Source organism: Centroberyx affinis, unplaced genomic scaffold (assembly GCF_046629955.1).
Source record: "Centroberyx affinis isolate AG114_WGS23_722 - 3 ecotype Tasmania unplaced genomic scaffold, CSIRO-AGI_Caff_v1 ptg005018l_1, whole genome shotgun sequence".
In the NCBI taxonomy this organism is placed as follows: domain Eukaryota; kingdom Metazoa; phylum Chordata; class Actinopteri; order Beryciformes; family Berycidae; genus Centroberyx; species Centroberyx affinis.
The window spans coordinates 60132-131541 of NW_027282472.1; the positions used below are offsets into that span (position 1 = coordinate 60132).

At 42.2% G+C, this 71410-nt stretch overlaps 4 protein-coding genes across 7 annotated transcripts in view; 2 read left to right on the forward strand and 2 right to left on the reverse strand.

Annotated features, from left to right (window-relative positions):
- The first annotated feature begins 11664 nt into the window (after positions 1-11664).
- Positions 11665-33166, forward strand: runx1t1 (RUNX1 partner transcriptional co-repressor 1). Its single transcript, XM_071545677.1, has 10 exons — positions 11665-11806; positions 13350-13591; positions 16802-16891; positions 21345-21526; positions 25374-25636; positions 26936-27024; positions 27629-27824; positions 28469-28540; positions 31510-31700; positions 32843-33166. The coding sequence occupies exons 1-10, from the start codon at positions 11692-11694 to the stop codon at positions 33164-33166; spliced, it is 1764 nt and encodes a 587-aa protein (XP_071401778.1). The 5' UTR covers positions 11665-11691.
- Positions 33167-55860: 22694 nt separating this feature from the next.
- Positions 55861-58673, reverse strand: lrrc69 (leucine rich repeat containing 69). Its single transcript, XM_071545656.1, has 8 exons — positions 58500-58673; positions 58250-58376; positions 58066-58138; positions 57398-57593; positions 57185-57256; positions 56981-57082; positions 56458-56637; positions 55861-55968 (listed from the first exon to the last, which is right to left on the reverse strand). The coding sequence occupies exons 1-8, from the start codon at positions 58671-58673 to the stop codon at positions 55861-55863; spliced, it is 1032 nt and encodes a 343-aa protein (XP_071401757.1).
- A 515-nt stretch (positions 58674-59188) lies between these two features.
- Positions 59189-65514, reverse strand: otud6b (OTU deubiquitinase 6B). Of its 3 annotated transcripts, none has more exons than XM_071545693.1 (8): positions 65252-65514; positions 62953-63101; positions 62434-62535; positions 61798-61998; positions 61477-61597; positions 61222-61283; positions 61024-61130; positions 59189-59803 (listed from the first exon to the last, which is right to left on the reverse strand). In XM_071545693.1, the coding sequence occupies exons 1-8, from the start codon at positions 65325-65327 to the stop codon at positions 59719-59721; spliced, it is 903 nt and encodes a 300-aa protein (XP_071401794.1). In that variant the 5' UTR covers positions 65328-65514; the 3' UTR covers positions 59189-59718. The 3 variants fall into 3 exon arrangements, with proteins under 3 accessions (XP_071401794.1, XP_071401792.1, XP_071401795.1); XM_071545691.1 differs by having other exon boundaries at positions 61786-61998; XM_071545694.1 differs by lacking the exon at positions 62434-62535 and having other exon boundaries at positions 61477-61573; positions 61786-61998.
- A 1804-nt stretch (positions 65515-67318) lies between these two features.
- LOC139666450 (ras-related protein Rab-5A) overlaps positions 67319-71410 on the forward strand; it is a 6371-nt gene continuing 2279 nt past the window's right edge. Inside the window, exons 1-5 of one of the 2 annotated variants that reach the window (XM_071545678.1) lie at positions 67319-67477; positions 69844-70065; positions 70451-70602; positions 70788-70910; positions 71155-71248. In XM_071545678.1, coding sequence (XP_071401779.1) covers positions 69900-70065; positions 70451-70602; positions 70788-70910; positions 71155-71248 — 535 coding nt within the window. In that variant the 5' untranslated portion in view covers positions 67319-67477; positions 69844-69899. The remainder of the gene's footprint in view (positions 67478-69843; positions 70066-70450; positions 70603-70787; positions 70911-71154; positions 71249-71410) is intronic. The other variant, XM_071545679.1, reaches the window with a different exon arrangement.

Genomic DNA, 71410 nt, shown 5'->3' on the forward strand with positions numbered 1-71410 from the left:
TTCACACACAAACACACAGGCACACACACACACACACACACCATGTAGGCCTGGAAATGCCCTGATGCGAGGTCACACCAACCAACCATTCTCTGGCTCCATGCTCACCAGATGTGACTAAGAGCCCGTTTTTAAACATCTTCTCCTGCAGGGGGAGGGGTGAGGGGGTGAGGGTTTGTGGGGGTGGGGGTGGGGGGGGGGGCATAAAAAGAAAGGGAGTAGTAGGGGCGGTGAGGGGTAAAGGTTTTTTTTTTTTTTCTTTTTCTGTTTTGCAAATCTGGTTCTACTTAGCGGGCCCTGGAACACATTTCATAAATTGCAGACATATTTTTTCGGAGCGGTTTTCAGGGAGATAGTTAACCGGCAGTAATTTCCAACACATGGCAGCCGTCATGTGATATTTTGAAAACACCAGGCAGACGGACTGGTACACCCCCCCCCCCACCCCCCCCCCCCTCCAGGAACCCCGCCCTCCCTAGCTGTTACCCTCTGCCCTCCTTTTTTTTCTGCGCTCGTCCTCTCCCTCTCGCGTTTGATTTCCCCATCTGTCTCTCACAGGCACTTTATGTTATCTCTCGTTTTCAGTCTCCCTCTCTCTTGGCATCTCTGTTACTCTGTCTCCGTCTTTCGTCAGCATCATCATCCTTTCCCCTCTCTCTCTCTCTCTCTCTCTCTCTCTATCTCTCCCATCCTCCCTCTGCCTGTCCTCTCCACTCTTGCATCCCTGTCTGTTTTCCTCCCATCACATAGCTGTATTCTCAGCTAGCCAGCGCTGTATATCATTCTCTCCATCTCTCTCTCTCTCTCTCTCTCTCTCTTCGCTCCACATAGTGAAAGATAACTCCTTTTTTTCTTTGATGTAAAACATGCGGGCCTTTACTGTCTGTTGAAAATTGATTTTGCTCTCGTAGACAGGGACATGATTCCTTTTAACATGGGAGATGGACAGACACAAACACACATACACACACACACAATTGCTGCTGAAAGAAAATAGGAAAGCGTAACAGGCAAAGAGACACAAATTACCACTGGTGTTGTATGTGTGTGTGTGTGTGTGTGTGCTTGTGTGTGTATATGAATGTGTACTGAGATGGAGTACATGCATCAGTGATTTCAAATTGTACTTGTGTTGTAAGGGTCAAGGGGTTCAAAGGGGGTTTGCGTGTGTATGTGTGTGTGTATTCTTGTTGTGTGTGGTGTGTGTGTGTCGTCGTTGGATGCTGTATGCTGTATGCGCCTGCTTATTTCTCAACACTGAGACCATAAGAGCTTTGTGTGTGTAGCCACACAAACACACAGAAAATCACACAGCCTGCAAAGAGATCTCCATGGTAAGGTTGACTTTGTTTACAGTATACAATGTTATCTTATGCACTGTGTAACATATTAATCCTCAGCAACACAACAGATTTATTTTGTACTATATCAAAAAGACAAGAATGCTAACCCATTGGTTGTGTGTGAAGCTTAGGAAAACAAAGCCATGTGTCTGCGTATCTACAGCATTAGGGTGTGTGTGTGTGTGTGTGTGTGTGTGTGTGTGTGAGTCTTTCTCTGCTGGCATATAGTCTTGCCTGGGAAAACACCCAGATCCACTGGGTTCACTTGGCTCTGTGTCAGAATGGCATTAGAAATGAACCAAGCTGTATACAAAAGGCAATTTTCAGTCGGCAGGCTTCCACCACATGGCTGAACATGGCTCACCAAAGCTTATGTGTGATTTATATCTCTCCTTTTTCCACAAAAAGCGACATTTCTTGTGTGTCTTTTTACATCATGTTGTTAATGGCGATGACTGGCCAGATTTAAATTAGTGAACAATGCTTTTGATAGTATGTATCAAAAGCATTGTATGTATTATATATAAATATGTTGAGCAGCCCTCGGCCTGGTAAGCCACACTTGGCACTGCTGTGGAAAAATGGCTGATGGAAATATAGTCCAGCTATTCTTAGAAAATTGGTAAACTCTCTTTCTCTCTCTCACACACATATGCTATCTCTCTCTCTCTCTCTCTCTCTCTCTCTCTCTCTCTCTCTCTCTCTCTCCCCTCTCTCTCCTTTGTCTGTCACACTGTATAGAGACAGTGCATAAAATAGGCCACGCCCATCATGGGGGAAATCACTGCACCGCTTTCCATTCACTTTGTGTGACTGAATGCACATCATTGTCATTATTGCCCAAATTAAACATGCCTAAAAGCTGTTGTGTGGTGGGCTTCACAGCCAACAAACTTAAAAACCATGAATTACAGTTTTTTGTTCTCCCGAGTAAAACAAGGGAGCCGTTAAGAAGAAAAATGTGGATCCAGGCTGTAAGGAGAGAGGCGCTGACAGTGGCTCATGGTAGAAGAGGGGGAAACTTTGGGACCCCAAGAGTAAATACACTTATAATGTGGCCAGTATTTTGTCATTGGTAAGTACGTTACCAGTAATTATCTAGTTATATTCTTGTAAGATAACCTGAATGTTAAAATGTGTTTAAAAGCTGCATGCTGTCCTAACATTAGGCTGCTACTAAGCTAACATTACTGAGCCAATTCCTCTCTATAAAACAGATGAGTTGTGTTCATGTGTGGGTCTCAGGATAGTTTGCTCTGTATTGACTGTCAGTCCAGGGTGCAAAAGTAATGAGAAATCTCACTCACTTGTTAGCTAACGTAAGATAGTTAACTTAGCAACAATCCACTTTAACAACCAATGTCACGTCAGCATCGGTCAAACTTATAGTCTGAAAAGCATAGCTGTATTTCAGTTTTTTCGAATATTAAGTGAAAATATTCAAGGTCAATTTATTATCTTACCTGGTGATTAAATTAAGTAGTGGTAAATCTCAAAGTATTTCACTTAAGGTCACTGTGTGGGATAATTTATCCAGCTTTATTGGAGTAATGAAAAAGGACATTGATGGAGGCCAATTAAGTTAATTTTTTCAATGTACATTTCCCTCTCTGTTGGAGGCAGTGTGCCGAAATAATTCTTTGACATACTTGTCTACTCGAAAACAGGAAAAACCTTGTCAGGCTGTCCATATCTGAAAAGATTTCCTCCCGATCGCCGCTTTTGCCGGTTTGTTAGCGATATTGTTTTCCCCCACGGTGGGCGTGGCTTTTGAAGTATGACGCACTCCGCAGTGTCTCTATCTTTCCTCACTGATTTCTGTCTCTCTCCTTTACCTCTCCCTGACCCTCTTTCTTTCTCTCCTCCGCCCTCTGTTCTTTTTTTTCCACCCTCCATTCCCTTAGCCTCTCTTTCTTTTACAAGACCCTGTAGTTCAATTTTGCCTGGCAACAAGATGTGGCAGGAATCGGTTCGATTTGAGAAGACGCGTAACGGGCACTGTGAATCACTTTTATTGTTCCTTAACACTTGCTTCCCTCTCTCTCTGCAAGAGAGACTTTATTTCAACAGATGGGTAAAACAGACGTTTACTATAAATCCATTTCTGAAAAGAGTGAAGGACTTCTACTCTTATACGCCGCATATGTTTTATTGTTCAGTGTGTGTTTGAGCGCATGCGTGTTTGTGTATGTGTGTGTGTGTGCATGTTTTGCAATGTGTGTGTTCACGACAGTGGGTGCAAATTTATGTATTTTTGTGTTTGTGTGCATATGTGCATGCGTGTGCATGTTAATGTTTGTGTGCTTGAACAGATGGTGCTCAGACCTTTGTGTGTGATTGAGAAATCTCCGTATGTCTTTGCTGGCTTGACAAAGAGTAAACACATGATGTTACGCAGTGAGAAAAATACAGATATGGTGGTGGATGCAAAGGATTGGCTGATCATACTGATCAGGAGAAAATCTGTTTCCCTCGCTCTGGTCATTTCACTCTCAATTTACTCACTTTTATTTCTACAGTGTGACTGGTGGCTAGGGAAGAAAACTAATAAACTTAAATAAATTAGAATGTCAATGTATCCCTTTAAAACCAAGGTGGTACCAATTTACAGTAATATTACTTTTCCCAGCAGCTGAATTATCCAAAAACTAAATCCTAACCCCATCCCCAATTTATTTTCATCATAATTAGTCATTATCCTCTCAGCTAGTTTAGCTGAGAAATGGCAGAAAAGTTTACTTTCTTTTGGTGGAAATATTCCTATTTTGATTTTATTGAGCAAAAGAATGACAGGAACATTGGACACCAACGCTGTTTGGAGAGGTAGCTCAGTTCTCATGATTTTTGAAGGTAGAGAGGAAGCGTCCACTGATTTTGGAGGTGTGCCGGAAAAGTCAAATTACTGAGCCCAGGGAGTAATACGTGAAGTACTACTATTTGTTTTGAAATGAGTAATGAGTAATGGCAAACATATTACTTGAGTAACAAGCCCAATAGTGGCCCAAGGAAAATTTACACCACACTCTCCCCAAAGCCCTCGCATCATTTAATGGTGCGGGGAGACTGAGACGGAGCACCGGCCACCTGGTGCCGGCTGAACGGAGGAGAGGAGAGTCGGCTAGCCGCCTGTAGGGAACATGCTGGAAGAGTGGGTGTTCACTGAGAGTAGGAGTTAAGAAGGGAGTAGAGAGAGAGAGAGAGAGAGAGAGAGAGAGGTGATAGTGGTACTCCTCTCCTCTGCATCCTGCCGCTAGAAAGGAAAATAAATAAGACGAGGGAAATCAGAACCAGAAGTGCATGTGCGCGTGTGTGAGTGTATTTGCGCTCTTGTGTTTGTCTGCTCGCAGTGTGTGTACGCATGTGTCTACGTGCTCCTCTGTGCGCGCACATGTGTGTGTGTGTGTGTGTGTGTCTGTGTGTGTGCTCGCGGTAGGGCGTTGCATCCATACATCTTCTTGACAAGCGGGTGGAGTTTGATGGGACATGCTCTGCATACTGCTCCATCTGGCTGCCGATGATTGTGTGTATGTGTGTGTGTGTGTGTGTGTACAGGGTCTGAAGGAGGGGGATGATGGAAAGAGAGGAGGGTTACGACACTTGCATACCGATAGATCTCTCTCTCTCTCTCTGTACTCCATCTGAATTCCAATCGCTCCACCTGTCCCTTGACAATGTTCTTTAACACATCTGTCCTCTCTTCTCCTCTCAGTCTCTCCATTTTATCTCTCTTTTCTCGGTCCCCTGCTCCCTCTCTCCACGTCTGCACCCAGCATCCAGCCATATAGATAGAGCTATCACCATAAGGTTCTATCAGACCATCTTTGTATCGCTTCATCTATTCCATTACCTATCTGTCCCTCTCCCTCTCTTCACCCATGAATGTGTTTCTTGTGTGTGTGTGTGTGTGTGTGTGTGTGTGTGTGTGTGTGTGTGTGTGTGTGTGCGTGTGTGTGCACGCCCAGAGGCACCATCTTGCTGAGACCTGGGCATGTTGTGGACATTAGTGCTCAATTCACTGGCTTCCTGCGGCTTCAGTGCCTCATGGTTTTCACATCAACACTCACCTATCAGTGTGTGTGTGTGTGTGTGTGTGTGTGTGTGTGTGTGTGTTTGAAGTGTGCGCTCCATGTGTTGCATATGTCTAGACTACGTATGTTTGCCTTTTCGGCGTGCATGCCTGTGTGTGCGTGTGCATGTGCACAAGTGGGTTTGTAGTCTAGTCTATATGCATTTTTCAATTGAACTCCATAATGATGATATCTTATGTCTGGCTAATGCAATCCTGCGCTCACACAGGCGCCGGCACACGGTAAATTGTTTATGTCACAGACGCCAACTCTAGAAAATTCACCCAGCGTGATTGAAATCCATTGTCGTTTTGAAGAATGGGATTTGCCTGTGTGAAGTACTCTTGAGTGGAATATTACTGTCGCTGTTATCATATCATTTTCTGGGTCTCCATCTCTACGATAATCGCACACACTCACACACACACTTACACACACATATAGAGGTAAGTCTATATTATGAAGTGTGTGAGCGAGATTGTTTGAATCTAGCTCCTGTTGATACACTTAGATATCACTGTAGCCTCTATAAATAATTTAAAATATAAAGGTTAGGCAATGTTGTCCCCATTTCACATGATAATTTGAATATGAAATGACCTCATAGTGTTGTGTATGATGATGAAATGTGTTAGGTTTTGATATAGTATTGTATTTTTGGCCTACAGTAGCGGCTTAGCAAAGTCCTTTCTGTTACATATTGAACTGTTTCTCAGGGACTCCGTTCCTTCTAGATATCGTTCATTGCAACAATCTTGTTTCAGGCGAGTGATGTAACTCGCATGTAACCTCAGAAAAGGCGCGTATCACAAGTCAGCGGGGGGATAAAATCTCCTTTCTTTGAGCCTGGCTGAAAGAGGGAACGAGAGGGAGAGAAAGGGGAAGAAAGAGAGAGAGATTCTGCAAACATTGAGATCACGTAATGGTGGAGGATGCAACAGGGTGATGTAAGTGTGAAGACATCCTTTTGAGTGGCAGGTAGATGGTCCAAGGTTCTGTCTCATTTCTAGGATCAACTCTCTGAGTCGAACAGAAAGATTTTTAAAGAGATAAAGGACCTTAAGTACAGAGAGGGAGAGATGTGAGAGGTGTTAGAATATTCAAATTCATACAGTTTATTCTCAAATGATGAAAACAGTACAGAAACGCCCGAGATTTTGGTGGTTGAACAGGATGCTAACATGGAGTACAACCACATCTGTCTCTGGAGTACATAATTCACTCATCTATCAGTCTAATTACCACTGACACATACTATAGGATAGTTAGGTAAAATTAAACCTAATATACCTTCTCAAGTACCACTCCTTTGATAGGGTCACGGGTTTCAGTCTCACTGGGCCACCCATACTATAAAGACTTGCACTGAGAGCACTGTGAGGTGCTTTAGATAAAACCACGCACCAAACGGCTGTTATGAGATTAATCAGTGTCATCCATAGGCATGATCTTCAATAGGTTTGACACAAGGGACACAGTGTTGAATCAACACACTTAGAAGAGGCTCTTCTCTTCCTTTATAGCTAATTGCTGCCTCTTCAACAACCATCTTCATCCTCTTCAATCCATTAACTCCTGGACCGCAGCACTTCTGAGAAGTCGTAAAGTGAGTTAGTCAAAGTCAAAGCACTCATCGCCCCTTTCCATTACAATGCCATACGTCAATACCCATCCATGGAGTCTGTTCACTGGGCATGCTTCTACTGCTTTGGCTACAACATGCAGTTGGTGTGGCAGTAACAGGGCTAATAAATGGACAATAGACGTGCATTAAGTTCATCCATTAACTTTACAGACGTATGAGGTGAGGAGCAGACGCTCGACTTTGTTTTCAAGGTTGTTTAAGGATGCTTTTTGAATTGAATTATACATGAGGCAGAGTAGTCTCGCTATTGTTCAGCCTTGTTCTACTGCTGTGATGAAATGAAGGCTTTGTCTGAGTATATACGCACACATTTTTTATTTTAAAATATATATACATGTATATGCCATATTTGTTCATGAAAATGGATAGTGCACAGTCATATGCCTCGAGCTGTTTTCAATCATCTGCTTCACTTGCAAGATTTATATTTTTCCCCAAGACTGGGTAAATTACCTTGTGAGGGGTGTATTGCTATTGATTCAAGTGGCATAGCAATTGCTGAGTGAATGGTTGAGTGCAGCCCTTGTTGGTTAGCATGAAGCCATTGATTTTATTCTGCTTATATGCTTCACAGTGCTCTCAATCAAATCAGAAAGAAAGAAGATGCTGTTTATAAATCACAGAGGAGTGTGTATGTGTGTGTGCGTGTATGAGAGAGGGGGGGGGGGGGGGAAAGAGAGAGAATGTTATTGCCTGAATGCATGTGTATGTATTTGCTGTGTGCATGGATTTCACACCAACTCATTCTTTATCCTTCATCTGCAGCACCTGCGGGACTGCGGATGAGTTTCACATGCTTACAGGGGTTATGTTTCTCTCATCTCCACCCGGCAACTGCCATCCAATCATAACACTGACCCAGGTGTTAATCCCCAATTACAAGCCTGTAACCAAACGCAGCTTTTCATAACGCCGCCGGGCCTGCAGTGCCTTGTGGGAGCTCAAATGGATCTTCACTCCAGATTTTTGGTCAGGGGGGGGGTTTCTTCCCAAATTCCACATCTTATGTTTGATATGGTGCTTCAAATGGACTTTTCTTTTTTAAGTTTTTAGTGAATAAATTTTGTTTGGGAGAAAAAAAGTTGTTCCCTTCTTTTTTGTTGTAGCTTATATGAACAGTACTCCAGTCTTCTCATACTCTGATGGCCTTAATTGAAAAAAAAAAAAAAAAAGAACTTTGTTATTTGGTATATTGTGCTTTTCACTATAGAGACTGCTGGTGTTCAGTATCTCATTTCAAAATTCTGTTCTGATGTGAATCATTTACACAATCCATTTCCCTATCTAGCCACAGAGATTAAAGCAATTAAGATTATTTGGATCCTGATTTGATGTCCTGCTATCTAACTATAGATCATGTGAACTGGGCCAAATATAACCACACAATTAGAAAAGGCAATATACAGAATTATGGAAAACATGAGCTCAAGGATTCATTGAAACTGGGTAAGTACAACCATGTGTGATACGGTGACTTCTCTCTATTTAACTTGGACTCGTTAACCATATACATGTAAGTTCTTTGTGTATGACTGGAAAATGATGAATTACCTTGGGTCTTGTCACCCGGCCGTCTTTTTTAATGACCTTGTATTTTCAAAGTCATATTTTAGCCAGGCATACAGGATATGATAGCTGGCAGCCAGGAGTAAGACTATATGTTTCCACTAGTTATTCTGCTGTATCCTGAGTTTATAAAATAAATAGTCAGATCCAGACCTTTTACTGTGGTGAAATTAGAATAGTAAACCTTTCTCATTTTTCCCAGGTTTAAGAGGATGGAAAGTGAATGGAAACAGTATGCGTGTGTGTGCGTGTGTGTGTATGTGTGTGTGTGTGTGTGTGTGACTGAGCCAGTTATCAGTGGTCGAGCACAGAGAGCGAACAGTGTTGAAAGTCTGGGAAAGACTAGGGCCTCCCTCTCACTCTCTTCTCTCTGTCATCATATTCATATTGACTCTTCTTTCACCTCCATTCCTCTTTTCTCTGCAGTTTCTCCGCTAACCCCAACTCTGCATCCCTCCAAGCTCCTCTCCTATAATGCCTCCCTTTCTTTCTGTAAATTTGTATTTTAACCTCCCTCTCCCAAACTAAAGCCAATAAAAATTTATAAGCAAGTTAATGATAAAGTAAAGTTAATAAATAGATAGTAACAGCATTTTTGCACCACCAGCCCAACCTGAACCCAATCATTAAATGAGAATTTCAGCCCAGCCTGGCTCCTGGTTCCCTGTCCTGCTCTATCTCTCCCTTTCCCCCTACCAGTCCCCCAGCCTAAGTGCCAGTGTGCTGGGAGCCAGATAGATCCAACCTTCCCAGTGTCTTTATCAGCCAACCCCTCCTAGGAAGGCTCCAGAGGGCGCTTGGTAAGAGGGGATGGCCCTCCACGGTTACTGGGGAGGAGGGTGACCTCTGTCTGGGGACGGGATGTGAGAGCGCTCCCCTTCCTTCCTGCTCCTCTGACAGCGTCTGACACGGATGGGTCTGGATCTGTTTGCAAGGGAGCGCCTTGTGGATCTCTGAGAAGCTCCCAGAGGCTCAAAAATGTCTCTATTATTCTCTAGCTTATACAAAGAGATTGTTTTAGAGAATTGGTGTTCTGATCATAGCATATCACCGCCCATACACAGAGAGAGGCCAAGCATTATTGTTCCTAAGTAGTACATTGTCAGTCATAGAAGCCTTGTGGAACGTGTATGTATACTATATGTATGAAGGTATGTGCATATCTTCTTCTAAGCTTGATGGTTTCATTCAGTTGTGTCATATTCCTTTTTTTTTCAGAACATAGAATGAATAAAACTGACCTAAAGCCAAAGGTTGAACCTGGAAAGGGAGTTATGGAGCGCACTCTATTTAGCTTTTCAGTGACATCTCCATCTCTCCCTCGCCTGCCTGCTAAAGCCAAGCTAGCGTGACTAAAATACTTAGTCACAGTGCACCTCAGCACCAGTGAGGCAGTGTGCTAGGGAGGCTTGGGCCTAGCTAACAGGCTTAGGCTATCACTGTCTCTCTCACTTCAATATTTCTCTCTCAGTTTACTTGACAAACTTGACATGATGGAACCCAAGCAGTCTGCACCAGTGTGCACTAACAGATATGTGTTCTGTACTGCACAAACACAGCTAAAATATTCAAATACATGTATAGATACATATAAATATGACGCATGCATGCATCATGTAAAATGCACATGCTCAAATACACACACACACACACACACACACACACACACACACGACCATGTGAACAGTGTGTGACAGGGTGCCACCCTGTTTCTGGAACATGTACCCTTACCACCCTGATTACAGAACAGGGGGTGGGGGGGTCTGTGTGTGTCAACGTTTGAGTCGGTGCACACGCATACATTCCATGATTGCAGTGTGTCCTATATGTCCCCAATGTCACAGATAGCGCTTGTTTCTCTAGCAGGCTCCTCCCTTCCCTCTTCTTTCTCTCGCTCTTCACCCTCTCTCTTCTCTTCCCTTTTTTATAATCTCCCTTTCACAATGTGCCACAGAGACGGTTGATAACTGCCTGTTGACTCTGTGATAGGCTGGTTACTACTATTGCTGAAAGCAGTTGTGTATCTTATCCGACACAATGCTTAGGCTTAGCCCATGTGCCGGTGCAAGACTCTGATAATGTCTTGTTGTTCTTATACGGTCGATATCGTCAGTTATCAACTGAGCCTAAAGCAATTGAATTAGGTCAAAATAGGCATCTGATCAAAGAAAATGTTTTCTCTTTGATAAATGATTTATCTTTGCAATTTCTTATAAGGGGTGTGAGTATGATAGGTGGTAATGGTGGTAGGTAACGTAAATGCATGCATTGTGTTTTTATTCTCTGGTGTGAGTTTGTTTTTGCCATAAGAATCAGAGAGGGCAGGACAAAAGACCCTAGTTAAAAATAAAAAGAGAGCGTGTGTGTGTGTGTGTGTGTGTGTGTATTTCCTAGCTCAAATTAGTTCATTCACTAGTTGGTTGTCTGCTGTGGCCCCTTCCTGAACAGATGTGAATGTAGTATCCAGAGATACAAGCATTAGGATAGTGTGTGTGTGTGTGTGTGTGTGTGTAGTGTATGTGTGGCATATGTATATGTGTGTGCATGTGTGCCGTGTGCCGTGTGTGTGTGTGTGTGTGTGTGTGTGTGTGTGCACACAGGTATGTGTAATGAGCACTGCAGTCGTTAGTAGGGGAGGGGGGTGCTGGGTCCCATTCTGTACAGCGGGCATGCAGGATGGCACAGATGGTAGTGGAATGAGCACCCGTACTCACTGCAGATTTACACTCCTCTCTAGGGCGTCTGTGTGTGTGTGTGTGTGTGTTTCTCTCTCTGCTTCTCCTCTCTCTCTCTTATTTCTCATTTGACAGTCTGAGCATATGCATTAGTGTCATTGTGGCAAGACACACAGACATATGATGTGGTGAGCTGCTTTTTTGCACAACTAGTCTGTCTAGTTCAGCTCGTAGACGCTTTGTTTGCAAATGAAAGCCTGCTGCTGTTTGCATGCAAGCAAGTTGATGCAGTTCTTCTCGATCGGGTAGACAAATGTGAAATATGTGATATCCTAACATCAACTCTTCTCCTTGTCCTTTGTCTTCCTTCAGACCGCACTGGGAAGCGCTCCACCATGCCCGACTCACCTGCGGACGTCAAGACACAGTCCAGGTTGACCCCCCCCACCATGCCGCCCCCACCCAGCACGCAGGGAGCACCCCGCAACAGCTCCTACACCCCCACCACATGTGAGTAACACACGGAAAATACACACACCTACACACATAAAGACAAACAGACACACGTGCGCATACACAATCACAGTCACACCGGTATGCATGGAAAAACATGCATAAATGCATACACACATTGACAGTGCATACGTAAAACCCCAAAATAGCCAGTATCCCAAGACTCTCTTAACAAGTTGCATTGAGCCTTTTCAAATTGCAGTCGCTCCCAACAACTCTCCCAACAAGTCCATTAACGCCCACGCTTATGAGCGTCGGGAGCTTTTGCATGATGTGTGCATACTGTAGCCTCTGACGAGCAAATTACACCCTAGTATTCACTTAGAAGTGCATACTTAACACTTGCATGAAGAGCACTAGAATCAAAGAATCAAAGGCCCTGTGGTTCAAAACGCTCAGAGCACTCAAGTCGGCTTTAGTGGAGCTAGTTCTGTGCAACGGAAGCATTATTTTGTTCTCTTTCTCTTTCAGTCTCAATTGCTTAGTCTCCCTTTCTTTCTCTCTCTGGTGTTTACTCTCTCTCTCTCTCTCTCTCTCTCTCTCTCCTCTCTCTCTCTCTCTCTCTCTCTCTCTCTCTCTGTTGCAAACACTCGGGATGGTTCAGACTCCGCAATTAACGTCGGGGCTTCCGTGCGATGAGGGAAGAAAGGCCCGCTCTCTCATTACGCATGCCGAAGGTTTTAACAAAGCAGTATGCTTTGATTTCCATCCGACGTAATTGTTACCAGATGTAGTTGGAGTATCTCGTCTCTCCTCTCTCTCTCTCTCTCTCTCTCTCTTTCTCTCTCTCTCTCGTCTCCTTACAGTGGCGGCTTTGGACGGCGGCCAGAGGGGGAATGAGTGGATCGCTAGTCAAAACCTAATCTCATTAGAGAGAAAGCTTTATGCCGCCTTGTATCTCTTTGTACACCAACCCCCCCCCCACACACACACACACACACAAACATGCACACACACACACACACACACACACTGCCATGCTCTGGCCCGACGGGGGTCACACTGTCCCACTTGTTTAGACTGTAGGGAAGGAGGGAAGAGGGAAGGGGGAAAGGAGGTGGAAGCGGGGGGGGGGGGGGGGGGGGGGCATGTCTCCAAATGCAGAAAGATGTTTTTTATGGAGGATGCCGCAGAGGATCAAAGGAGCCGCGCTGATCGGAAACAAATGTTGAGGACTGCGAATGTTTGCAGAGGGATGTAAATCATTCCAAACCAGTGGTCAGCTTTTCCATGAATTTGACCTATGTTGTTTCCTTTGTTGTTTTTTTAAAGGCACACTCAGTGATTTTTACAAATAGTCACTTTTGGTGATTTGTGTATAGCAAAAAGTGAATGGGTTACCAATTAAAAACCAAAGTTCAAGTGTGTCTGCGAAGGTGGTATTCACCAACATTTCAATCTATCCAAAGCACTTTGACATTTTGGTTTATATTTTCAAGCACCCATTCAAACACTCACATAGAGTTTTGAAAATGGTAAACACTGCTCATTTTGCTCTCGATTCTCATAACGCAGTTCTCTCTGTCCTTGTCTCACGCAGTAACCAACGGCAGCAGCCACTCCCCCACGGCACTCAACGGTGCTCCGTCTCCTCCCAATGGCTACAGCAACGGTCCCAGCTCCTCCTCCTCGTCCTCGCTGGCCAACCAGCAGCTGCCGCCGGCCTGCGGCGCCCGGCAGCTCAGCAAGCTGAAGCGCTTCCTCACTACACTACAGCAGTTTGGCAACGACATCTCGCCCGAAATCGGGGAGCGGGTCCGCACGCTAGTGCTGGGGCTAGTGGTGAGTAGCTGTGGTGTTATGTGAGCTTTAGTTCAAAGGGTTCATGGAGTAGGTCTTTCCTGAGAAAAATCCTCTGGCACACAGGAAGTGATGAAAAAAAGGCCGACACTGTGCATAAAGTCAGCAGCCGTACTTGAATCAATTAGTAGGCTACTTGAGAATAATTCTTAGCATTTGTTCACCATGCTTGGAGCACCAGATGGGTGTTGCTCTCTCACCACATCAGGACAGTTTAGATAGTGTTGTCAATCACAGAAAAGCATAGTAAATTGACTTTGAAATACTTTCCTGTGATTATGAAAACTTTCTAGGACTCGTATTGTTATGTGTGGTAAACCACCCATCTGGTACTCCAGACATAAGTGTAAAATAAACACAAAGAATTATTTGCAGATCTGTGCCTCCTGGATTGACATCCATCAGTCCTTCTGCCCCATTCCTACAACACAATACCTGGCAGGAATATAAGTGTTGACTAAAAATATATATTATCTTAATAAAATGAAATAAAATAAAGTAAAAGTAAATTTCAAATAATAATTGGCTTTCTTATTTTCAAGTGATGTTATCATTTCTGAGGATGTTCAGGTATCTGACAAGCTATATCTAACACATGCTCCTTGTTTGTAAGGGAGTACAAGACACAATAGATAAGATAAGATAAGATAAGATAAGACAAGATAAGATAAGATAAGACAAGATAAGATAAGATAAGACAAGATAAGATAAGATAAGATAAGACAAGATAAGATAAGATAAGATAAGACAAGACAGGGTACAGCAGAATTGCAGCACTAGAACATAATAAGTAAAAATGTATGAATCAAAGTATGAAAAGGTAAAGATTACAACATTAAGAGGACGTGCAAAATAGCATCAGTCAGTAGTAACAGTATAATTTAATGAGATGAAGACAAAATGAATGAAAACTATGTGTGATATGGCAAAAAATTAATCAAAATAGGTGTTGTATGAATTAAGTTTGAAATTACAGCATGTATACAGCCTGTGCAAATGTGCTCTGAACAAAAGATTTCTGCAATATTTACTGCAAAATTACAAATCAAGACCGCATAAATCAAAACATTCATCTCACATAGATTTGACAACACAGATGTGTTTCTTCGGCTTAGCTCGCATGATGGTATCAAGGCTATATCACCAAGAGTATTTGGTATAATACATGCAAAAATATAAAGATTTACCACAAGTCTGTGTGATCTGAGAATTTTTGAGCATAACGAGCTAGGGAATACAGAAATAGTGATTGAATGCTGTGCAGAGAGGAGGAGGAGGCGGAGGAGATGGAGGGAGGAATTTTTTTAATTACAGAGCATAGCCTCCTTTTGGCTTCACCATGTTTATTTTTCTCACCGTCTGCAGACGCACATGTCTCTCCTGTGTCCTTTTGGCTTGTATACCTCCCTCGCTCTCTCTCTCTCTTTCTATTTCTCTCTCTCTCTCTCTCTTTCTCTCTCTCCCTCCCTCTGTCCCTCTCCCTGCCTTATTGAAAAGAGTGACACCGTTAATTAGCTAGTTGTGTGCTGGGGAGAGGGAGAGAAGGAGACTCAGGAGGTTTCACTAGCTGTCAGGAACAGCCCCTACGCAATCTGGGCGAACAGATGTAAGCCTGAATGTAACAAAATTCAGGTCTGGGAAATAACGCAGAGAGAGTGGGAAAAAAATAATATCTGCTTTTTTATGTTCTCTGTCTCGCTTGTTTTGGGTTTTTTTCCTTGCTTGTGTTTTTGCTTGTTATATAGCTCATTCTTCTCTCGTGTGCGTGCTCACCTCTCTCTCTTCCCCTCCTCTCTGCATCTTGGGAATGCTTCACGTTAAAAATTAAAAATAGTGTCAGTGCCGTCTTGTCAGCCATTAATGTGAGTTACAGACAACCAAAGAAGGAGAGATAGAAATTTGCCTTTGTTTAGAGCTGGAGGGTTGACAAACTGAAACGCATAACCCACTTTGGACCTCCCCACCCCCCCAAACACACACTCATACACACCTCCTCCCTTGTCTGCCAACCAAAGAGAACACACACACATATACATACATATACTATCTCCCTGCCTATGTGTCTACTGCCTGGCCCATTCAATGCTCCTGTAATGTATTTCAGTCAGCAGCCGTGGTCTTATCTGCTGTCTGAAAAGAGACAGACAGACAGTTACATGTTTGGCACTGATGGAGAGAGGTGAACACAGGCGTGGAGCACTGTGGCATGAGCGTGATACGGCTCATGTACTGTCTCGATAATGATAAGGATGCCATGCATGTACGCATCGAGTCCACAGCGGCAAAGCCGGTAGTGTGTGAACATCCAAATGCGTAGCCAAGTGATGGATGCAAAGCAAAGGTAATTAAGAGGAAAATACCTGCATGCTAATCCTTCCCCCTGTGATGTTATTAGGAAGCAGTATTTCAACCAAATTCCTGTTTGTCAGGCGTTCCTACAGGGGCTCCATGCCTAAAGATCCTGTGCAAAACTGCAAGATATGTATTATTTTATGGGCATGTATATAAATTAGGGAATGCAATGTAAAAATTACCTTGTTTTATATCTTGCTTTATGCCATGGTTGGCCCCTTTAATGCTGGAAATATAAAAAACATGTATTTTTAACCGGTACTGATAATAAATAAGCAGACTGATGCTAATCCAAGCCCTGTGGGTTTGAAAACACATTGACATGCCAGGCCAACAGGTCATGTTTAGATTAATTGTGTCGATGATTGGTTTTTAAAATAACCTTTTTACATATACAGTATATATACAGTATATCTATATCTTATCATTACTGGGTATGTGTATATGTTGTTCATGTGCAGAAGTACAGCCTTACTTGTGCATTATAATTTACATGCATATCCATGTTCAAAAAGAGTTTGTAAAAACAGGAAAATTAAACACATTTATGCCCCACACAGCATATTTTTTGATGATGTGACTCCAATTCATATATGTGTATTTGTCTTGTTAATTGGAGGAGATGTGTGTCTTTGTTTTCTGTGGGTCTTTCACTGTGGCCCCGCCATATGCTTCCTATTACAGAACCCGAAACATTCACTCCAGGCCAGGATATAGCTTAGCTTCCAATAAGTAATATTATCACTTAATGCCTTCCACATGGATTCATGTGTTTTCCCTTCCCCCCCCCCCCCTCTCTCTCTTTCTCTCTCTCTCTCCCTCTCTCTCTCTCTCCTCCAGAATTCCACGCTAACCATCGAAGAATTTCACTCCAAGCTCCAAGAAGCCACCAACTTCCCTCTGCGACCTTTTGTCATCCCCTTTCTGAAGGTAGATATATAAATATATATACTGTTACTACAGAAAGCCAGTCTGCCTGCCTGCCTGGTCGACCAAATCTGGAAAGCATTTAGCCGGCCCAGACACAGATGTGCATACTTCTGTTCATGTTATTTATCCCTCCTCTCTCTGTATTTCTACAGTCGTTCTCCTTCCATCTCTTTCTTCTCATCTCTATCCTATATGTTTCTGTCTTGCTTCTCTTTTTCTCGCTTTCTGTATTTCTCTCTCACTCTATCTGTCTCTTTCTCCTATAATTTAAGAAGTCATCTCAGTGCAGAGGCTCTCCTCCTCCTTTAGGACCCCTCTTTTCACATAGCAAGCTACATATAGAATGTTTTTTTTTCTCTGTAGTATTTCAGCTGGAAAGATGTTGTTTTTTAAGAAACTTGCTTAACCCGTGCCGGAGTACAGCACAGCGAGTCTGGTTTTGGCCCGAGGACAATGTCCCCTTTCATACGCTCCTTTCCAGCCTCCTCCTCCTCTTTCTCTCAGGCTTGTTTTGTCATCGATTTTTCTTCCCGCTTAGCCACATTTTCGGCGAGTACTTCCCATTTTCGACCATTAGCGCGGTAATGCCGGTAGAAGGAGCACTCTCCTGCACCATCCAGCCTTGCCCCCGCCCCAGCCCATTTGTCACCGGGCGGCTCGTTTCAATCACAATGGCTCGCCTCACGTCTCTTTATTCCAGTCTGGGAGATAAGAACGAAGAGAGATGACAGTTTTTATTTGTTTGCATTCTTGGGTGAAATAGTGGCCATTTATGCGCATTTGGAGTGTTTGTGTCAGACGGGTGTGCACATTTTGAATGTTTGCAGGAGTCGGTGTGCTAAAATGGTCTCGAGGTGAGAGACCAGTTGTTATGGTTTGTTTTGGTAGTCAAAGATGACAAATGGGTCTGGGGTTGGGATTGAGGGATGTACTGTGTAGTAGTTTAGATCTTGTTATGGGCTTCAGATGAAGCTAAGATCAATATCAGTGCCTTGCTGAGAGATGGAGAGCAGGGAGAAGCCTAACACTTAACACAAAGCTCATTTGTTTCTATTACACACCTCTGGAAAGATTTTTATCTCTCTCTGGCTCTCACTCCGTCTTGCTCTCTTTCTCACTCTCTTCATAATACTTTTTCTCATCCCTCTTCCCTATCTCTCTCTTTTTCTACACCTCCTCTTTCATCTACCATTCCCTCCCTACTCCGCTCTCCCTCTCTGTTTGTGTCTGACTGACAGGCATGAGGTGAATGTTATTTATGAAAACAAGACAGTCGGTTCTCCCTGAACACAGTACCATCACACGATCCAGTGTATGTGTGTGTGCTTGTGCGTGCACACGTGCAGATGTGTGCGAGTGTGAACTGACATTCACAAGCCAATATTGTCATGGCCACTGAGGTCCTGCATGGCTGTGTGCAGCAGAAATTGGTCCCACTAGGACCGCCGTTACTGGCTGTTAACGGGATGCTGAGACACAAACAGGGACTTAGTATCCTCCAACTCTCCCTCTTCTTCCCTTCATCACTCCTTTATTCTCATGCTTTCCTCATCTTTTTTCTTCCTCTCTTCATTCACCGCCCAATTTGTTCTCTCTCTCCATATTTTTCGAGCTCTGTCCCGATCCCTCCCTGTCTCTGTTTATCTACCGTTCCATCCATCCTATGATCCCTCCTTCCCTTTCCTTCTCCTCTCCTCTCCTTGCCAGATGGTTAGTGTATCACTGGGACGGCTGCAGAATCAAAGATGCAACTCGTTTTTTTTTCTCTCCATCGCTCCTTCTCTCCCTCTCTCTCTCCCTAGTCTAATTTTAGTGTCTTCCCTCTGCGGGGCCTTTAATGCCAGCTACCATATGGTAGCGGAGAGCAGTTGGGGGTGTGGGGGAGCTTTTATAGGTGCGCAGAAGCACAGCTGCAACAATGCGCGTCAAGGCTCAGAGTTTTTCATTACGCTAATGTTAGACCTAGCCGACCCCCCCAACCCCCGCCCCATCCCACTCAACTCCTTTCCCCTTCTCTTAATACCAAACCACGAATTGGTTATGACTATTTCCTGGAAGAAGGCAATCATAAACCGCACAGCGCCAGTGACGTAATGCGTTGTCGGGACGCCTGCCACGCGAGACAACAGTCTTATAAAGTAACAATATGTTTCTCTGTTTTCAAGGTTATGCTTTTTTTTTTTAAGTTTGTTCTTGTCTTAACTGTCAAGTGTTTTGTTTTTCTTGTGTCGTGGCAATGCGAGAGGAGTGCTGTGAGACTGAGCCAGTGAAATAAACACACATTTAGCCAAAGAGAGAGGAGAGACGTGTTATGGAATAAATGAGATTGGAGGACAATGTAGAGATGCAAAACCAAGTCACCTAGCTTCTCCTCCTACAGCTGTTACATTGATGAAGTGCAGCACAACCTGAACACGGCATATTCTGAATAGGTTTTTTGGCACAGTTTGACAAAACGACACATTCAGTATTTTCACAATAAATCATCCCGGGCTGATTTTAGCTGAAGCCGCTGAACATTAAGTAAAATTCTCCTTCTATGCAAGTGCAGATGTTACAGTAACTAAACAGAAGCAAATCACCATACTTCATCAAGTGAAAAATGATCTAGTCTCTTCAGTGCTACATATTTCTTGACTCAGTCTTTTTCTTAATGCATCCCACGTCTCGGGCAATTAGGATGACCTCCAATTAATGAAAGACGAGTTCACGAGGGTCAAAGCAATCTATTTTACGCTCTTTTTTCAGAGGGTAATTACGATCATAAACTATTAACGGACCATTAACTCGGGCAGGTAAAGCGAAGGCCAGTGCTTGGCATTTCTCTCACTGCAGCCAATTACTGGGGAGGGATATTAGCGTATGAGTGAGTATGAAACATAAATACCAGTAAACAAGGTTGTGTTTTATGTATAATATACCTTTATGCAGGAGGGCAAAGACGAAATTGACAGGGGATGGTTGAAGAGAGAGAAGCAAATGAGAAGAATAATGGGACGGGGGGAAAGGAAGGATAAGGGAGTAAATAACAGAGCTAAGCATGGAGAAAGAAAGGAGGAGAGAAGAGAGAAACAAAGAGAGAATTCATTTTAGAAGGATAATGAAAGAACGAGAAAGATTATAAGAGCGAAAGAAATAAGGAAAGAAAAAAATAAAGCAAGAGAGATTAAGTTGCTGAGGACAAAACAAAGATTAAGAGGCCTAAAACTGACAAAGATGGCCCCTCCAAAGGCTCTTGCGATGCACTCCAAAAATAGCCCCCACTCTCACTCTGAACCTGACTGACGCAACACTTTCATCCTCTTGCCTCAAAATACATCCCATCAGATGTCTTTGAAGTCCCTCCTCACATACCTGCATGACCTTCTAACTCCGCACAAGAAAGCAGACCGCCTCGTTATGTCAAAGAGAGAGAAAATAGCTGCAATTTCTTTAAATAAAAAAAAAAAAAAAACTCAACTTCAAGGTGTCCAGGTTGTTCTGTGTAAGCTAGAGAGGCACTCTGGGGGGGCTAATGCACCATGGGTCAAGGGAAGTGGTGGAGGTTCAGAGGTAATGAGAGAATGACACTGCAGAAATGGATTTCTTGTTGCCTCAGACTGATGTTTTGGGAATGCAAAGAGAGAGAAACTTTGGTTCTAATGTCATAAAAGGAACATCAAAGTTTATGGTTTTGGATTATTTCTTTAGATGTGCTGAAGGGTCATTTATATTTTCAGTTTCTGTTATATGTTATGAGATATACTGTATCTCTCATGACGGTTTAATGTTGAGTGGATGTTCTGCCTGCATATCAGTTAGTTATATATCTTTATATATATATATATATATATATGTTTGTTATGATATAAAACATCAGAGGGAGGCAGCTGCTCTATATTTTGTTCATGTTCGTATAAGACGCACAAACCCATAAATGTAATTTTTATATTTCAGTTGCATATTTCCTCTGATATTTCTTCTTCTATGGAAGAGTGTTAGTAGACTTTGACTATCTTACAGAAGAGCAGAAATACTTACATGCTTCTTATTGAAGTTCATCAAATCCTTGACATTTTGTTTTATGCAGTTTCATCAGCATTATGTTTTCACTAAAAGAGAGATCTGATCAAGACATTTAATTTAATATAAAAAGCTCATCTTCAGCATCAGACAAAATGTCACTCGGTCCCAAATGAGCAGAAAAAGAAAACAGAGAAAGAGGAAGAGTGTGTGTGTGTGTGTGTGTGTGTGTGTGTTGTGTGTGTGCGTGTGAGCTTGTGCAGTTGGTCCTTTGTGTCTGGGTGGGGATAACAATTTTAATACAGACAAGGGAGTATAAATTCTACTTTTTATATTTGTCGAGGGACATAAAAAGCCAAACGTGATATTAACAATTCTCACTTCTCTTTTCAGCACATAACAAAGCTCATCATCAGTCTAAAAGCTTAACGTTGTCTAAATTGCTCTGCAGGCCAACCTGCCGCTCCTTCAGAGGGAGCTGCTCCACTGCGCCAGGCTGGCCAAGCAGAACCCGGCCCAATACCTGGCCCAGCATGAGCAGCTGCTCCTGGACACCAGCACCACCTCCCCGGTGGACTCATCCGAACTTCTGCTGGACGTCAACGAGAACGGCAAGAGAAGGACACCAGACAGGTGAGGGAGTGGGAATGGGTTTGGGATGGATTTGGAATTAGGAGTTTAGTAGTGAGCGGATCTTAAAACTGCAATAAGCGAAATTTTCTGACCACTAGAGGGTGACAGAAGCCGCAACACATTTGTAAATAAAGCACAGCAAAGTCACTGCACTACGGAGGCCTAGCAAGGACAAAACTAACAAAGCACCGTGCATAAAGGCTAATGGCTAAGCTAAACGTACCTGCTGAGAAGTCTCACCAGTTACCAGTCTCGCTTTGACAGACCTTTCTCTCGCTGAAGGTTACATTTCCAACAATGACAAGTGAAGAGGGAGGGAGGAGCTTCGTTGCAGGGCGGAATTTGACAACAAGCTTTCAAAAATTGGTGAAAACAGCAACACATTTGGCCTGTGTGTATGGATGTTGGTTTATATCATTATGTCTCAATGAAATCTCCACATAGCACACATTTGTTTCAGAATTGGTTATAAGGTCTGTTATCACTTATTGCAGGTTTAATTTGGGTTTTTGGAGCGAACAATGTCTATATTTCTGTCTATCTGTGGCAGATGGGTGCCTTTGAATGAGGATGTTGCATGCTTCATAATGAACCTCATCCCGTCAGGTTTGTCCTGATAACAGGAGCTTTTCACTCGATTATTTTCTCACATGCGTAAATCCCTTCGAGTCTGCCTACATCCCTCCTGAACCCATAAACTGCTCCACAAGCCCAGGCAATGTAAGGCGATGGGGAGAAGTGTTAATGTATGTATGGGAAGTGTCTGTCAGCGCGCCGCCGGGCCTCGTGACGTGCTCCGCTGGACGCCTCGGCTCCCGGCTCCCCGCTCCTAATGGGCCAGAACTGAGTGAAGGAAGAGAAGGGAGGCGCTTGTGGCTTCATGAAAAAGTGTGGCTGTGTTTGTATGTGTATGAATCCTGTCTGTGTGTGTGTTTTTGTTACATGTGGGAGCGTTTACATCTATGCTTGACTGGGTGTGTAAGCATGTGTGTGCGTGTGTACGTGTTTGAGCGTGTTTGCGTGTGTTCATGTGTGTCTGTCTCTCTGTCTGTGGCTCAACCCCCCACCCCAGCCAAATCATTACATCCATTTGTTGTCACAGACTCCGGTAATGACTCAATGTTCCCTGCTCTAATGGACAAGCAGTGAGACGTGCCATCCAGGAACACACAGCACTGTGAAAACCTACCAACCAACCTACCTCCTCTCTGCAACAGCCTGGCTCCCAAAAGAGCAGAAACGCAAAACACAGAACTTCTTAGAAAGAGGAAGTGTGTGCGCACGAGTGTTTGTGTGTGCCTGTGTGTGTGTGTGGGTGTCTGTGCTTTGTCCGTGCCCGTGCTATGGGTACACCGTGTGCGTGGTCCTTTGAAATAAAGAGTAATTCCTGGGGGGCTAAAATTTTTAATACAGGCAGGGGAGAGGAAAATGTACTTTTTATATTTGCTGAGGGACAAAAAAGCCGAACGTGATATTAATAATTCTCACCTCTCTTTTCCCCCAACGGTTGGATAGGCTGACTTTTTCTGTAATACCTGCATATTTGCAGGCAGTCTGGTGCGTGGGGGAGTGAGCTTAGGGGAAAAGGTGTGTGTGTGTGTGTGTGTGTGTGTGTGAGAGAGAGAGAGAGAGAATACAGTGAGAGAAAGAGAAAGTAAGTAGGCATCTGTATTCAGTGAGAAAATGTGCGTTCTGTTTGTGTGAATGTGCGCGCGTGTGTAAACGTGAATCTCTATCCAGCGTGATACACCTCTGTGTGTGTGTGTGTGTGTGTGTGTGTGTGTGAGAGTGTGTGTGTGTGTGTGTGAGCCTAGGGAGATGGGCTGATAACACATACAGATGAGGCTCCAGCACCAATACGGCTGGCTAAGCACCTCTCGTTTCTGCTTACCTCTGCTCTGCATTCCCGCTTATTGGAGCCTTGTGTCGGAATATTGGAATTTGAGTGGGAATCCTTAATTACAGACTACAATGCACCGTCAATGCGTCCTGATTAATACCGCGGTCTGCGCGAATTGTGTTAGGAATGCCTTTTTGTACGGTGTACAATATGCACATAAGAAAATATATTATATAGATCATGTTTTTCTGTGAGCAGCAAATATGAATGTTGCTCATTATCATAATTTATTATATATGCTGTTCAGCCATATAGATTGGTTTAATCAGATTACTATAGGAACAGTGTGAGCACATGCATTATGTGAACACTTGCAGATACAGGGAGTGTGTGTGTGTGTGTGTGTCTGTGTGAGGGCAACGCACGCATACGCATGTAAATTGCCCATGTATTCATCTAATACAGTAGGTAGAGTGTGTGTGTGCGTACATTAATGCGTGTGCGACTGTGTGTGCATGTGCATGCGTGTGCTCTTGCGCCTGTAGATGCGAACATTGTTGCAGCAGGAAGGCTGGGGAGATAACAGTGTGGTTGGTGGGGAAAGAAGAATGGATGGATGAGCCAAGGGAGGCAGGGAGGGACGGACGGATGGAGGGAAAGAGCATATGGAGAGCCGTGGATGAGCATTAGGAGCCCATAAAAACAGCTCATTAAGAAGTTCAATCTGTTCATCAGAGAGAGAGATGGGGAGGAAGAGGAGAGAGAGAGGGAGACAGAGAGAGGAAGAGGAAACAGGAGGATTGCAGATAGTGGGGGGAGGTTGGAATGATTTAACTGTGGACTGACAAAGCTCAGAACACACACACACTTACACGCACACACATACAGGCACACAAGCACAGGCATGCACACACGCAAACACACCTGGCCACATTAATCTTCAGAAGCAGGCTAACAAAAATCCACCTGATCCCCTGGAAGCTACTCGTATGTCTATGTGTGTGTGTGTGTGTGTGTGTTTGCGTGTGAGTGTGTGTAATTTGTGTAAGCTCACACACACATTCAAGCTTTAGTTTGTAAGTGTGCATATGTATGAATGGACATGCTTTGGCTAAAATAATCTCAATGTGATTCCAGGAAAAAATAGCCTTCCTTTGTCTGTTAGCAGGTCAAGTAGAATTTTTTACTGCAGCACTAGAGTAGAACAGTGTAGAAAAGCTTTGAAGGACATACACTGCATATCAGTGGGTTAAGGGCCATGCCATGCAGTTGTGATGTTGTGTTTTACGTCTAGCTTTCCACCTGTCATGTCATCTGAGTCCCATGTTTCCTATCCTCCATTTTTACTGTCCGATAAAGCAGAAATGTAATTCATATAACACTTGCAAAACAAAATGCATCATTATGGAATAGATCTATGCAAGGAACCTTAGTATTGCCATCGTCCTCTCCTCTCCTCTGATCCCCGTTCGCTCTCCTCTCCTTTCCTCTTCTCTCTTCTTTTCTCCTCATCCACCCACTGTGCCTCCAGAGGTCTTTTGTTCTTTGCCAGGCTGTCACTGTGAACAAGGATGTGCTCATGGTTATCATGTCTGGTTAAACCAACACTGCAAAAAAGATCCATCTTAACAAGTCATTTGGTCTCAGTTCAGTCATATTTGGTGTCATATTCCGTCTTAAAATATACATTTTATTAAAATGAGTGGAAAATTCTGCCAATACGGTGACATAATTCCACTTGTTCCCAATGAAGTTTCACTTGTTTCGGGAATTTTATACAAACAAGTGACAATATATTGAGAGACAAGGCAGAAATAAGCCAGATCACTCAATCACACACACTTGATTGAAGAAAATACATTGGAAACAAATGAAATTATCTCAGCCCACTGCCTGATTTTCTCTAAGAAAGAAAGACATTAAGATTCAGCACTAGACTAAATGATTTTTCCAGTGAAGATGAATTACAAAATCAAACCTAATTTCTCTCTCTGTCTCTCCACCCAGAACCAAAGAGAACGGCTTCGAGCGAGACGGCACCCTGCACCCGGACGTGCACCCCAGCAAGCGGCCCTGCACCATAAGCCCCGCCCAGCGCTTCAGTCCGTCCAATGGGCTCTCCTACCAGCCCAACGGCCTGCCCCACCCCGGCCCGCCCCCTCCGCAGCACTACAGGCTGGACGACATGGCCATCGCCCATCATTACCGCGACACATACAGACACCCCACCTCCAACCACCGTGAGATCCGGGAGAGGGCCAGGCCCATCGGTGAGGATATGTGTGTATGAGTGTGTGTGTGATAGTGAGTGAAGATGCAGTGCCGTTACAGAGACACATACTGTCATAGTTTTTTACAATATACACTTCCAGTGAAAAGTTTGGACGCACCTGATTGAATGTACTATGTTTTTCATTATCTTAAAGCCATTTTGATCTAAAGGCGTATGCTTAAATGCTTGAAATTTGTTTTTTAGACGAATATAAATACTGAAGTTGATGCTTATGTATGCATTTCTTTCCAAAGCCTTTGCCTTTCCATCAAGGCAAAAGAATCTAAAATAAAAGATAGTTTTGATTTGTTTAACACTTTTTTGGTCACTGCATAATTCCATTTGTGTTATTTCATAGTTTTGATGTCTTTACTATTATTATAAAATGTGAAAAATAGGAAAAACTTTTGACTGGTAGTGTACATGGGGATAGTGAGTGAAGATGCAGTGTCACTACAGAGACTCACACCCAAAACCCCAGTTTCCCAGTTCATGGCATACTGTCATAGTTTTTTTTACTATATACAAAACGAGGAGAAACACACAGAGGATTTTATATACAAAAGTAAAGGTTGTTACATCAGTTACATCATTCTGACATCATCCCTTTGACTGTTTGTCATCATACCACCGAGACCATAACAAATAACAGACAAACTCATTTTAATAAGGGATTCAGTGTCTTGCTCAAGGACACGTCAGCATCTCTCTAACCACTAGGCCGCCCTGCTGCCTCAAGAAGCTCAAGCCAAAGGTCACCGGGACCTGTTGACTAACGGCAAGTCCCTTGAAGACGTGTGAGCACACAGCGGAGGCAGACTTGGGCACAGTGTCAACGCATTAGAGACATTTTTCTGGGCAGACCGAGCCTTGATGAAGCCGTAATGACGACTTTGGCTCTGTTCTAAATATAGGAGAGACATTTACCATGTCTCGCCTTGTGATGGATGTTTATTGGACCAGAAGCTCTGTCACTTGAGCCCTGCCCTCGGGCTGGGAGAGAGAAATGGAGAGAGAGAGAGAGAGAGAGAGAGAGAGAGAGCAAAGAAGAGAGGGACTGAGGGAGGAGGGGAAAGAAAGAAATGAATGGAGAGAGAGTGTCAACCAGGGAGCAAATGAGGGATAGACAGAAAGGAGAGTAAGGGAGTGATGGAGTAATGTTACGCTGATGCTCTGTGTGATACTGACTTGACCTTTGTCTCTCTGTTTTGATCTATCTATCCATCTATCTACTATCTATCAACTCCATTCCCCCCCCCTCTCTCTCTCTCTCTCTCTCTCTCTCTCTCTCTCTCAGGTATGCATACAGGCACCAGGCAGGAGGAAGTGATTGACCACAGGCTGACAGACAGAGAATGGGCAGAGGAGTGGAAGCACCTTGACCATGTAAGAAAAGTAATAACATTTTTTTATTACTATACCCTACAGTTCTGTCTCTGTGAGTAACAGGGATTTTCAAAGTTCTCATTTCAGCCATATATTATATTATATTATATTATATTATATTATATTATATTATATTATATTATATTATATTATATTATATTATATATTACTACACTATATAAGCCTTTTTTATATATCAGCTGTCGAAAGAAAATTCCTGTTTAGTAACTGTACAGAATGATTGTGTGTGGGTGTGTGCGTGCGTGCGTATGTGTGCATGTGCATGTGTTTTTACGTGAATGTGCCTGCAATATAACAAACAGTAAATATTCAATAATTGTTGCATGTGTGCTCATTCCTAGCTTTTTATAAATTTTGAGTCCATATGAATGGGTGGATTTGGCATTTTTAGGAGGATGAGAATGGATGCCATCATCCTTGTTAAAATAAAAAATTGAAAGTGTCCTTTTAATTAACCCCCCCCCCCAAACACACACACACACACACACACACACACACACCACCACCACCTTGTTGAGTATCAATCAACCTATCAGCGTCTATGTGTGAACTCAGCGCCTTGTCCCCTCCCGTCTGCCCCCAGCTGCTGAACTGCATCATGGACATGGTGGAGAAGACGAGGCGCTCGCTGACAGTGCTGCGGCGGTGCCAGGAGGCCGACCGCGAGGAGCTCAACTACTGGATCCGGCGATACAGCGACGCCGAGGAGCTGAAGAAGGGCGCCGCCAGTGGGCAGTCGCGACAGCAGAGCCCCGCAGCGCAGGACAACGCAACACCAGGTAGGATACCACACACACACTGTAGACTGCTTTAAGCCATGTTCCAGTCAGATACAGTGGCAGATGTATGGTGACTCTCACAGATATCGAAAAGTGAGCTTCGTTTAAGTTAGTAAATGCACTGTGATGGAACATGTATCAATTTCAAACTGTCTTTTTTTTGGGGGGGGGGGCAATTGGTCTTAATTCCTCCACTGGGACCTCCATTTCTTTGTGGGTTAAACATTTTATTTGTTAAACAGTATTGTATTGTAATTGCATCCATTTGGGCGTCCTGGTGGCTCAGTGGTGGGAGGCGCGTACCATGTAGCCGCAATGTCCTCGTTCAAATCCGGCCTGGGACCCATGCCGCGTGTCATCCCCTCCTCTTCTCCCCCTTTCCTGTCTCTCTCAACTAAAGCACAAATGCCATAACAATAACCATTAAACAAAAACAATCTATCCATCCATCCTAACTATCCATGTAATTTGTTCAAATTATTTTACTTCATGCCTCGATCCTTTTCAAGAAACATCACAGAGACCAATCTACCAAGTTGTAAAAACATGCTGATTGGTGCTACAATCTACCGCACGGTGTCATGCATAATATTTGTAACTGGGTGATGTCTGACCGTCTTGCCTGTGTGTTTGTGTCTGTACAGAAATTCACAGGGAGCTGCTGCACCGGCCTGTGTCTTCTGGCTACGTCCCCGAAGAGATCTGGAAGAAAGCTGGTGAGCAGCACTTCCATGCCTGTCATCGCCACACAAACACACACGCACACACACACACACACACACACAGTTTTTTTTACATCCCTTTTGCTGTGTAGAAATCAAGGCCATCTTTTTTCACCCAGATGACTCAGGGCTGGATGTGGATGAGAGAAGCTGCTTTAAACTCCGTTCTCCCCCCTCATCCCAACGTCGCCTGCTGTCTGCAGCCTCTTCCCCTGGTAGACTTGGATTAATGTGTCAAGCCGCTCTTGGAAAACCATTTGTATTTGATACAGTAGGAAGTTAAAAGATAGAGTTTCACCAAGCCACCCCGCTCCACACATTCCAAATATGATGTCAGATCGTAAAATTATTTTACTGCTCTGGCCGAACAAGGGACATAAGTAGCTTTTACAGTTAGTCCAGTGGTTATGCTATTAAAAGTACGGTAGCGAGGCTTAAGATGTCTTTTTGCTTTTGGCTGTTTTGTAATGCCCTTAGCGATAACAAAATTGTAGTTATTCCATTTAAAGAACCTGTAGTAGGGTTGTAGAAACGAGTTTGTAAAAATAGCTAAGATTGAATATTGAAACTAATTTGTTGATGTAATAGTTTTCAGTAGCTGTCATTAAAATAGATTTTTGTAGCATACACAAAAATAGCATTCTTTCAACTTGTGAGCGCAGCTGGAATAATCATTATCACTATGCTGAGAAACCGAAAGAATTTTCCAGAGTGGGTTCAATGCTTGAGGAATCCACTTTGTATTCACAGTCAGTGATACAGTATATCTGCTTTTTAAACCCCTTGGAGAAAAGAAATTATCCCCTTGCTTGACCAAGCATGATGTGTGAGATACTCAGAACAAGTAATATGCATTTAAATTGAATTGAGTATCACCATCGGGACTCTGCCAGCTCTCCACTACTCTCCTCCCCTCCCCAGCTTAGATCGATCTTCCATCTGAAGCATTTGGTGTGTAATCACAATTCCATGCACAAGGCATATATCACACGGCACCAGGGCAATTTCCATGACTTCAGGCAGCACAGTAGGTTAAAGACAAAACCACCCTGGTTTAACAATTTGGCTCAATCACAATGGAGAGAAAATGTCTCTGTCGTCAAACTAGCACTCATTTTGCCTGGTATTGAAAACATAGATTTTTATGTTTGTAATACAAGAGTAGCAATGAAATAGAATTACAGTGAAGCATATTGGTGAGACATAACGGTGTATTTCCCTTTTGTCTCTGGGATAAATGGTGCTGGCTATTTCTCATTCTCTCTGCGTTCTTTAATTTTTTAGTATCCGTTTTTTTTCAGTATCCTTTTCACTTCAGTCGCATATTTTTCTAGCTGAGGAGAGACTGATTTAAATGTGACCCAGGGAGGATTGCAAAATAGGATTTTTAACACAATGGAGTGCGGCGGTGAATACATCTGTTTGAAATGGGCAAAATGTTTACAGTTGGTGATAAATATTCAAGCACCTTGCACGGTGTCCTACCGGTTTCCCACTTCCCTTCGCCGCATGGGCCTCTGGGATCACAATGGAAATGCATAATTTAAATATAAATTGCCTGATTTGCATACACAATTAGTCAAGTTACAGGCTTGATGGGAGCAAACAAAAAGCCCTCCCTTTGCTTTGACGTTCAGTTGGAATTCCACCGCTTAACACCCGCGCGGCAAGGTTATTCAATGCACAAAACAAGTTTAAAATAACACATTTCTCCAGCTCAAAAGCACATTTTCTAAGTGATTACCTGGGATTAACTGCCTCATGCTGCTGTGTGGAAGTTATTTGTCAAATTCAGAACCAAAAAATGTAATGTTTATATCGTTTATTCGTCTTTATAAAAGACAGAAATCATCATTTCAGTGTATTTTTTTTTCAATTAGCCATGCGTGTCAACTTAGAACATCGCGCATCCATCCTTTAGTAGATCAAACCAATTAAACATGCCACAGTCCCTGTCATAAGAATGTACTAATTAGGTGGGGGTATGCAAAGCTGATAATTACAGTAGATTTAGCTCTTGGTTGATAAATATTACTTCCTGAATGCCTGAATAAATCAAGTAAGGCAATTGATGAGGCATATGCAAATGCTACCCAGTATCCTATATTTAGAATCTTAAATTTGGTGTAGCCTAGTATGAACCTGCTATATGCTGAGCGCTGATCTAGGAATAAGGGCTTCCTTCCAAAAGCATTCATAGCCGAAGTAGTTCTTTGTCTCCCTTGTGAAACAAGTCTCATGTCTTCTCCAGAACTACAAAGTATTTCTTTTCTCAGATTTCGTTTCTTCTCATAAAAGTGATTGACAGTCAAGCATCAGTTTTATCACAGTCTCTGTCTCGCAGATGTGCCAGAGATTTATTAGGTGAAGCAGCTTTTACCATGAGTCTTTTGGGAAGCGCAGTCCTAGATACCGCTGCTGTCGAATGAAACTTTGCATTTCCAGGTTCTTTTTCTGGTATTAAGAAAAATGCTATTATTTTTAGATTGACAACCATACATTCTTGAAACTATACAATAGGATTTGGATGGGTTTCACATACTCCAGGGTTACGACACTTACTCAGCACATAAATGTAAACATTGAAGTGAATCACCACTCTATTTAAGAAATGACATTTTCAATTCTATGGTTGAGGACAGTCCAATAAATATTTGCTAACATGAGCAAGTCTCAAAAGGTGTGAAGTCTGGAGCTGCTCCAAAGAGAATGAATGGGGAAAGATAGTAATAGATGACCCAGCATGATTATCTGGGGATAAAGGTACATTTTAGAACTGACCACACTACAATAGAATAAAGCTCATTTGGGGTATAAAAACTCACAAATATCAATTGTACTGTCCTAGACCAAAGGAATAACATATGAGTTCTTAAAAGGTTTCCATAAGACAGGATGATATGCTACACTGTAGATCCTAGTTACTGGCTCCTTGACATCCTCTGTCTCCCCGCTCTTTCCAGAAGAGGCGGTGAACGAGGTGAAGCGGCAGGCCATGTCCGAGCTGCAGAAGGCCGTGTCAGAGGCCGAGCGCAAGGCCCACGAGATGATCAGCAGCGAGCGGGCCAAGATGGAGCGCACAGTGGCCGAGGCCAAGCGGCAGGCGGCCGAGGACGCTCTCTCTGTAATCAACCAACAGGAGGACTCCAGCGAGGTAGGGACACACACACACACACACACACACACACACACACACACACACGCCATCATCTCAGTCTTTCAGACAACGAGACAAGTCATCATCTATTCCCAATATTCTTTTGTGTAATATTCAGCCTAGTCGTTTGGCAGTTATTTTGGTATTGGTATCACTTTGACTGTACTTGTGCTGCTAGCAAGTGCCAACTGATCTTGTGACTCCCAAACGACACAGATGATGTGATCTTTCCCTACAAAGAAGGGCCTGTCTTATCTGATTATCCTATTAGTAACAGCAAATCATTGTACCTTTCAAATATCAAAGAGATGGATGATTATTCACAGCTTTTAAAGGGATCATGCAAATGGAAGTTATTTTGGCGTCAGGAGACAGCGGGAGAAAGGGAAAAAGAGAGCAAAGCAAGGTCAATCAAGCATCTATCTCTCTCTCTTTCTTCCTCCCTCACTTTTCCCACAGAGTAGCTACCATGTTTAGAAAGGTGTTACTAATTCAGCTAAGAGGAAATAAGGCAAGGAGCTTTCATTTGCTAATCACCATTGGAGACCTTGACGTTTAATCAGTTAAGTGAGGGAAATGTGGCTCACATCTGACATTAATTGCGGGAGTGATGTTTATGAGCGAGAGAAGCGCCCCAAAGGAGAATTTTCAGAAGCTGTTTGTAACCTTGTTCTCCTGTTTCCCGTGGATCTGCAGCCGCCCTGTCATAGCTGCTCTCCCTGCGGTTTCCAAGATATATAAGATGCCCTGAGTGTAACACGAGATGGGTTTTTGATCTGTCTGTGGTTTGTTTTATGCTCAAGTGTAAATGCAGAGCCTTGTTCAGTTATGTGCAATCTGCTGCAGTGATATCTGATGGTAATCTTCACGCTGCGTTTGTTAGTTCTCCTTTTGAAGTGCGTTTTTGCAATTATTCAACAAAAATTTGATTTACATTTTTTTGTTTGCACAGAGGCAAAAATAACAATCTGGGTTGCTTAATATAGTTAAATCACATATTGAAATTAATCAAATATAGATAATAAAATTTGTTGACTGACAAATATAAATTAATTGACTGGCCCATCTACTGTCTGCTTGATTGTGAATTCTCTATATTATTTTTGGCATTAAGCAACTTTCTCTCTCTGTCCATGCAGAGTTGCTGGAACTGCGGCCGCAAGGCCAGTGAGACATGCAGCGGCTGCAACACGGCGCGCTACTGCGGCTCCTTCTGCCAGCACAAGGACTGGGAGAAGCACCACCATGTCTGCGGCCAGACCCTGCAGGCCCAGCAGCAGCAGCAGGCCAGCCAGCAGCAGGGGGGCGGCCCGGGGCCCGAGACCCCCGCCCCCGTCAGCTCCTCCGCCTGCACCCCCAGCAGTGGGGCCGGGAGTCCGGCCGCCACTCCGCCCGCCGCCACCCCCCGCTCATCCACCCCCGGCACCCCGTCCTCCTCTGCCCTGGACGGCGCGCCACGCTAAGACTCTCAGATGGAGGATGGAGGCAAAACCCGCTCCGCCTCCGGGGCGCGGCGCCAAGCCTTCTACCCCCACAAACAGCATGACTGTCTAAATTGCCTCGCAAAGATGCTAAGCTAATGTGGCTAAAAGAAAGAGAAGGCAATGCTTCTGTCTATCTTGCAGTGTAGTCATAGCAGGAGGAGGAGGTCCATAATCGGGTCATATTGACTTGCCATGACTTTAAAGAAACACAAAGATATTCTTTGTTTTTAATGAATTAATTAAATATCAACGTCCTTTTATTGTTACTATTGCTATTCTTGTTGTCTATGTTTGTCGTTGTGCCTGTTGTTGTTATTGTTGTTGATGTCATTGTTGCTTACCTTCCTTTTTTCCTGTAAATATTAAGAGACTGAGCAGAGATAGCCGTGAACTCGAGACAAGTATATCTGACCTCCCTTTTTTGTTTTTAATTGTTTTTTTTTTCTTCCTTGAAAAAAATACTTATTTCCTTCCTGTACCTGGGACATGAAACTAGTCAACCTCAAGAAGACACTTTACCAAACAACATACCAAGGGAACATAACTAGCTAGCAGAACGATTGAAGTCACCAATATTCTTTGTGAGGAAAGATATTAGATTTAAATACCCTGAAAGACATGCGGACGGATGGATAAACAAATAAGTACGCTGCCTGGACAGGTGAGAGGGAGGACTGAATCCCTGGCCTACAGACCGCCAAGGAACGGGCAGATGTGCAGCAGATTGTAAGGAAAGCCAGCTGTTCACCCAATGTTATTTCCCTCTCACTTGTAATAATATCCAGGTCAGTGGGCTGGGAAATACAAATCCGTCTTCCTGAAGGATGTAAAACGAAGAATTCTTGGACAAGATACAAAAACCTTGCCCATTGCACATGTGACGGACGTATTGATTACCGGTCACACGTGCGCGCTCGGCGGGTCACGGAACGCTCTCGAAAGGGAAGTGAAGTCATCGTCCCACCAGTGAGACTGTCAGATCCCGGTGACAGCAACCGTTCAGAGCTGGGACCCTGCAGTGTGGAGAACTCAGCAGGGAGCTCGTCCCGCGCCCCAGACGTTCCCGTCCCGTCTCAACTCTCACCCTGAGAAACATTTCCATCTTTCTTCATCTTCTTTTCCTCTTTTTCTGTAGATGTCATGGTGTTGAAGACTTCTGTCCAGTGGTGTCACCAATGGTTATTTATTGTATATGTGTTGGACAATTGTGACGATGCATAGTAATTCAGCCGGTCACAACTCTAAGTCCTCCATATCTCCCTCTCTAGCTGGTGCAAAATGAGATAAAAAAAAAAAAAGAAGTGTTATCTTTTTTCCGAGCTGCTTTTCTATTCTGTGTGTAAGTGGTAGATCCCTCGTAGTTCTTTAAGTTGTTTTTTTTCCCCTTTGTCCTCGAGAAAAGACACAAGCTATATCTCAGAGCTGCTACTTGAGTCCGACCCAGATCTTTTCTGAGAACTAGCATGTTGCGCGGAATGCTAACCTAAATGTTTTGTACAAGGGACATACATAAATGTATTTGCACTGTCACAGAGGTTATTTCGGCATGCTTCTTTTCAGCATACTTGTTTTGTCGATATAGAGCCATACTTCACAAACCAATTTTTGTATGTAGTGCTAGCGTTATCTGTTCTGTGCATTTTTTTTTTTTGTAAAGTTGGAAAAATGTAAAATCACCAAATCCACTTATTATTAATGTTTTTCTCTCAACATGCTAACAAAAGCAGTCATAACTTTTTTTTTGAATAGTTACAGACAGTGCATGCACATTACTGAACGTTTGTTAAATATTTGTTGTTATTTTTTAGAAAAAGTGAAAAAAATGACCAAAAAAAAGAAAAAAAAAGAAAAAAAAACGTACTCTAAGAAACTAACTTTCCAAATGCAGAGGTGTAGACTCCGATTGACAGCTTTAACATTGCAGAGCACCAGGTAACACACAGTATTAACACAAGAGATAAACAAAAAAACACCGAAAACAGCCAAAGACTGACACCAAGGACCAAAATCCTGAAGATTTCAAAAGAGGTTTGTTCACTCAAACATTTGGTTATTTATTTCTGCGGCTTTGTTCACGCGTTTAAGCAACAAAACCAATTTCAGTGTCATAAAAGTCATTTATTTTAATCCTTTCTGGAAAGAGCAAACCAGTGGCAGTCATCTTGCATTGTGAAATGAGAAGGTGTGAATGAAACATTATGAACATTTCACAGCAGTGTTTTGAACTGGAGCAATAATAACCAATGTGACATGTACACTAATGACTTCTGTATCCATTTTGAAGGAATTTTTGAGGTAATTTATGAGGTTTCCCCCTCATTTGTACTTTTTCTCATTACACAAATGTCAGATTATACGCCCATGTCAGCTTTAAGCAGTTAAGTTTGTGATCCTAAAAGAGGAGAATGTCAGACTGGGCTTTCACACCAATACCGTTTGCAGTTGTTTTATATTTATTTATATCAGCTTGTGTCATTTTCGCTGTTGGGATACAATATCAATTGCGGTTTTGTTATAAACCTTCAACGTGAATCAAACAAACCTCTGACTGACAGTAAGAGAGCACTTACCCTGACGCACACAAAGGCTCTTCTCCCCCAAACACCTTGGTGCTACACAGAAGCGCGTTAATAATTCTGACCTCAAGGAACAAGTGGAGGCCCACAAAGGTTCTGGGCAGTTTGCTCCAGAGCCTCCTCCCTCAGTCCTTCCTCATCTCTCCCTTCTTGTCTAAATGAAATAAACACCTGCATTCTTGACTCTAAAGGGTTAAACAATCCAAAAAGGTGTCTGACACCCTACTAGCGACTCCTCAGAAGCTGTGAAGAAACAGCCAAGCTGTTTTAACACTAGTGTATTTGAAAGTATACAACAAGTAATGTGTGTGTTCATCGTTATCAGGGCAAAACCTGGGTAAAAAAAAAATGAGAAAAAAAATGAAGACAAACATTATCGCTCAATGATTCTTTGAGAAGCTCTATCTTTTCTTTCTTCCCTCCTCTATGTGTGTTTTGCTACAAATTCCTCGGTGGCAAACAAGTCTCACTCTACCTCTTACAGCACGATAAGAGCACCAGTCGCGGCGCTGATACTGGTCTAGTCGAACCAAATGGGCACAAGAGAACAGGAAAATAAAAAAACCCAAAGTCGAAGCTCATACAGCTGCAAAACCATATCACTACTTGGTAACAATGCAGACCTCATGAATAAATGAAACATAAATGAATAGAAATGAGAAAAAAACAACAGAAAAAAAAACTTTTGTTACGTTCCTTTATGCCTGTGGCGTTTCTAGAATACATCAAGAGTTTGAATTGTTTGAACAGATTAAAAAAATTGTGCTAATTTTAAAGAATAGTGTTGTCGACTCCTATTCGATGATACAAGCAAAGGTCACAGATGAGAAACGTTGTTTCTCTCTCTTTTTCCTCCCCCTTTTCCCCTCCACCCTTTTCTCCTCTTCTTTTCTCTGTTGTGAAGACATGCTAAAGTGCTTGTCGACTTGTCAGTTAGGTTCAATTCAAAGGGGGGATTTACAAAAGACAAAGCTTGTAAAAAAAAAAAGAAAAAAAAAAAAGATAAAGGCTATGAATTTAGGCATGCCTGTTTTTCACAATAGGGGGAAATGTTATTTCATTTTCCTACTTATCAAGAAACATTGGGGAATGTGTGGGGCCAACAGTGAACAGCAAAGACAGTAGCGTTGATCTGGGGGAGGGGGTGAAACTTCAGGGGTGGGAGGGTTTTCGGGTTCTCTTGAGAAAATTTATTGTGAAAAAAAAGAGCTCAAATGATTTGAAGTTGTTGTGCAATACTTAATTGAGACATGAAAACCACAGGTTAGTGGTAGGCTGACACTGGGCGGTCTTTACATCGCTCAGGGTCAGTGTCCTCTAGAGAGCTTTCCAGTCTACTATGTCAGAACTGTGGTTTCTTGTTGATTTTTTATTTTCTTTTTGTTTCTTTTTTTTAACTTCTTTTTTGGGCTGTAAACTATGGTCTGTCAGTCTGTGAATCTTTGCAGTATAATTCTGGTATTGTTGTTCTCTTTACGGTGTAATAAATATGTTAATACCTGCCTTGGAGACTTGAGACTCATGTTCTATTATTACAGCAGTAATATCCAAGAGGTTGTTCTTCACCAGGTACAAAGGTGATGCAGCTACAGTGCCAGAACCAGCATACCCATAATCACAGTCAAGAACATCCTATATGGTGTTATGGTTTTCATACAATGGCTCCTAACTCCTGGGTACTGACTGAAAAGTTTTCCCCAAAGTATAGTGTCCATATAGTACATAAGAATAAACATAGGAAAATAAACAGGAAGATCACTAACTAGTTCCCCGGTTTCCACAAGAGTTGGTATTTACAGCCAATAAAGCACAGCTAGTAACTATTGTTTTTGTAGGCATTGCACCGCATGTATTTGGCATTTTGCTGCAGGTTGCAGACCCATGCAGTAATCTACAGCACTGTACATTATATTTCATAGCAACTTTCAGTAGAGAAAATATTCACACCTCCAAAGTAAGTCTTTGTGCAGGTGCATCAGATGAATACTTCTTATTTCAAAGAAATCCTGCACACTGCTCTTGTCATTGTCCACAGTAATAGTGTTGCAGCAAATATAGTTTGAGCAGACACCCACTTGGAAAGGACATTATACATATTAAATTCTACACCATACCTATAAATTAAGGTCTAGTTTGGAAACAAAGAGGGATGAGAAAGACACGTTAAGAATGTTGAACAAACAGAATGTAAAGAAACTAAACAAAACAAGGGAAGAGCTTGAAGTTATTAACTAGATATGAGTTTCATATATTCTATTTCATTCTAATAAATACATCAATCAAGGATCAGACAATAACGCATGTCAAAGTATCTTAAATTTTACCACAGTACCTCACAGGTTGAAAGCTACTTCACTGGCCATTTTAAAAGTCATATATCTCAAATTAGTATTTAAAATATCACTTTCCATCTGCAAGTGGGCTCTTGAAAGAATAGTGGCTAGGGGCCATATTTGACTAATGAGTAATGCAACAACAGGTAGCCAAGGAAAACAGTGCTAATTGATTCATTCTGAGAGAGAGAAGCACGGCTGCTTCAGTTGCCCCAGTGTTTGGGCTTGCTGTGCTCAGACCTTCTGAAAGAAGAAAGAAAATGACAATAGCCAGCTAGGCCCTGCAGTGTGACCTAGTAAGGAGGCATTATCTTCTCACTAATCATATTTTCTGGAGATGTATGACTAATTGGTTAGTAATAACAGAATTAGCCTCCTTGTTACTGACTCCAGCATATGAGCTACATCAAAGTAGCTTCTGAGACATGAAAGAATCTGATTAGACTCTTGCACCTTAAAATGGCGTCGAGCTTTGTGAAAAGGCTAAAGGAATTTAAGAAATTGAAGAGTGACACACTCCAACACCAAAGCTGTTTAGATATGAGCTTTTGATGGGGCTATTTATGTGTTGCTCTGACACCAGTACAATTAACCTCTTAACTAACCTCAGGTTTTTGCCGACAAGATTGTGTTGGACCTCAAAGAGCTGGGATCAGCTGCTCCCTTTCAAAATGAATGACAATGAAGCAGCGGAGCGGCTCGTCAGCTCTGGAGGCTCTGCCTTTTCATGACCCCATCCCCCCTCTTTATCTCTGTGTAGAACCACTTTGGAGTTGATAAAGCTCAGGGATGAGTTGGACCGCTGTGATATTCCTGCCACATTCTTCTACATAAAGTTCATTGTGACCATGGCTCTTTTCTTCTCCCCTCATCTCCCTCTCTCTGTCCCTGTCTTTTCTCACTCTCTCTTATCAAGCCGGGCAGAGGCAGACAGCGACTTGAATTAAGCGCCGGTCGGGGGGGAGCTGCTTGCAGGCGATAACAATACAAAATGGATTTTCTCAAACAGAGAAAAACAGCTGTCTCCATTATTTGAATGCTTCACCTTTCCCCGCTCCATTAATTGGCTCTTTGATCACAGGCAGAGGTGCGCGGTGCCTGATAAGGAATAGGTTATTAGTAAAGTAGCCTGGAGGACAGCGAGGCGGCCGGCCGTGCCGGGCTGCAGGAGATGAGATAAAGGCGTGGTAATGCCGGTGTGAGAGAGTGCCGGTGAGTGATAGGGCCGTGCCGTCTGGCCCCTGCGCTCCCGCTTGGCTCACGGGCGGCGGAAAGAAGAGCGGTAGCAGGACGGAGTGTGATATACCAGCTAATGCAGGATTGTGATTCAGCTTGCAGGGGATAGAGCGTGGGATTTGATTCCATAACGGCTTCCTCCTTTAAGTGGTTCACTCATTCGCTCTCTCTAGTTCTCTCTCTCTCTTTCTCAGTCTCTGTCTACCTCTCTCACCCTCTCTTACGAAATCAAACTGTGTGACAGAATTTCCTCTGCGCTTTTCATATTGGCCTGATATGTGGTAAATGTTAGGCCTACGATAGCCCTCGAGGAGAAAAGCGAGAAGGAGGGGAAAAATGACATTACCCCTTCTGGGGGCCTTTTAAAAGATGGGCGGCTCCTTTGATGTTCCGCCGAGCTAAATTCACTGCATTAAATCTGATGGAATTTCCACTATAAGCCTGTTTATGTATTTTCTCACATCCATGGACGAGGGGTGATTTGCCACACTTCACCACGGAGGAAAGGAATCTTCAAGAAGTCACTATCTTGTAATCCGTTCTCTCTCTCTCTCTCTCTCTCTCTCTCTCTCCCTCTCTCTCTCTCTCCCTCTCTCTCTTTCTCTCCCTTTCTCCAAGAAATAGGACCGGAGGGGACAAGCAGAGTATTTGTGTGTTGTAAAGCGTGGTAAGAAAAGAGGGGAAGTGTTGATATTAAATTACCGAACACAAGGTTATCTAGTGCCTGCACATGGCTGGGCTGCCCTGGGCCAAGGGTAATCTGCTAATAGCGTTCACACCGAATGACATTATTAAGGAACTGGGCCCATGTGTCAGGCCTCTCTCTGTCTCTCTCGCTGTCTCTCTCTTACCCTCATACACACACACACACACACTGTGTTGAGAGGGAACAGTAGAGAGAAAGAGAAAAATAGAAAAATAGACAGGGGCAGAGATGGATGGGGAGAGCTGGACGAGGAGATAGGGGTAGAGAACCAGACTGTGAGAAAGGGAGGGATGGGGAGAGAGAGAGAGAGAGAGGAGAACAAGTGAAACAGCAAGAAGAGGAAGACAGATACAGAGAGAGACAGATTAAGAGAGAGGAAGGAAGGAAAGCAAGCAAAGAAAGAGAGGAAGTTACGGGTAAAAGGATATAAGGCTGAAATGCTTTCTTTTTTTCTATGGCATTTGTTAAAAATGCTTTGCAAATAGCAAGCGTTGGGGTGTCTCAAAATTATTTACGACTCAATGAAAGCAAATGGCAACAGCTTTTTTACGCAGGGAATAGTAACCTACGTTTAGAAAAAGAGTCCAAAAGGGTTATTGCCTATTCCTTGTGAGGAAAAGGCAATAGGCAATCTCCAAAATCAAGCCATTTTGATTCTCTACTGATCTCAGGATGGTCATAGTTGCTGCAGCACTGGTTAGTTAGTTCTGCTTGATTTGACAACATACACACTGTAGCTTGCTGTGCTGTGGAACGCCCTAACCTTAAGTCTCCTCAGCAGCGCAGTGTATTCAGCTGTGGCATATACAGGCCAAGGACAAAAGCCCGTTGCAGCTATCAATGTCAAGTAATGGCCTCTATACACTGCCCAGCAGGTGAGCCGAGAGAGGGAGAAAAATACACAACGCTTCCTTATGCCCCTGGGGGACAGTGAAAACTCACCTAGAGGATTCAATGAAAAAAATCCTTCTTTTCTTTACACTCCTCTCCCTCCCTCCCTCCCTCCTTCCCACCTCCTCTCCTCACTCTCTCTCCCTTAGGCTCAGCAGCATCTTGTAATCCACCATACAGTTGTTCTACTTGAAACACAGCCACAGTTGTTTCACACAAATGGAAGTGCGCACGCAAGTACACACACAAACACACACACACACAGTCACATACACACATGCGTGTTCAATATGTGGAACTAAGCCTCGAATAGAGCTGTAAATTAAGAACACATTTGCAGCAGTGCCTTGTGTATGTGCGGATGTTAAACACGCTGTTAAATGTAACCTCTTTTATCCTATTCTCACATGTCAATATGAGGTTTGAAACACATATAGTCTATAGTATTTTCAGTGGGATATTTTCTCTGAGGTACGGTGTGATTGTGAAATTATAAATCTCCCATGCAATGAAAACAAGAAAAGGTTCAGTTCCTACTGAAATCATACAAGGATCCATAGATTTCACCATCAAAAATAGCTGCGATATCATTTTAAAACGGAAAATGTAGCCCTTTCGTGGTGATTGTACTAAAGACTCCCCCTGTCATTTTCAAACTCTCACAGAACTGCAGAGGAGAAACAAACTGTTCAACTTCAAGAGCTGGCAAATCATCAACTCACAAATCACCAGCAAGGCATTCTCACAGTGACTAACCTCTCAGTAAGAAAGCATTTCTCTCAACCTCCATATTTGGCATTGACTTCACGGGGTGAGCAAGTATATGTTTTCATGCCCGTGTGTGTGTGTGTGTGTGTGAGAGAGAGAGAGAAAGTGCCGATGTGAACACCCTGCTAGGAGGTGAAGTCAGGAGGTCTCTTCCCATGCAGGCAGCCAGTAGAGAGGAGGTGATTGATGGCTAATGAGGACTGAGTGAGGAGCCGAGGCCAGACACACTGTACACTGCCTACCGTGGCTTTACCGCATGATGGATGGCACGCTGAGATACCTCCACACACACACACACACACACACACACACACACACACACACACACACACACCCACAAATACATGATACTGTTCAGGCATGTGTGAATGTGTGTGTATGCTTGTGCGGTCTGTTGAGGTATGCAGTATATTGAGGTACGGGAAGGTTTGTCTATGGTTCGGACATTTCTGTGTGTGTGTGTCTTTGATTCACCAGGCATAATCCACTTTACTCTCTGTATACCATTGACATTAGCTGATTCCCTTTTGATCTCTTCGGAGCACGTCTTGCATGTTGTCCTTTCTTCCCCCCCACGATCCATTCTGTTCCGTCCTAAACCCACCGAGCCAAATCACATCCAAAAACAGTTTACCATGACACTCAGTGGGGCATCACACTCCATCAGTCATCTCGAACCCCACTGTTTCCTGCTCTTCGGATCCATCCCATACCATTCAAATGACTAGCAGGCTTCTCCTATAGACACTGCGTGGAGCCTCGTATAAACCCAGCAACATATGGATAGAAGGGAAACCATATTTTATCTTCCAGGCTACTGTTTGATCAGTGATGAATTAGTCCGTATGTGCAGCCTGACCTTGACTGTGATATTGTGTGGCTTGTTAGCCAAAACACTTAAGCCTAAGCACATTTGTTCACATGTTAATGCCTTCAATAAATGTAAATGGATAATATTAATTATTATTATAGTATTATCAATAGTGTGTACTAATTAATAAATAAATGTCATAATAAAAATAAGAAGATACGAAAGTTAGGTGCAAGTCACCGGTGGTTTTCTGTCTTCATAAGTGGCATCTATTAGTATTTTCTCTTTTGTTGTGTAACTCAACAATATTCAGCACATTTAATCTTTGTGTCTGCATTTTGAACAGTGATAAATAAGCCTGTCCACTGATGTGATATACAAATAATGGTAGTGTGCATTCCCAGAAAAGTGCCCACTGCTACAAATGGGGCAATTGACTAGCCTATAATTCATTCTGTTCAGCACTGCAGGCACTTATAATTCACTGTTAAACATTCGTTGCTTACTTTGGGCTAAATCACGCACTTGAACCATATATCAAAAAGTGAAAGTGACGGACTGTTGGCCACACCGAACAGTATCTGAGAGTGATCCACCATTGAGTGCCCAGTGATGTATCTTTCCCAACCTTAAATGAAGCACCCAATAGGGTGATAAATCAGCAGAAACTTTTTTCTTTCACCCAACACCTCTCCCTCCGTCTCTAGCTCTTTCTTCCTTTTTCTTTTTCTCTCACCTCTCTAAACCCATTCTCCCGCTTTCTCCTTTTACCCATAGAAGGATATATCCCTCTCTCTTTCTGTCAAGGGACAACAGAGCAGAGCTACTGCTCAGAGAGAAGGAGAGTAAGGGTGAGTAAGTGCGCCTGACAAGGCCAAGAGTGGCGGCGGGATGAACTGAGCTCACCACCACAGCAACACCATAGATTAATAACACCGTCCAGACAGACGAGGAGACGCCATGAGCACCCAGAGAGCTCCTGGAGCAATTTATAGCGCATTGCTGAGCACCCTCTATCCCCATTGCTCTGCCCCCCCCCCTCTCCTCCCCCCACACTTCCATCCACCCATCCTCGGTCCTCTGTCCCCTCCCCATCCCTCCTCACCCTGCTCCCTCCCCCTGGTCTTCCCCAGCTGTTGTGCACCTGGATGCTGGCCTAGGAGAGGGATAGGAACGCATCCCATCCATCTCTCTGAGGGGGCGTGTGTGTGTGTGTGTGTACGCACACGGGTGGGGGTAGGGGGTGTGTGTGAATGTGTGTGTTTCGGGAGCTAGAGGGAGGTGGAGGGAGGTAGGTTGTGGATAATATTAAATGACATAGCTTTGGGTTGGTGCCGCTACATTGGCCACGCGTTTAATGGAGGTCTGCAATCCTGAATAAGTGCCATGACGTGGGGATGTCATGACTGTCAAGGGTGAGCTAAAACACAATATGCAAATGCACGCAAAGCAGTCAATATTCACCTGCAGTTTGAGTCTCAGTGTGGGATGGCTGATTGAGAATCAGTTTTGCCTTCAAGACCAAAATCCATGAGATGGTCAAGAGAGGCATGGTTCGTGATCCTAGACCAGCCCTCCGGTCTGAGAGGCTTGATGAATACATTTGCAAAAAGTAAACAAGGCAACAGGAACATTAACCCTATGCTACTATTATGGAATATAGTCTTTGTGTGTGCGTTCAATTATGTGATATCACTTGTGATCTCCACACCACTGATGTAGACTAGAGAATAAAGACTAAACTTGTGGGCATGATGCATCTCACCACAGTGTTCATGCATTTTATTGGCTGATGTAAATAAAGTATACACACTGTTCAACACTTTTGTCAGTTTTGCCTGACAAAAGCTATACCATGTTTTGTGATGATTGGACACATTTAGGGCCAAATAAGTGTGAGGCCATGCTGTTTTTGGCTTTAATTATAACGCTCTCATCAGGCCAATCAGTGTATTTTTTTAAATGCTGGAACATGTGCGATAAAGATAAATCATCCCTCCAAGTTTCATCAAAATCAGACCAGGGATGTAGATGTATAGATGTGAAAATTAGATTTCATTGCATGGGGGACAGGTAGTTTATGTTGTATAAATTCAAGGTTCTCATTTGATAGAATGAAATACTGTATGTCTTGGACACCAAAATCTGTTGTACTCAAAAAAAAAAAAAATGTACAGACTACTTTTTACTTTTTGAGAGTTTGCCTCATTTGTTTGTCTCTATCCAGAAGAAAAATGCATGAGCAGTACAGCCCCGAAGTCTCATAACAACATGTTTCTCCAGAGTGCTATTTTACTTGTTATTCTGGCCCTGTTTGTCAGAAAAACTGAATTTTTCATATTAATACGGCAAAGTTGAAGAAAGCATGACGGGGCCAATAGAATATTTACAGTGGAGCACTTCATGAGGTCGTCCCTATGGACAATATAAAATGAATTTGTTCCGATGCTGTGTATTAATAAAAGCATTCAAATGTGATATGAGCGCTGCAGGCATGTCAAGCCATCATCTTGATTAAAAGCTATTTATTGGTGAACAGTTTGTTTGTGAAATCAATTTTTCATCGCAAAATGTCACATTTCTTTGAGTTTTGCAATGCAGATTGGCTGGGATATTTTGTTGAAATATGCATGGGATTTCTAGGCGCTCCCAAGGCACACAAACTTGATTGGTGAGAGAGAGGGAAGGAAGATGGATGAAGATTGTCCAAGGTTGGCTGTCAAGGGACCAAGGGAGGTTGCAACGTTGTTCTATATCTGCGTGAAATGTCTCCGATCGGAAATGGCAGCTCCCGTATGGATTGGAAACAAGACACAATCCGCATACTAATAAACAAACCGCAGACACACAGAGCAGGCATGTTCACGTACAAGGAGGACACACACGCGCGCTCACGGAAACAAACTGGGGTAAAACATAAACACACACACATATGTTTGGATGCTCTGAAACAGATGAACAGACAATCTCTGCAGTCGGTCTTCCCTCATGCCACTCATCCCTATACATCCCTCCATATTTTGTAAACCAGACCTCCACTGCTCCCCTCAGTTACCTTTTTGTGCCACTCAGCAAGCTGTAAATTAACTAGTTTTGTTGCAGCACCAGTTCCTCTCTATCAGAATCGCAGGTTTAATAATGCCCCCCCCCCACACACACACACACACACACACACACTTGCACACCTACTCTCACCATTTCATAACCCTTTCCGAAAGCTGTCAGTGTCCAACTTCAACATTCCTCCAAATAGGAATATCCTGGGAATGTGCTAGATTAGATCCCAGTGAATCCTGGTTCCACCTCATCTCCTTTAGTGAGCGGTGGGACTCCATCAGCGCTGGGCTGCGCTGGGTCAAATAGCTGCTGACAGACCATCATGAAACTATTTCCTCCATTACCCCTTCTCTCTCTCTCTCTCTCTCTCTCTCTCTCTCTCTCACTCTCTCTCTCCCTCTCTATCTCTCTTTCCTCTGACATCTTGGATTCATCTGTCCTTGCTGCTCATCTTTCTCCCCCGCTTTCTCACCCGCTCCTCTTTCTCCTGCAACATCTTGGATTTATCAGCTCATCCGTTGATTTCTTTTCCGCTATCACTCTCTTTCTCAGATGACATCTTGCATTCATCAATCCATCCTTCATGCCCCCACTGTCTTTCCCTCTACTCTAACATCTTGGATTCATCTATCCATCCTCACTTCCTCTGTCTGTCTCTATGTCTGTCTCTCTCTCTCTCAGATCTACAACAAATGTTTGACCAAGCTGTTCCACACTGTATTATTCAGCGCTGTGTGTGAGCCGTCGTCGTCAGACATGTCTGTCTGACATGATGCATTGGCTCTGTTTAATTATAGAGATGCTGAATAAATATTTACAGATGGCCGATCCGTCTTCTCCCGGCCAGGCCCCCTAGTGTGATTTATGAACCGTCAGTTACTGTGGAAGAAGTGGCTGTCATTGTTTCTGTATGGAGGCTGGATATAATACACTCTATGTTTGAAACCAGGTTCTGACTAGATGGTATTAGCTTTTGGCAATTCCAGGTCTCAGGCAATATCAGGTTAACTACTGGTAAGTGGCTGCAAGTGGCTGGATGGAATTTACTGTGTTCAAACCTGGGTTCTTCAGACTGTGTTAACCTGCCATAGCACTGGCTTCAGAAACTATCGGGAATATATGGTGGAGATAATGCAGACGCTGGTAAAGGTGTGGCTGCATTAGCTACCACTGGATCCACAGCAGCCTTCTGCAACTGTGGATGGTGGTTGTGTGGATGCGCTGGTACTAACAAGCCTAGGTATGGGGAACTACTGGTAAGCAAATACTATGCATCTACATTTGCTTGGAGAGCTGAGCTCTTATATGATGTAAAAACGTATGACTAACCCTAAGCCAGTGGGTGGTTAAACTCATGGTTGTTTTTGAGCCTTTGACTCAGTGACCTTTTGGAAGGATTCATATAAATGTTAAGTATATCAAACATGAAGAAGAGATCCAAATTCATCATGTTTCACACAATATAGCAGGGTGATAAATACAGGCTCAATAGTTAACGGCTCCATATTTTGAGAAAAGTATAATGTTCTTCATCATATCTCTCAAAACTGTATGCAGCAATTTCCTTGGGCATAACTCCAAACAACAACGCAACCTATCATGTTGCAAATGTATTGATTCAAGCACCAATAATTGGGCTCCCATAAACTGTAAAAATCCATCCTGATCTAACCCAGCTCTAGACTTTACAAGTGACATTTATGTGAGTTGTATATCAGTGGGTTGTGTGTGAAGTGTTTCAATTCAAAGCTCACTATGTTTCCTGATGCTCTCTTTCTATTGTAAGAGACAGAGTGAGTCTGTGTGTGTGTGTGCATGTGCATATGTGTGAGAAAGTCCGTTTGCACATGAGTAACTGTGTGTGTGTTCATCTGTGTATGTTCCCATGTGTGCATGTGTGTGCGTGCGTGTGTGTGTGTGTGTGTGTGTGTGCGTGTGTGCTGTGTGTGTACCAGCCTGCCTGGTGGTGCTCCAGTGCCATCTGGTATCTGGTCAGCCTCGCTAGCCTCTGGAGGGCACCTGGCTAGCAGCTTGCTCACCTGGCTCCGCTCGCCCCTGCCAGCCACCACACCTGGCCTGGCCAGCACACAGGGAAAGGAAACAGATTGCACAATGCGGGTGGAAGTCATAAAAAGTCCTAGAATGCAGCATGATATACTAAAGAGATACAGGATATATTCACTGTCCGGTTTACAGTGTTATGGAAAGTACAATGGACTGTGATTCGTGAAACCACAAGAAAGGGATGATGTTTTTTTAAAGGCACTAGATCACTAGATGGCCTTTCCGCACAGAATGTTAATTCTCACATACCACACATATAACACACATACATTTGTCACCAGACAGATCACAGTGCTTTGGGAAGCATGAAAGAGAGACTTTTCTATCTCAGATCAGTCTTATCATCATGTTCCATGGTAGTGTTCAGACTTTGTGCATTATGTGAGAGACCGACTCTTACTCATATAAGAATCCATAATGTATGGTGAGTTATGCTGAATTTGTCCCTTTTCGCCAGCTTGTGCCAGTCTGTGCCAGCCCCATTCACTTGGCATATGATGGCGCTTCCTTCCTGCAGGTTGTCCTCTGCTATCAATTACACTCTCCTTTCCCTGCAAGAAAGGTGCTCTTTGTACCCCAACACACACACACACACACACACACACATGCATGTGCGCACACACACGACGGACGCAGAGGGACAGACACCTGCAGAGTGTTTGTCACCTCTTCTGTTGGCATCTGCGACCGCACGGCATTGTGGGAGAGACGGCCATCTGTTGTCGGTGAGGCTGGATTGGAAGGGGCAAGCGGGCACGGTGGATCATGCTGCTCTTTTCTGTTGGTCTGTGCTGTGTGAAGTGTTGTGCTGTTATGTTGTTTTGTTGTCTTTAGTTCTATTGGCGTTACTCAGCTAGAATAATATAGAAATGGGAAAAAGTAAACTAAATTTGCGTTAAATAAGCTGAATGATGCAATAAAGTAGTTGTTGCTACACTGTAAAAAGTAATGCTAGCTTCTCTTGGGGCCACACACAGCAGCTTTTCCAGTAAATCCAACATACTTTATAGTGTTTTGTGTGATTAATACGCAAAAATATAATGTTCCATACAGAATGTATATCTTTTTGGATTCATTAAAACCTCCATAAAACCTTCCATAAATTGTTGCTTTATCTCAAATTGAACTCTGCCCTAATTATCTTAGAAATGTTTACCCCTCTTCACTTCACTGGGTGCTAGCACATGAATGCTCATCAAAGAGTTTGACATGACAGTGGATGGGAAGTTTCTTCAATAAACCTGGCTAAGTTACAGTAGCTGTCTCTGGATTCCCAGCAGCATCCTGTCATTCTGAACACAGACATACCGAACATTTTTCTCTACCTGTGCTGCTGTAGCCATTACATCTGAAACCTCTGTCTAGCTTGTATCTAGGCAGAGCTGAACAGGGAATTGAGTTAAAAATAATTATGGTACGCAAAAAATATGTGGAGTGAGCTGAGAGTTACTGCCACTTTGATTTTTCAGTGGTACACACAAGGGAATGTAACATTATGTATTTTCATGTGCTGTATGTATGCATGCAGAACCTTCATATCTATATCCACACTCCATTAGAGTGCTGGTGAAATTCATTCATGTCATGTTCTATTTACATGTTCACATAAGCAAGTATGCTAGATATGGCAAACACATTAGCAGACAAAGAATAGAGAGTCCAATAATATGGCTGAGCAACAAAAGTGCGATAGAATGACCAATTACCTTCCTTACTTTACTTACATTACAGCTTGAGAAGATACATGGCATAAACTCTTTCCTTAATAACATGGTCAAGAATGCAGTTGTAATATACAGTAAATAATATTAGTATCATCCTAGTTTTAGTTTTATCACTGTAACCAACTGCTACTTTATGAACAGGGGTTGTTGGAAAAAAACATTTGCTTCACAAGAAATGAAGCGTCAATAAAAATGTTGCTTTAGAGCGTGTGCTCAGTATCTTGAGATTACAGGAGACATGAGCAGAAAGAAAACTGATGGCAGCATTTGAAAAGGTAATAGCATAGACCAATAACAGGGAGGTGAAGAGTCAGATTCAGATAAGAGGAATATTAACCCACATGTTCCTGAAGGACATTCATTTGTCCAATCATTGGCTGGCTGGTTGGTTGAGCCGTGGGTCTGCTCATCCAGCCGGCCAGCACATCAGAGACAGATGTTCGGCCAGCCAAGCCTGCAGCGCCACAGGCACTGTGTGTTCTAGAAAAACCCGGAGACCAGATGCTGCTACCTGGTGTCCCACCCGCCTGCCGCTCTGCAACACTGGGCATGCTCCAACGGCAGTCACATGACCTCAAACTGGGTTTCGAGCTTGCGTGCCGTCAATCACGCTGATGATGGAGTAGAATGGACCTGGGACTGAAAGACTTTGCGGGGTCGACTCAGCATGCTCGCCACTGTGTATTTGACAGGCTGAATTCATATGCCATATTGTTTTGAATTATAAATCAATTAATGTAGCTTATGTGAAAATGTGAGATATTTGGGTGCGTATGAATCAGGGGATATGCAAACATTCAAATTGAGGAGTCAGCTACGATGTGAGGAGTAAAATCAAAACTTCAAAACAAATGCAGCACGATTCATACGACAAAGAGATATTCTGGGAAAATGACAGCAGCCAATCTAAACATCACAGAATACAACATGGCACCCTACAGAGAGAAATATCTGAAGCAACATCAAAAAGATACACTGTAGCATCCATGTCTTTTTAAGATTCATTTTCCCTCCAATTTTGTTCCTTAAATAAACACTCAATTCTCTCCCAAACAAACAGAAGCACAGCTTCTTCATTCCTCTACATATTCCCTGTTATTACCAAACCCCAAGGAAACTTTCGAAGAGATTCAAAGATACGCAAGATTAAAGATTTATTTATTCTTTTGAAGTTCCAGCAATGTTTTTGTCTTATTTCTTTAACAACGGCGGGGTGGTAATGGTGTTTTGCAGTGTGGTTGGTACTGACCCAGAACTGCCAGAGAGAGCATGCTGGCCCGACGGCCGGGCGCTCGTCTCCAAACTCCCCTAATGAGGAATGGCTCAGTAATGGCATCGCTTCCTCGTAACCTCAAAGGACCGGCACTTTACTTGCTGGTATTCCGACTGTTATTTATATGCTATATAGTGACGAGAAAAAAGGAAAAAGAAAGCTGAGGTATTAGACTGTTACAGCTGGAGGGCTTTGTTTTGTAGCCGTTTTGGAGGCATCTTTTCGTGGCCCAGTGCACTTCAAGTCTAGCTTGTCTAGAATATTTTCCCTCACCTTCTAGTCTACATTAAGGAGGCTTTTCTATATTGAATTGTGCTGGTTTTGATGAAGAGATAGCACAGTTATTGTCTTGTACCGTCTCTGCCATCTCTCCTTTCTCTAGATATGCATCAACGAGTGGAAGGAATCTTTCACATTTTCTCATATTCGGTTACACGTATTAGTTTTAATAGTCATACATATGTTATTACGCCCTGATCTGATGCTTAGATTTCAGTTAAGCTCTGAATTCCAATAACGGCTCATTGTTCTTGCTTTTATTAGGTGCACTATCTCTTAGATTCATCAGGCATATCTCAATGTGTTGTGCATCAGTGCATCTCTTGCCCCATCCACTTGGGAGCCAGCAGAGAATCATACTGCCCCCTAGTGCCCAGTGTCATTAGTAACACAACAGAATTGATTGTACAGCCATCACACAGACAATACCCTGGTACTCTGCCAGTGGCTCGATACCAAGATCTGTCATGGGCAGCGATGCGAGACAATAGATTCCACTGATTGGAGTGGTGCACACTCCCGGCTATGACACTGGCCCACCGCCTGCTATCGAATGGCTGTTTTTCTCCCTCTCCAGTCACAAGGCCTCTAATACAGCAATCAATGCTACTCATTTTAATAGCAGCACTTCTGTTGCCCAAGGGGAGGAGAGAAGAGTAGAAATCAGGGTGAGCCAGAGTCAAGTCATTTTTCCAAGGACCGCAATCATGGTTTTGGGGGACATCTGAAAATGAGGGACTAAGCATACAGTGTTGCAGTGGGGACATCATGCTGGACAGTGTTAATTATGGCATGTGAGTGGCATGTACTTGTTTTAGCGTAATACTAAAACAACTGAAATTGGATTAACGCATGTAATACGACATTAGGAGCAATCAGAAGTGTGAGGTTACAGCAAGGAGGCGCAGACAACCAGAGAAAAACGATGGTGCATTTACACTTAGACTTTATGATACAGAGAATCTATGATACAGAGAGCAGGAAATAAAATCAAAGACACAGTCATAGCATAGCAACACAGCTGAGTATGGCCTTCAGATGCATACACTGCAAACACACAAGGACATATTTTCACCTTTTCAGTTTCCAGGCAGCCAATTACAGCAAATCTGTCATCAGCAAATCAAGCAAAGAACCTTTAACCCTCATCTTTTTATCACCATCCACATTGCTTTGTTTAGCCACGGACTAATACCCATGGTCTATTAACCATGCAGTCATGCACAGCTGTATGATGAAGTTATATCAAATCCATTAGAATAAAAGCTTGCGTCGAGCATCCTATATTAATTTTTCTCCAGGTAACACATCACTTGCCTATCTAGTCCTAAGATACAATAAGACCTCAAGCAGCCCGCGGCTCCTCTAAAGACATTCTAAGTGAGTGTTGCCAATGACAAGACAGACTAAATACCTCCTAACAAACGATACAAGACTGCAGAACACACTTTAACAAAGGAGGTATGTAATGAACCCAAGGTGCCTTCTTCCCAATATATCATCCTGAGTGAATTTGCCAACATCACTCTCCTTACCTCCGAGCATGGTAAATGAGAATTTATGCACCCGCTACTTTATCATTCTTTACTTTTTTCACCCCCATGAGGTAGCCATGCCATGCGAGACAGATATTTCCACCAAAGGCAATATTCCCTCGCAGTAATTATATCAGAGCTAGAGAATGGCTCATTAACATATGCTAGGCATGTCAGGAATTTACAAGCGCCTTTTGTAGATGCCTCTCGTCAGTGTGCTGCTCCCATCCGTATGGTGTCTCCTTTGAGGACGCTACCTCCTCATTTCCATAAACGTCAATCAAGCTGTGCATGGTTTTTATAAATATTCTGTACAAAAACACGGTGCTCTCTGAATACGGCAATCATAAGGGACGGCTCAGTGATATGGAAATAGTGTGTCCGTGAGCATGTGGGTGTGTATGTGTGTGTTTTGCGAAACGACGTAAAGAAAACAAAGGGATGAGGGCAAAGCTATCTTGATGAAGTGCCATCAATGCAGAGTGGGTGGAGTGATTGTATTTGTGTTTGTGTGTTGGGTGGGGGACGGGGGGGTTATGTGCGTATGTGTGTGCTTGTGAATGTGTGCATACAGGCATAAAGCCTGACACCAGACACCAGACCGACTAACAGACAAGGCCCGGGGCCACTGAGCTAGCGGCGGGCCCCAATGCTGCTGCTCCTCCACTGCTGCAGGACCCAACATCTGCTGCCCAGAAGAAGACATGTTCTGATCTGTTGGCCTTTCAGCCTTTCCCATTAGCATGGTGCCAGCACAATGCAATGACCTATTTATAGGCTATGAACACATACACACCTAAACACTGCTTTTTGCATTTTCATTGTGATTTATCATTATGTCAATTAAGTCAGTATTTAGTGTATTGTATTTAGTGTTAGTAATGTTAATTAAGTCTTTAAAAGTTTTAATGTAGATTTGTGAACATACATTATCATCCAATGATAGAGGCAGGAGAGGAAAGAATGTATTGATGTAACCGGGCAACATTTCCTTGAGCTGCTCTATTTATAATGAACCAGAGACCAACTTTGTGGACAATATGACATTACCCAGTGTGATAATTTGGGGATAAGATTACATTTTCTAGTTCAGAACTCTTTGCACAACTATGAAACACATGGGTGTAAAAACTCAAACAAGCACTGTGTCACTGTCAGTGCAACAGTTTCAGTAACTATTTTGATGACATCACACATGAGTGTCTTGATTCTATGTAATCTTGTGAGACTTGCTCCTGGTCCTGTTGACAAATATTGAATGTTCAAGTGTTGAAAATCAAGGGGTATAATATACTGCATGTGATTTCTTATTTTGGGTTGACCATTACTTTATGCAAAATATTCACTCATATACTCATTGCGAATGTATAGTTTAGTGTTATTTTATGGAACCTATATTGAAAATGGACCCAAAATCCACATCATGGCAAGCAGCATGGCCCCAAGCCTGCGTCTTGCCCTCTAAGGCATGAGATCAGATGGCACCGTGCCCCACTGGTCCTGCCTGCTTCTCTTTGTCTGCCTGACCCCCAGGCTTTGCCCCCGTCCATGCCAACAAGCCCAAGACAGACTGGTGTGGTGTTTAGTTCCACCACATTGGCTGAGGGCTTGGCGCGTTGCCCTCAGGCTCCAACTGATGGCAAACTAACTGAGCTGATTGCAAAGGAATTTAGCTTTGCTAAAAACACAAACACGTTCATTTAAAGCAGATGGCTGCCTCGCTAAGGTTTTTCCTGTGCTGTAAATGGATAGTAGCTTTTTAAATTGACTTTCTAAAGACAAGTAAGGCAAGTGAAAATGAGCAAAAGAAATAATATTGAAAGGGTATGGATCCAATGGCTGGGAATGAAAAAGTGCCATGATAGGAGTTTGACAGACAAACGACAAAGTGAGATGAAGAAAGACAGAGAGAAAAAAGTCACTTTGTGTTTCAATGAGTCCACAGTCTTTTTTGCCCCAGCAAATGTCATTACAATGACTGAAGACCCAATGTCCATTTCCATCACCGACCACTCTCTCTATCTCTTTCTCTCTCTCATTCATTGTCATTGCCTTTTCCCTTTAAGTGCACTTTCGCCCACACCACTTGGAAATTGATTGAAACAAAATGTCACAATTATGCCCTGTAGCTCGCCGCTTCAATTATTCATCAATTAGGGGCTAGGCTCCTTTTTTTCTCTCCTCTGAGCTGATTTTTCATTCAGTTTGCTCGAGATGTATGGCTCCCCTGCTGTTAACCAGTCCAAAGTCATTAGTTTCTGGGTTTGCAATTAAACCTGATGCATTATGCATGAGGCTCCGACTCAGTAGACACACGCAGCAGCGGCCGCAGCAGCTAGCGAACGAGCTAGCAAGCTCTGGAGGCGTGGATGGGAAATTAATTTGCTAGAAATGAAGTTCTCTCTCTCCCTTTCCCTCTCTCCCTCTCTCTCTCTCTCTCTTTCTCTGGCAGGTTAGAACAGATGCCACTGGCTGGAGATGGAGATGGAGATGGAGATGGAGATGGAGATGGAGATGGAGATGGGGCAGCTATGGAGTCTTAGTGTGGCTTGATCAGCACTGATGAGGGAATAGGATCCCATTAGACATACACAGCCAGAACATGTGCAGGAGCTATATATAAGTTAATATTTCACTCAGGAATGTCTAGAATTTTTTAGCAGTATGTGCTTTTAATGAGCCTATATAATTAAAAAATAAAACTTAAAATGGAGGGGGGGAGGATAAAAACAAAAGCCTTCATTCATTGTTTGTACATTCATTGTTTATACATTTAAACCCAATGAGAGAGGGGATCAGTTGTTGCAAGTTAGGTTCCAAATGAGAACACACACAGTGAAATCCTCCACAGAATTGCCAGTTATATCATACTTGCCTGCATTGACCAACTTCTGTGAAAAAAGTAGCTTTAGTAAATCTAAATAAATATTAGTAAATATTTTTTTTAGATAAAAATATAATTTATCTAAACCAAATGTTCAAAACAAGTCTTCTTGCAAAGGCATAACAACTGTTGCAACTGTTACAATGTTACTGCTATTGATATGTTAGGCACACAGCGACACAAGTACTCTACATAGTACCACGAATAAAAGCCTGCAACAGGCACAATTTTCAATGGTCATCTGCTGCCACCTAGTGAACAAAGACCCCAATAACTATCTATGGGATGTTTGAAGGACAAAAGTCTGAAATACTGGCAATTATATTCTAAGCAAAATACAACATCACAATGTTAACCTATTAACCTATATGTGAGCATGAGATTTTGAGGCAAGAGAACTGCAGGCTCAAATATATTATCTCAGCCAAGTCTTTGTGTATTAACACATCTCAAAGTATTAGTAAAAAAAACTGCTTAGAAGGGCTTGTGATTGAGAACAGAGATTATGGACGGTACCTTTTTTAATGGACTCACATTTATCTTGAAGCAACACCATAGTAGGAGTGTCCATCCCTGTTGAAGCACTTGTATGAACACAGAAGGACTCGCACTGGAACAGTCAGGGAACTCCTCATTCTCATGTCCTGAAACACACACACACACACACACACACACACACACACACACACACACACTGTTGATTACATGAATCTGTCACTATCATTGTACCCTATTTCAACAGCACTGATGGAGCGAATTATTCTTTTTCAGACATGAAGGAATCATAGTGTTTGGCTCACAAATAATAGAAAACTTTTTCACAATACCATGCAGTGTTTTCCTCTGTAATTTTAAGCAGCTGTGGTGCTTGGGGGGATAATTCTAGTTTTGTTTTTGCTGTTTGGGTCTAAGTTATGTTTCAAGTTGAGGTTGTATTGCTAAGAATGTTTTAAAATCATAATAAAATCATTACTTGTACAACATTTGGACTCCACTGTGTCCAAATGTTTCAGATGATAGTACGACTAAATTACAATGCTAATTTTAATTTGACATTTCTTGCTGCGGTGGCGCACCACTGATAAATGAATACAGATGAAACACTGCTAGTAGGCTATCACCATCCACCCTACCTTCCTCAGGCTAATGAAATGCACACACTCCAGCCAGGTGGTGAGGAAGGGGGCCAGGCAGAGGGCGCAGCAGCCCCTGTTGGCCAGCAGGACAGTCAGGCCGGGGTAGTGGGGAAGCATCCTGTGGACCACAGAATTCCTGTTCCTGTCCTCCAGCAGGACAAACCTGGCAACCAGCTCCTGGGGACACAATCATGACACAATGTATAGGAAAGGATGAAGATACACTATTACAAAGAGATTCAGTTGTTGTAGGCTAGAGAGCAACGCAGAGCCATATTGTGTGATATACTATCTTGCATACTGTATGATGAATTTGTTATCTAGTGTGAAAAGGTGGCAGGAGTTTCAATTTTTTTTTTCTTATTTTGAATCCTGTCCTATCCCTACAAAGAAAGAAAGGAAATGAAGATACATGGAACATGGAGACAGACAGATAGACAGATAGATAGATAGATAGATAGATAGATAGATAGATAATCTCTACTGCACTGTTTTATACTTCATTGTCACCCTACATTACCTTTAATGTAAGCACCTCCATGACCTGCACTGATGCCATCGGCTCGCAGCACACCAGCCTGTTCCCTTCACAGTAGAGCTCCTGCAGGTTCAGCAGGTCAAACTGGACAAAGCAAAGTGCAATATGACTCAAGACTAGTTGCCATTGCATATATTTTGGAGTTCACTGTGGCACCGCTTTGTGCTTCTGTATTAGACAACATACCTCAACAGGAAACATGGACAACTCATTCCCGGCCACATCCAGAACTTGGAGCTTTGCCAATGCTCTGATTCCCTGGGTGAAATGTGAGGGAAATCAGGACAACATGAAAGACTAGGGAAACTGTACATGGTGTTGAACATGTTCCATTAGTTATGGTACAAAATGTAGGAATTCCTGTTAAAGAAGATAGAAATCACAGCCCAGAACACCCACCTCTGGCAGTTCGGTCAGCTTGTTTCTGGCCACATACAGCTTGGTCAGTTCTTTACACTTGTACAGCTGCTGAGGAAGCCAAGACAACTTGTTGCGAGTCAAGTTAATCTCAGCTAATTTAGTAAGATGACCCAACTCAGCAGGGAGCTGCTCCAGCCTGTTGTCCAGCACACTGAGGTGTTCAAGCTTAACCAAGCTGAGGGGGAAAAAAACAGGTTTCTCTTTGTATTAATGTAAGAATACCTAATGATCCTTAACCCCTGTGTGAGCCACATTTGAGACTTTCTTCAAAGATAGAGATGGAAAACAAACAGCAGATTTGGGTAATTTAGAGTAGCTAAACTAAAAAAAATAAACTGTTACTGGGTAAATTCAGCCTTACAAATATTGTACAAATATTATTTTACATCTATGGTGGCCATCATAACCAATTACTGCAATATGTGGAGAACCCAGATATGTCACTCCAAAAATTCACTTTTAAAGATGTAAGCCTAAAGGGTAATTCCTAGAGACGGACATATTTTTCGCTCATGTACAATTTATTTTGTTTCTGCAGCCATGAGCCTCTACACACCTCAAGTACCGTCTGATACCTGTGGTACAACCTACATGAATGTGCTGTACACTTTATTTTGCTGCATCTTGTACAGCATGATGTAGCCTACCTTCTGATCTCTGGTGGAAGTCTTTGAATCAGGTTGTGGTTCAGATTGAGCACAACAAGGTTTGGCAGGCCAGCTGTAAAGCATGTATGAATAATATGAATGTAAAGGACTTCATACTAACAGCTAGCTTGGTATTTCTGACAAATCTTAAAGGTGCTAATCATGCAGAACTGTGAGAACCTACCCATCACCTCAGGTGGCATTATTGTAATTTGGTTGCTGAACAGATACAGTTTTTTCAAGGACTCCAGATGTCCCAAAACAGCTGGAACCTCCTTCAAGGCATTATTTCCCAAATTCAGCTCTGCCAGCTTGCAAACATTGCAAACAGAAAAGTATTTAATCACAAACCTGCGCCGTGTAATACCTATAAAACGTTATGTTGGCAATTTTCCAGCAGGCGGATGAGTTAGGAGCAAACTGAGAAGACTCACGTGCTGTAATGATAGCAGCTCGGCGGGCAAAGTAGAGATGGAGTTGTTGTTCAGCAGGAGGGTTGAAAGATTTGTTAGTCTGGAGACAGATTTAGGAACGTCGTCTATTTTCTTAGAACTCAAATTTAAAGAAGTGGCTTTCCCATGTAAAGCTCTAACTACTGATTTAGCCATTTGAAGAACAAAACTTCTAACGTTAGCATGTGAAGTTCCCATGGATACGGGACGCTTCCTGGCCGAAATGAAGCTTTGTTCTGAGACAGTGGCGGCCTCTAGCGGCGACTTCTGCGCATGGCAGAACTTCCACTTTCATCAAGGTTTGCGGTAAATGTTGAAAAATGTGAGCAATGTCTCAAAGCATTTGCCTTCAATTTACATGATTTAGATGTTTTTGCCCAAAAGCCCACTGCACAGCATTCATTCATTCAACATTGATGTACTTCTTCATGATAAAATGCTAACCTGCATAAAGGCATGAGTGCTTCATTATAGAGACATCTGTATACATAGTTCAGCATATGCAGAAATGGCAGAGACCGTTTATACTATTTTACTGTATATGACATGGTTGCCTTGAATTAAACACACAGTATGGTCGTCTTTTGCAGATTGAACAGAATATCGCTATAAATACAATCAAATTTTTCCTTATGAAGAATATTCACAATCAAGCAGCAGTGCAATCGCAAATCATCAATATTTCTTTATGTAACATTGACATGATGTACACAACAATCCAATTCAACCTAAAATCACTGCAAAAGTTCATCATTCAACCACTCAATGAATCTGTTGACTTCTGGTTAGGTAACATGCTTCAACAGTCACTTCAATCCTCTCCAGCCAGCGTGAAAGAGCGAGTGCGTTACACCAGTGGTTCTCAAGATGGGTTGCAGGGAAGACTGGGGATCCAACAGTTTAACTTGCCTATTATGCTATTTTGTAGTAAGCACAATGATACTGTTTTCAGAATAGATTAATTCTATTAGACTTCACTCTCCCCACTGTTATCTTTCGTCCTCCAGACAGAAAAAGACCAAACCCAATCTGAAAACAGCAACATTCTCTCAGTTGCCCTCAAGCCAACATTTTCTTCGATGGGGGGAGGGGGGAGGTCGCCAACTAAATACGTCTGTATTTACGGGCCCTTGATGTGAGAAGTTTAAAAACACTCTGCATAACATAATGTGGTTTTGCCACACCAAGACAGAGTTGTCTCTCAGCTGTCTTCCTCATTGGCAGGATCCTTTAGACGCTCCACAGAGTTATAGTGTTCTCCTAGTCCATAGGCATGACGCATGTAGCTGCAACACAAGGAAGAAATATATTAATATTCTGTGAAACAAAGATCTGAGGAAAAAAAAAACTCCAAAGTTTTATCAGACTCTCTTAATGCAGGTCTATGGTATTATGCATTATAATTAGTCATTAGGTATATTATGCATTTAAAGCAGCAAGAACTATAACTATATTGATAATGCTACACTATTGCAGTTATTCCACACTGAATATTTGGTTAAAACAGTTATAAGATATTGATAATTTGAGTAATAATAAGAAAATGTGGTCTCTAAGGCAGTGAGGTTTTAGCTTAGAATGATGACGAAGCATTACCTGAATAAGAATTATCTTATTGCAAAGAATCTAAGAAACATGAACATGTATATTTATACTATAGATATGTAATCTAATCTAATAATGCTAATCTAAACAATAAGCACATAACCATGACAAGCTCATAACAGCTTAGTATTGCAGAAGCTACTTTCTAGCTGTGCATGCAATTACCTGCACAGATAACTAAGGTAGCATCACAGCAGCAGCAAGACGATGTCATTAAAAAAGATTAGTATTTCTTCAGTTAAATTATACTTAATGCATGGAGCAGTGTCACCATTGTGTGGGTCTGTGTGTCTGCTGTTACTTTGGTGTGCTGTGTGATAGTCAAACAAGACTTTATCAAATGCTCAACATTTAAATGTGGTTAGGATCCCAAAACGTGATACCATGTTACTTGTGGATAATTACATGGTTGGAATATTTATTACCCAAGATGACAATGCAATGAACTGGCGAGTGCGAGAGCAAGCTCCATTAGTTTAGTCTCTTTCCTCTGCCTATCCTGGAGGATGAGTGTTGTTGAGCCTTTCATAGATGCTTGTTTTGCATAATTATAGATTCCAATTCAACTTGCAGTCGGCACAAGCTGGCAGTTTCTATCTTCAAGACAGTTTTTTGGCAAAATGTGAAAAATTACCTGACATAATAAGCATGAAGAGCCTTAGCCAAAAACTGCAATAAACGCCTTGCTTTGCCACAGCATGTCACAAATGTTTTAAAAATAACCATACTGTCTAATTTGGAGGTAAATTCTATAAATTCCATATATTAGAAGAGCATTTTCTACTAATTAGTATATTTATTAACAAGCACCCTAATGTCGCCTACACCCAAAACAAATGTGTATATATATAAACTTATATATACATATATATATATATTTTGCATACAGACAAGCTCTTACATGAGGGTGATGGGGTTGCTGTCATACTCCTCCCCTATCTTTATAGTGGGGGAGTCGGCCTGGATCACTTCTATTGGCAGGTGAAGGACTTGGGTCAGCGCTCGCAGCTGTCAGGGAAAAGAAAGGAAAATAGATAATCACTGGGAAAACCAATGACCGATAGCACAGCGTTTCTATGACAACCCTATAAGGACTCACTTCTAGTTGGCCGCCCCAAGCTGCTGTGTGCTCCACATCACTGCAGTATTTCTCAAACTCATCTGGAAACACACACACACTCACATGAATACTGCAATACTGTGCATAAACATCTATTTACAAACTTTCTGAATAAGTAATATGTGCTACGGCATGCGTCTAACTACGGACAGCTACTTCAGTCTTTGATACAGCCGAATCTATGAGAGTCTGTTTCCAACAACCAAATCAAAGCCGTCTCAGGTGAGTCATTACCTGTTGTGTACATGTCACCAGTGTTGGCGTTGGTGAGGAAAGGGAGGAAGTCATCAGCGTGGCTTCTCATGTGCTCAGCAGTACGGGATCGCAGTTCCTTCAGACTCAGGCTCAACCCAGGCTTGAATAGAATAGAATAGAATAGAATAGAATAGAATAGAATAGAATAGAATAGAATATTTACAGTTCTTGTATACAGTTTGTAAAAATCCACAGTACATTTTCCTCTATTAGGTTCCTGATTAGGTATTCAAACTAGGACTTAAACTGGCAACCTCCCCATCTACAGCTAAAATACTCGATACATACAATGATATGTACCACTGCTCTCTGCACCAGCTGATCTTCGATGGCGCGGTACATGCAGTGGCCATCAGAGGAGATCTCCCGGATCTGCAGCTGTCGCTGGGCAAGTTTCTGGGCCAGCTTCAAGCCCTCCTGGTGCCTTACGCCCTGCAGGTTCTGCACCTCTGCCTCTGCTATCCTGCTGTCCCTCTCCTTCTCCTGGGCAGCCTTTTTATCCTGGAAGGGGTAATTAAAAAAAAAAGAGTATAAAAGAGTATATGAAACCATAGTTGGAATAAATTAAAATGGATAGCAAACAGAGACGGATGGTTAAACATAATGTGGTCAGGCTCAGCGTACTGCACTATTTTCAGGCAGGATTCCTAGCAACTTCTACAAGAGGTGAAAAGGCAGAACCAATTATCACACTGCTGCTGAGGTAATGGGATTTGTATATGTAAAGAATTTGAAATTGATGCCTTTATTCAGAATGCTGTGAACTGTGGATGGCAATTTGACTACACGTAAGTGTAGTAAGTTTGATTGCGAGCATGCACTGTACATTTTCTATGGTATAGACAATGTCTATAATAAATGACAGTAACTTGCTGTTTGGCAGTGATAAACAGTTGAAATCATCATATTTGCTGTCAGAAGAGAACTCTAGCTCACCCTTCTCTTCTGGGCTTTGGATACACGTGACTGTTTGACCTCTTCTTTCTGTTCTTCACCCACCACCGTCATGGACTCCACTCCATTTACCACCTCCTCAACCTTACAAGATAGAGTAAGCATAAATTTACACTTATGTTACAAATATAAGTTGATCTAAAACATGCATTTCATGCATGCATCAATAATATGATGCCAATGTGGCATATTATACAATATAAAGGATGCAGTATGTGCATACTGTACTCAATCAGTCCCAAAATGTATTTGCTTCTTTTAAAGACAAACATATTTGTGCTTCCATTTCCAACAATACATGTTGTGTAAATATGTTTCTAGTACTAACATATGTGGTGTTAAAAAGTAACGGCAATGTGCATTGTTCCAAACTAGACACATGCATGTATTGGAAATGCACATCCTTTTTAAGAGTAAGCATGCCTCCTTACTTATACACTTAATGGAAAATCCTAATGCATAACCATGAGATTTGCCAGTCATTTGAATGCAGGTAATTACTTGTGTGTCAGCTGTAGTTTTGAGCTGTCCGAGCTCCTCCTCGTGTTTCTGGTTGAGTTCAGCCTCTAGTTTGGCAATGTCTTCTGTCAACTGTTTCCTCCTTTTCTTGTCATTCTTGGGGACTGCATTTTTCATGCTCTGGATTTTAGCTGAAAACGTAGCACAAGAGCAGATTGACTGATTAGTTATGGTGGTCAATAAATACTTCAGTGGATCACACATACACCAAATAATGAATACTACTAGTATATCTACAAGCTGTCGGATGATGCTGAATGGTGTATATTTATTAACTGATTTACAAATTACATGGCAAAACACCATTTCATAACATGTTTGAAAATTATATTAGTGCACCTTAACGTTAGTTTGTTGATTTAAGGACAATCCTTGGAGGGAAAAAATGATCTACTCCTTATGCAGGACACAGATATACTGGCATGGTTGTTTGAACACAAAACCTTTTTAATTGCTGACTATTTAGAAAAAGCTTGGGCTAGAAGACGAGATGATGTACTTATGCTCTTTTCCTTTTTCTTTTCCATGGGTATTTGTTCTTGTCACATTAGGAGTATTATAGTACTGGAATACTTAATGTGCTTACTGTAATGAATGAGTATTGCCTACAGCTATAATATAGCAAACTGAAATTGTGTTTATTTTATCGGTGTCTTGTAATCCCATGTGGAATGGGCCACGTAAGTGGCACAACACGTAAATAAAAAAATTCATTCATTCAAAAAATTCATTCATACGTTGGCAAGAACGCAGAAAGACAATCAAGTGTTAAACTGAGGATCCAGATTCAGTCGAGGCTGTCAGACGCGACAACCACAAGAGTGTGACGGCCGGGAAAAAGGAGACTTACAGGGAATTCTTCACACAAATATTGCAATTGTTTCCTATCAGACATTGTTGGACAAAATGGACTACTTGGACGCTTAACTCTATTCATATACATGTATTATTTTTTATTGATTTTCTGAACTCAGCCACACAATTTCTCTAATTTCTCTGAATTGTTCGCCGCTTTTATCCTGGTGCAGCTGGACCGGCTGGAGGCTTGGTGGCGTATTTATGCTTCAAGGCTGTTAGACAACATTTAGGCCTATATCTCACACACACACACAAACACACACACACACACACACACACACACACACACACACACACCTACCTAAGAAGCATTTGACATCCAATTGCACATACATTTTGACTTATGACTTGTAAATGCATGCATCTAAGCCTACTCCAAATAGAAATAAAGTTCTAGTAATACAAAATTTAAAAAAATAAAAAATAAAAAAATTAAGATATCTCTAGTTATATTATGACTAGTCAAAATGCTAATTTATGATATCTTTTATGACATTATGACTAGTCAAAATGTTAATTTAGGATATCTCTAATTACATTATGACTAGCCAAAATGCTAATTTATGATATCTTTTATTACATTATGACTAGTCAAAATGTTAATTTAGGATATCTCTAATTACATTATGACTAGCCAAAATGCTAATTTATGATATCTTTTATTACATTATGACTAGTCAAAATGTTAATTTAAGATATCTCTAATTACATTATGACTAGTCAAAATGCTAATTTATGATATCTTTTATTACATTATGACTAGTCAAAATGTTAATTTAGGATATCTCTAATTACATTATGACTAGCCAAAATGCTAATTTATGATATCTTTTATTACATTATGACTAGTCAAAATGTTAATTTAAGATATCTCTAATTACATTATGACTAGTCAAAATGCGACTGAGGTTGGGATATGCATATCCCAACCTTTTGGCATGCTTGGTGATGGATGACACATGTGGTTTCGATAGTGAATTTCCCATATCACAAACAAACTGAATGAGATTGAAAATTAGATCCTTTTTGTTTTGTATTGCCCACATTACCACGATTTAAGAATGAGACTGTTTAATAAAGTTAGCTAACACTTTTGGACGTCAGACTGCACACATTGAGTTAGAAATGTCAAAAGATCACTGGTGTCCTACATGTCACTCCTCACTTTGGCACTAGAGCTATCCAGCTACTCATGTCAAAAGAGTGTGTATCATCATGCTCATATCACTGACAGTCTGTGCAAAGAAATGACAGTAAGTGGTACTTCAGCATTGCACACCATGGCCTGTTGTGGTTAGCTTAAGCTCATTTCTAACAACATGCTTTTAAATACATAAAACAACACACTAGCTACAGCCTAACTGACAGTAAGAATTTGAGTAACTACACAGCACAATAAAATAAGGAAGTTAACGTTGACTACCTTGCAGATCTTTCTTTTCCTTGCGGTGTTGCTTTGCCAGCAGCTCCTCCGACGTCTCTATCATTCCCTCCTCCATGACTGGACACTGCTGCTCAGTTTGTTCACTTACAGTCTTGGCGAGTTATATGAATCAGACTAATGTTAGGAAAACGACGTGCTATAATACCCCTGTTATACAATGTATCTGCATCGTTGACAGAAGATAAAATATAATTTCTTATGTTACTAAAACGTGCTGATATGAAGACTGCTCCCGGTAGGACCGAGAGGAAGTGGAGGAGGAGACTTCTTCTTCTTCTTCGCCTCTACATCCAGAATTAATGTCGCATTACCGCCACCTACTGGAATATTATTGCACTACAGTACTAATTCCAACTGGAGAAAGACCAGTACAGTACTTTTCTCTACCCCTACTCTTTCAAACCAATACCCGCTTAAAAAAAAAAAAAAAGAAAGAAAGAAAACACTGTGCAGTCCACTCACCTTCAGTATTTCCATTATTATTTATTTTTTAGTGTAACAAAAGCAGATACAAGAGAAAGTTGTGCTGAGATTCAATCCAGCCTAGTGAGGGAACACATGTGGTTGCAGAGGCAGGGGAATTTAACCACTCGTCTATTTCTGGGCATGTTAATTCCCTCTCTTGGATACATCACTCAGCCTTATATCTGACATGATGGGAGTTGCTCTTTCGGTCACATCTATCACTATCTCCCTTCTGTCCAATTTTCTCTCAACTTCCAATGAATGTTTTATTATGATTACAATAACAGCAACGAATCTTGTTTTATCTAGGCAAATATATTGATCTCTGGTCCCTGACGGCTCACACAATGTGTTCTCTTGTCTCCCAGCTGCTTCAACTCTCTTCCCCGTTCTCTGTCCTTATCTCAGCCGGGCCGCTCTCCTTCATTCTTTGTGGACATTGGCCCGACTCTACATCATGAGTCCCTTTATAATGTTGACACTTTGTGCAACTATTTTACAATTCAGACCTACACATTCTCTGTATCTCTCATCATTACATTACCATTCCCTGCATCACTACTACCACAAGCATATCATCATCATCATCATCATCATCATGTCTCTATAGTTTTATATTATGTACACTACCTTTATTTTTTATCTTATTACCTCTTCTCTTTATTATCTTCTGTACTTATTTTTTTCCCCGGTACTGTTCTGCCAGTTGCTGCTGTGGCACCCGAATTTCCCCAAGGGGATTAATAAAGTGATATCTTATCTTATCTTATCTTATCTTATCTTATCTTATCTTATCTTATCATCATCGTCGTCATCATCATCATCATCATCATTCAGTTTTTTTGTGTGTGCTTTAATGCCATAACAATGCAACAATTATATATCAAATACACATGAAACCACAAATCCACATAAGAATATAACATAATACAGAAAATAAGAAAAACAAATGAAACAAACATAGGGCAGGGATCATAGATATGTAAAGATCTTATTCACATCTCTATGTTTGAGAGACACAACAAGAGGAACATTTCCAGCATATGTGCATATAGTTATGCCAAAGTTTGTAAAGATCAGAGCTTTCTTATTGTTTGAGGTAGTAGTGACAATGGTGAACATTGTTGACCATTCTTTGGCAACAACAATGAACAGAACTACTGTTTACATTTGTGTATGTGAAATGTGGCCAAAAATAATTTATTAAATTAAGTAAAACTACCTCTATTCTCTTTGATTGAGGTTGTTGAAACCAGACAATAAATTTCCCCACCGTCAGAAGAAATCACTATACACATTTTCAAGATATATTAAAGTATTTGCATAGTATTTTCACAAAAAATAGATGTAATAGGGTTTCAGGTATCACAGGATAAGCAGTTGGCATTAATATCCTTCTTTATTTTTTTATTAAATAGTGATTAGCAGGACGGTGCTTGTGCATAATAGGAAAATAATTGACAGATATTCCAGTGAAGGCTGACATATGGAGCTGAGCTGAGAGCAGAAGTCAGTGTTGGAGGGCGGCGTGATGTGTGACGTGGCACGGGGGGCGGAAGAGCCTGTTTGTGTTTTGGTTCTAAGGGGGAAGTTGCGAGAAGAAAGAAAGGAGGAGACGTGATCGGGGTTGTTGAAATTATTTCTTGGTTCCACAACATCACATCACCGCAGTGCCCCGGGTCCCGTGTGTAAATACTGCCGCGGTGGTATTTAAAGTTCAAAACATCGTCTGGCTCTCAGGTAGCGTACTTGACATGAATCGACAAGTTGTAGCTAACGTTAGATTCCAGCTGGCTGACTAGCTAACGTTAACGTTGGCTCGGTTGCCAGCGGGACTAGCTTGCTCGCTAGCTGACTTTACCAGCTAACGTTGGTGCTGTTTGATAAGAGAATGCAAAAAAAATGCAGGCCTTCGCCACGTCTTAATGAGACCAGCCGCTCCTTTTCAGTGTCTGTATGGTACGGTTAGCTAATAGCCAGCGATTTGTGGGTTAGCAAGCAAGACACCAAGCTTCTAGTTGGCTTCGCGATAGCTAATGGCTATAGGGGTGGAATCAGGTCAGTGGGTGGACTGCTAACAATGCTAGCAAGATAGTGTTAGTGTTTGTTGATTGAAGGTTTGACTACACCCCGTTAGATAACATTAACTCAGCTATCCATCACAACATTCCCAATGTGATATCTATATGTATATAATAACCAGTTTGTTAGCCAAGGGTACTGTTCTCGTCCTGTTCTGTTTTATGGAAGCTTGTTTGGATGTGTCTTGCAGTAACCTAGCTGGCTGTGAGGCTAGCATTTTGCTGGCCGGCTAGTTAGCAGTAACGCTAGATTTGCTAGATTGCTGACACCAAGCTAGGTAGCGTTAGCGTTAGCAAAGAGCAAAACAGCTAGCTAACCAGACAACAAAACAATTTGGAAAATGGCGTCCTCCCTCTAAAATCAAAACAGACACCTAGCTAGAGCCAACGCTAGCTTGTTGGTTGACTTGCGTTTGATAGCTGTCCAACGTTAACTTGACAAACATTAAGTAACGTTGTTAGACAAATCCAAATATTTTGTGAGCATTGCAATGCGCTGCCTTTGTTGACAATCCAGATGTCATGAGTCCGAGCAAAACGCAGTTACTATGTTTTGTCATTGCAATTTCTAATACGTACTTGTTTTCTTGTAGCATGCTCACATTTTAAAGCGTTTTCGTCAAATTTTCTCGCGTGTTCAAAAAGAAAAATACCTAATCTAGCTGGTTAATATGTTCACGACTTCATGACACACGGATGGCTTTCTGTCCCCTGACTTTTGGTTTATGTGGATGGTAACTTATTCCCCTTCATCCCCGTATTTTTCTCTTCTAAGAAACCAGGACACATAATTTGACAGTTGATGGACTGCTCTTTGTAATTTGAAATCACTTCTTGTTTTGTTATTGTTAAAGCACAGCCTTTGCTATTGCGACATAAATTAAGTGCTTACACAGATGTGTGAACCACTGTAAGCCACTCATAGGTTACAAACATATAGGGATATTGTCCGGATTATTTTTAATTATGTTGACTGCAGACTTGTAAAACAGCAGTCACACACAGATCGCATGGCACATACAATGTTTATTTTGACAACTTCACCTCTTGTGGAGCCTTGCACTTCATAGATTGCAAGAGCACCACAGATGTTTAGGCCCACCGTCTTCTCAATCTTGTTTTGAGCAGAGATGTAGGTATCCATTCCCATATATTTTTTTGTCAAGAGGCATATCCACCTCCTGGACAAAGGGGGAGGAGGAAATGTATAGAAAGCCATAATATCCAGTTTTCTGGTCAGGGATAAATTCCACAAATCTTGCTCATGACTAATAGTATGTCTGATTCTCTCCTTACAACAACCCTGTGTTGTATACAAATTAGTCAGCAGTTAAAATCTAAATAAGTTACTAAACAATGCACTATAAGAATCCAAGGTATGTAGCCATACAGAGGTACTCACAGTTATAATGGGCTGAAGTAATGTGGGTAGGTGAAACTCTTGACTGTTGTGGGTTCATGTCAAGGCTTCCTTTGCCTTCTGTTATGTGGTTGTGGTGAGCTTGATAACCTCACTCATAAAAGCACTATGTGTATAATTTCCCTAAATATAACCCATCCCAGTCACAATAAATACAACAGCCGCTAACTTTGTTAGCCCACGTGAAATTACTGTCAGTAGGTTTTATTATTTCCCCTCTTTTTTGTAATATGTGTCTTACCAGTGTGTCATATTGGAAACTATATACTTTGTGCTATCTTGAGCCCTTAAAATAACCACATCATCTTAAAAGAAAGAAAGAAGCAGCTTATTGGATTTACTGTTTACAGCTATATAACGAAATGGCAGCTATAGTCACTTTTTGCTAGAATTGATTGGGTTGTCATAGTTTAATTTTGACAGTGATGGAAAAATCCTACTGTTTACATACTTTGAAATGTTGGGCTACTGATAAGATGCATATTTAACTACCTGTAAGCAAACATTCTTTGTTATATTTATCCTTAGCTGTAGTGCTCCTCAAAGTTTGAATCATATTTATTATTTTTTGATAGTAAGCATATTTTCTCTCTGGCATCTTGCAGCAGAAGTCCTGATAGTGAAGTCTGACACGCAGGACACCGGGGGATCTGACTAGGTCATGGCCAATCGGGGAGGAGCTACGAGACCCAATGGGCCCAATGCTGGGAACAAGATTTGTCAGTTTAAACTGGTGCTGCTGGGAGAGTCGGCTGTGGGCAAGTCCAGCTTAGTGCTCCGCTTCGTCAAGGGCCAGTTCCACGAGTTCCAGGAGAGCACAATAGGAGGTGAGCTCCATAACGGCTGGTCAGGCTGCTTCTCATAAGCTGCCAGTAGGTTGTAGATCAAAGAGATGGTCTGCTTTGATTACAGAAGGATGTTTGTATCTGCAAATTCTTGTTTCAACCCATTACCAAATTTGGCCTTTATTCAAATAGTCAACTAATGATGAACTTTTTTCTAGAAAGCTCTCTACTTTTGTACTTTAGCTGGAATTTAAGTCGGGAAATGGTGGGCCGGAATTTGTTCCACAAAATGGGAAGATTGTTAATGATTTGATTTGATTTATTCTTTGAACTGTTATATTTACGTGGCATTGTAAAGAGTACTGGTACTTGTGTAGTTACTGCTATCTATTGCTGAGTCACCCCTCACCTCATCCTTTTCCCTCAGCGGCCTTTCTGACCCAGACAGTGTGTCTAGACGACACAACGGTGAAGTTTGAGATCTGGGACACTGCGGGACAGGAGCGTTACCACAGTTTGGCACCCATGTATTACAGAGGAGCACAGGCCGCCATCGTGGTCTACGACATCACAAACGAGGCACGTTCACATGCATCCTTGACATAGTCCTGTGCAAAGTAGATTTTTCCCCACGTTTCCCTCCATATTAATTGCACAGATGATGCTGGCCACGTATTCAGGACAGCACTATACAGCTAGGCTTACTTCAGCAGTGTACAACTTGTAGTTGAACCTGTAGTTGGTGCCCCTTGTCCTCTTTCCAGGAGTCATTTGCACGGGCAAAGAACTGGGTGAAGGAGCTGCAGAGACAAGCTAGCCCCAATATAGTCATCGCTCTCTCAGGCAACAAGGCCGACCTCGCCAACAAGAGAGCTGTCGACTTCCAGGTCAGAGCAAATGGGCTGTTTCTTGAACAGTCAGGCTTTATGTTTTTTTCTTCAGATTCTTTTGAACACACATCACTGGATAGCCATGGCTTTCTGTTTCTTTGTGCTGTAGTTATTGCATCCATTAACCTCTACTGCTACAGCGTTCATAGTGTTTATGCCACATCTAATTGTCTAACCCTAACCCATTCAAACATGTACGTGGATGGGCTGAAGGCTCATTATATTTGCTGTGTGTTGACAGGATGCCCAGTCTTATGCAGATGACAACAGTTTACTGTTCATGGAGACGTCAGCCAAGACATCTATGAATGTGAACGAGATATTCATGGCTATTGGTAGGTGACTCTTGCCACCTTGCCCATATATTTTGCTTGTGCATGTGTGTCAGTATGATAAACAGAGCCAGCTTGTTTAGTCCCATTGATTCCAGTATGAAGTATATGCTCTGCTAAGTGGATGATTGATGAGGGCACAGTGGTTTATGGAAGTCATATCAT

Excerpts from the sequence above, each read along its gene's own strand:
- lrrc69 (XM_071545656.1), bottom strand. The coding sequence starts at position 58,673 with ATGGCTAAATCAGTAGTTAGAGCTTTACATGGGAAAGCCACTTCTTTA. Across the intron at positions 58,377-58,499 it reads AGCTGCTATCATTACAGCAC|CTGGCAGAGCTGAATTTGGG; the intron begins GTGAGTCTTCTC and ends AATGTTTGCAAG. Across the intron at positions 57,083-57,184 it reads TGTCCATGTTTCCTGTTGAG|TTTGACCTGCTGAACCTGCA; the intron begins GTATGTTGTCTA and ends TGCTTTGTCCAG.
- runx1t1 (XM_071545677.1), top strand. The coding sequence starts at position 11,692 with ATGCCCGACTCACCTGCGGACGTCAAGACACAGTCCAGGTTGACCCCC. Across the intron at positions 16,892-21,344 it reads TTGTCATCCCCTTTCTGAAG|GCCAACCTGCCGCTCCTTCA; the intron begins GTAGATATATAA and ends ATTGCTCTGCAG. Across the intron at positions 31,701-32,842 it reads AACAGGAGGACTCCAGCGAG|AGTTGCTGGAACTGCGGCCG; the intron begins GTAGGGACACAC and ends CTGTCCATGCAG.
- otud6b (XM_071545691.1), bottom strand. The coding sequence starts at position 65,327 with ATGGAGGAGGGAATGATAGAGACGTCGGAGGAGCTGCTGGCAAAGCAA. Across the intron at positions 61,999-62,433 it reads CCAAAGCCCAGAAGAGAAGG|GATAAAAAGGCTGCCCAGGA; the intron begins GTGAGCTAGAGT and ends TACCCCTTCCAG. Across the intron at positions 61,131-61,221 it reads CTTGGGGCGGCCAACTAGAA|CTGCGAGCGCTGACCCAAGT; the intron begins GTGAGTCCTTAT and ends TTTCCCTGACAG.